The 72089-nt window shown below is 36.5% G+C and overlaps 1 protein-coding gene and 1 non-coding gene across 2 annotated transcripts; one reads left to right on the top strand and one right to left on the bottom strand.

Moving 5' to 3' along the window:
- Window positions 1–32321: 32321 nt before the first annotated feature.
- On the top strand, window positions 32322–61948 carry LOC125236442. Its single transcript, XM_048143250.1, has 3 exons — window positions 32322–32471; window positions 60545–60610; window positions 61262–61948. Exons 2-3 carry the CDS (start codon window positions 60553–60555, stop codon window positions 61417–61419), a joined length of 216 nt encoding a protein of 71 aa, XP_047999207.1. The 5' UTR covers window positions 32322–32471; window positions 60545–60552; the 3' UTR covers window positions 61420–61948.
- A 6897-nt stretch (window positions 61949–68845) lies between these two features.
- Trnam-cau lies at window positions 68846–68918 on the bottom strand. Its single transcript has one exon. It is a non-coding gene; the product is annotated as a tRNA-Met (tRNA).
- Between the last annotated feature and the right edge of the window lie 3171 nt (window positions 68919–72089).

Here is a 72089-nt window from a genome sequence, read left to right as displayed (position 1 = left end):
TAGATATTTTACAAATTTTTAACCTAAGGTCAGAAGTCTCTTCAGCTTCATTTCCTTAAATAAGAATATCAATAGGACCAAACGTGACTACACAACCGCGATTCCGAGCCCGGCAGGCGTTACCAACACGCGTTCCAGAACGAAACATTGCGTTCGAAAATTGGAAAATTATATCCCACATAAATTCGCGCGGGAACAAGATGGGGTTATCGAGAACATTCGACGGGTGATCGCGCCATTCGAAACAAAAGACGGTAGTTTGAGCTGGATTATCGAGGTGTTTTGCTTGTTGGGGGCGATTTGAAAGGGTAATTTGGATATTTGGAAGAAATACGGTCAAGGTGGTTTTTGCTGTACCTACTGCGTTAGAATTTCCGCCACTGAGTAGAATATTTAGTTTGTCGACACATTTTTCCTAAAGAGGTCGTTATCCCCGTGTTAAACTACCTGATGTTAGTTCATCCACTAAAAAGCTCACTCTCAGAGTAGACGATAAAGGAATTGATATGATGATGATGATGACATATTTAAATGAGGCTTCGTTAAGCTATCGAGATAGAATAGACAAAACAAAACAATTAAACGGATAGTATTGATAATAAATTTACTTATTTTGAAAATTAAGAGAGAATAGAAAGAGAAAACTTAGTAAGGTAATAAACACAAATTATTATAAACAAAATTAAAATCAATCAGACATTTAAAAACAAATTCAAAAGAGATGTCCGCTAGTTTTCAAATCATGCAGACAAATACTTACAATGATTGATTGTAAGATTATTCAGAACACCGAAGCAAATGTTCTCCCAAATATAACGAATTCCGAACATATCAAAAATAAACACAAATCCCGTCCCCAGGTAAACGTACATATCTCAGAATGCACGAAATTGAGCAGTAAACGAGAAATAATAAATTCCTGTGGGCCGCGGATTCAATATAAATAGTGGCGTGCCCTCGCATCAAAAATCCCTCTCTACTACATTTGTCTGTATTATGGAGGATGGGTTAATACAATAGGTAACCTTAATCTACTTAAATCATGACCAGAAATAAGTATATGACTATTGTCAAGAGGGCGCTGTGATTCTGATGTATGCGGTGACAGTTCAGTGTAGTATGAAGAAAATAGTTCTTCTCAAATTCTGCCACATGGCGCGTTGTCATATATTTCTGATCATTAATAAAAAACTAAAACTGGAATTCTCGAAGAAAACTGAATTGATTTAAATATAAATCACATGTGCCTATAAAAAAAGAAAATCGCGTACTTAAATGTTTTTTTTTTACTAAACTGTCTGAGTGCCTGAGTCAAGCAAAGATGTAATAGGTTCAGCGAAAGGTAACATGGTCAAGTTTGACTAATAAATTGGACCCCATGAAACTAAATTGAAACAGACTAATTTTAATTTTGCTGATCTACTGCATTCATTGACATTCCTTCCATTTAAAATTAATAAACCCATTACCGTGAGTCAACAATTCAACAATATGGTTAGTTTCTTTATCGTTTGATTTTCTTTAAAAGTTGAGAAAGACTTGGCTCTTCTTGCTCGGTTTTGCTATTGTATAACGTCATCCACAATTTAAAAGAAGCAAATCAATGTCACGTATGATACACGCTCTCAGCGGCTCCGTCATATTGCCCAGAATATATCATATCGTGCGTGCCATATATTACTCTTAGAACAAATCTTTGCACTACGGCTGGTGGAATAACTATTTCGTAACTACATATTTTGAGATTTGACGAATGCCTTTCGGACTCGGTAACGCATCTACTCGTTTTAGTTCGGGTACTTTTATTTTAGAAATTTAGGTGGATTTTTCTAAGTAATTCATATTTTCTTACGTATATATCATTGCTCAGACAGAATACATCATATATCGTGCGTGCCATATATTAGTCTTAGAACAAATCTTTGCACTACGGTTGCTGGAATAACTATTTCAAGATTTGACGAATGCCTTTCGGACTAAGTTACGCACCTACTCATTTTAGTTTGGGTACTTTGATTTTAGAAGAATAGATAGATGGATTTTCTGAGTAATTCATATTGCTCGGAATATAATTATCATATCGTGCGTGCCATATATTATTCTCTAAAACAAATATGTGTAATGCTGGTATGTGAAATAACTATTTTAAGATTTGACGAATGCCTTTCGGATTAAGTAACATACCTTCTCATTTTAGTTTAGATGGTTTGATTTAGGGTGGATTGCGTTAAGATATATTTACGATTACGTTATTAAATAACGGTTATTGATTTAGTTATCATTAAATATTTCACAAAAGTTATGTCATACCTTGTTCACTATTCGTTTATCACTTATCAGGCACGTAGGCTATTTTCAAACCACAAGTTGCATGTCAAGTGTTAAGAAACAATTATAATAGATTTTATTGCCTTAATACAAAGTTATTTGAAGTTTTGTTGTAGTCTTGATTTCAAGATTTCATTCATTAGAACACTATCAAACTGTTTTGAAGTAAGTATATTTTGTAATTATCAAAGTTACGTTAACGTCTAAAAGTTAGCTAAGGAAAGTACCTTTGTGCGTAGAAACAGAGTTATAAAACAATAAACTCCCGGTTCATATATCTGTGTAACTTTTGTAAGATCCACAGACTCCCAAATTGATTCAATCACAACATTTTATCCTCCTTTTCCAATAAGAAATTCCTCAAACATCCAAAAGGACATCAATCCCCAAACAAATCAAGTATCGCAATTGAATTCCACTCAAGGGCATGTGTGAGGGAAACCAACCAATTTGAATATCGTGGAACCGCTTCAGGTTACTGATACTGGTGGAAAACGAAAGAGCTTATGTAAATCGTAAAATGTGTCACATATACTCCGACGACCGGTCTGGCTCAGTCGGTAGTGACCCTGCCTGCTAAGCCGCGGTCCAGGATTCGAATCCCGGTAAGGGCATTTATTTGTGTGATGAGCACAGATATTTGTTCCCGAGTCATGGATGTTTTGTATAGTATGTATTTATCTATTTAAGTATGTATATCGTCGCTTAGCATCCATAGTACAAGCTTTGCTTAGTTTGGGGCTAAGTTGGTCTGTGTAAGGTGTCCCCAATATTTATTTATTTATTTATTTTTATTTATTTATACTTAAAAAGCAAAACCCGTATAAATCTTTGATTTTATTCCTTCTACCTACTTTCGCTGTAGTTTTAAGTCGTCGTCATAACTTGCGATCCCAGGTGCCGTAGCCGAATGGTATTTCTGCGACGAGAAACGAAAACGAAACGCCGCGAATGGTAGTCTGGCTCTGTCGTGCCAATATGCACGAGCGGTAGAGATTGATATCTACGAGCATTTCGTTTCGTGAGCATTTATGCCATTCGGCTACGTACCCAGGATCTCTTATTTGAGATCCCAGGATATTTTCAAATATATTTAAAGTTTTTTTTATTAAAATTCTGATGTATATTGCATTTTCTCGAGATTCTCCGAACACTGGATGTCCAAAAAGCAGCAGTGTTTCTGGCAGCCATGGAGTGTCAGGTTAAATTCAAAGTAGTAGCTATAAGTACTTATATTGGAGCATACCAAGAGATGGCTGGTGGTTAAAGAATTTAATATTGAAGTAGAAGTAGAATAGAAGTAGAATATCTGATCAAGTAGGGTACCTACCTATAATAGAAGAAGTTTAGATCGAATAAGTATTCAGATTTTGTGTGTTTTAGCAGACTAGATTGAAATCAACGAAAACTTTTCCTGATCTAAAATGTATCCATGGGAACTTAATATTGGAATCCTTCAAAATCACCTCAAGGAGCATATGCAAAACATTCGTCTTTCTTCCTACAAGACGCCGGTGGCGCTTCCACAAATTGAGACTGAATGCCACAAATTATATTTGATTTTATTTCACAATTTCTTTTCGATACATTCGGTGTTTAAAAGGCTTTAAGTTGGTGAAAACTGAGTACGGATTGGATTCTGCTACGTTGAGATAGGGTGTGATTTGGTTTAAGGGAAGAGTTTCTTTGGTGTTTTTCTTGATATGGAAACATACGTGGCACAAATGTGTAGTCATACTTTCCAAAAATCTTCTTTATGCACTACGTAAAGCAAGCGTGTAGCTATTATTATGGGTTTTGTTTTTATAAAACATAAACTCAAGGATTTGCCTTGATCACGGCGATAGCAGATTTGACCGCAAAACCAAGATGGCAATCGCTTGCACTGCTTGTAGAAAAAAAAACGCAATCGTCATTATCCATACTATACACTATATTATAATATTATAAATGGGAAAGTGTTTGTGTCTGTTTATTTGTCCGTCCTTCACGGCAAAACGGAGCGACGAATTGTCGTGATGTTTTAAGTGGAAATAGTTGAAGAGATGGAGAGTGACATAGGCTACTTTTTGTTTCTTTCTAACGCGAGCGAAGTCACGGGCAAAATAATCGCTGGTTACAAATAAAATCGTTTCACTGTTTTCACCTGTACCTAAGGTTATCATAATCATCCCCCCTTGATCCCTCTCTCGTTGATCCTCTGTGTTCTTTTTTTACACTTCAATTAGTACCTGTAGGTACCTAGTTACCGCCTTCATCTTTCCACAGTAACACTACATACGTATCATCACCTATTTCTGACACAATTTCTTTTTTTTTCATCTGCAAGTAATCGTACCAGGCACCATAATCAAGGTTACGATCTTCCAAGACGGCACTGACCACTGACCCTTTAGCACAACTTGCCTTGTCGTTCGCGAGTCCATACATCAAACGCGACTTCAAGTATGGACTCGCGCGCGACAAGGCAAGTTGTGCTAAAGGGGCTGGTGTAACCTCAACCGACTCCGTACTGGCCATGGTCAGTCTGCTTACTACAAATACCGGACCGGTGTGGATGGATCCCAACTACGTAAAGCATGCAAGATGGAGTTGCAACAATTGTGGCAAGACTGTACAAACAATCCAGCACATAATAGAGGATTGCCCTGTGACGCGCTATGCCAATGGACCTCCAGAAGACCTGATCACCGTTAGCGACGAGGCCAATAGGCTGATTGGACTTAATTTTAACCTATGAATGTTTTTGTTCTTTGCCATACGACTAAATAAATTCGACCCTTGTAAGTAAATGCGATTTATCACATGACGTTCTCTCGTATGTTCTGCCGTCAGCCTAATGTTCGATTGTTGATGTACGTATATCAAACGTGATCTTTTTGTGTCGTTGCTTGTAATGGGAAATGTGTTTAGGCGTAGTGTGGGGAAGGGGCTTAAGGCTGGCTGTACACTTTCCACTAGTTTCCAACTTGCGATCAATACAATACATATTATAGGTTAGTTGGTACTTGGTAGTTTTCTCTTAATTGTTATTAACATTCTGTCGACCTAATCACTTTGAAAGTATAAAATAAATAAATAAATATTGGGGGACACCTTCCACAGTTCAACCCAGTCCCAAACTGAACAAAGCTTGTACTATGGGTGCTAGGTGACAATATACATATTTATCTATGTATGAAGTGCAGAAGTAAAAATTCCATGATTTTAATAAACATTCCTGGGTGTTGTTTTAGTCATTTAACAAATTGGTCAGCCAATCATCTAAAAAAGTGTGAATTGTTTTGGTGACACACCAACTACACATTAATAGGTAGGTACCTAATTTGTTTGTTGAATAAATGTAATGAGTATAAATGTATAAAAAATAACTGTAAAGATTCCTACCAATAAGGTACGTAATAAGTAGTCACGCAGTAAGAATTAAAATAACCAAAATTATCCTGAGCGGTTTTGCTCACTTCAACAGGAACTGTCAAACTTTTTGAAATTTGGTAACAGCGTTTGACATAGGTTAAACATTCAGGCAGCAACGTCGAATGAGACATTTTTTGTGGCAGACAGTCAAATTCGTTAGTTATCGATAAGATTATCGCACGTGTGTAAACACCCTAACCCTTGGAAGGAGTTCGAAGGGGTCTCAACGACGTGCGTTATTGATGTCTCTTTTTTGGCGACAGATAAACATGTCTGATCTGGTAATGTCCTGATTTAACTTAATGTTTGCGTATGCTAATGCTGCTTGGGGTAACGTTTGGTATTGGTGAAGGGATAAGTGTGGTTAGAATTTCGAGTAGCATTGCCACTCTGTCAAAAAAAGAAGAAAAATTGTTTAGAAAAGAAGCAAGTGAATAGTCACTATCATGCAAATAGTTGCAAGATATGAACAAATGATATAAAACTGAAACAATTTGACTGGCGGGTCACAATAAGTAACAATTTTAGTTTTATTTTGTTTGCTAGATATTTTAATCAGGTTGGCAGCTTCTCACATAGAAGGAAGTAGAAGAGTGCAATTGTGAATTTAGGAGAAATATAAATTAGTTTGATTTTAGTTAGTGAGTTTGTTATACATCGGCTAACATTCCTTTTCTATTCTAGAAGATACCCAGAAGAAGTAATAAAATAAAATCATGAAACACACTTGTTTTACTTTGTTTTGCCAAACCATAAATAGAGCTGGGTATGTATCTTAGATGACATTAATTATTGTATACCATTAGGATACAAGTGTATTTCGCACTCCAAAGTCCAATGCTCCTTACCTCCATTCATCTTTTTACAACCCAATCAGCAATGGCTAGATCTACTCTCGCTTTACGAGTCTTCGACAGTTGCACCGTCTTACTGCCGAGTTCACTTAGTGATTTTACGACTATCAGTCTTGGTTTATAGATTTTATATGAGCGTATGATGGAGGATTCGCGACATAAGGTGGGAAATTTTAGTTGTTTAAGATGGAAAAAACAAATAGGTACTTTAATATGTATAAATATAATGCGTTGCACCGAGAACCTACCGATAATGCCTGGAAGAGCTAGAAGGTAGTATTGAAAACGCAGCATCACTTCGTTGAAAAGTAAGACCTCTGGAACATCTGCTGAAAATTCTGATAATTAAATATAACATGTAGATCAAAGTAAACTAAAGTAAGTAAACTATGGACTTTTGTTCGAAGTAAATGATTTTTGATTTGATTTTAATTGGATCTGGGGTGAATTAGTCTGCGGCGTGCCGAGTGATTAGTGGGCCGAGACAACCTCGGATTGGTAGCTTCATGAGCCAAATTGGAGATCCAGCAGACTTTGTCGGCAATAGAGGAATAATTATGACTCCTTTTTGAAAGACTGTCCAGTTTCCCATATTTCGCTCATATTTTGTCATCATTCGTACTTAAATCCGTCACGCCGCACATACATTTCCAATGACACCCATAAACGTGCAATAAGACAATCGTAGGTAGTGCACTGGTACATTAAGCCGAGGTGTCGACAGTAAAGGCGGCGGTGTAAAAATCAGGGGACCGAATGGCTGGTATAAACATTTCATTACTTACTTGTGCTGGGAATTCAGAGGTTACTATTTCCACTGGGTATATTAAGAAATGCTGTAAAACTTGGCACGTGTTATGATGTTATGTTTATATATTAGATCGTTAGAAATCATTCAATTAAAAGTACTGTCTCTGGAACTGATTGCACACTTAGAAATATCCAGAGATCAGCTTACACTTGGTCCTACTAGAAATTCACTTTTTTCTGTGCTCACATAATAAGGTTACTGTGAGCCTCACAGTAACCTTATTATTGATCGATTTGTCATTACAACCCTTACTTAAATTTTAAGATAAATCGCGAAGCGACTTTTGGCTAACGCATCAGTATTGCAATACAGCGCGGAAATGCCGCTAGCATCCTGAGGCAGAAACCTTGCTTGAACCTATTTTAATTTAAGCTAATTTATTAATTAAGTCTTAGGTTTAATATGCACATTTTCTCTTCTAAATAACTGGGTTGTTTCATCTGATAGCATAACTGAATGAAATTATCAATATCACCTATTTTGAGCGTTCATTCCATGGGATTATTCGTATATACCTACAGGTATTTCTTGAAAATTACTATTAGCTAACACTTTTATTTAATTGTGCCCTTTGAACTTATCCTGTCGTGGAAAAAACTCTCAACAATATTTTGTAAAAGGTGTGTTAATTCAAAATAGAATTCATATTCCATTACTACATGGAATATCATTCATGTTAACCTGCTCAAAGTTTGTAATGGTCCATTTTCCCATACGTTAGGTGTTTCTGGTGTATATAGGACGGGCCACAATACGCTTACAGCAGTAGAGTAAGATATTCGACGACCGGTCTGGCGTAGTCGGTCCCACCTGCTTAGCCGACGGTCCGCGTTCGATCCCGTAAGGGCATATATTTGTGTGATGAACACAGATATTTGTTCCTGAACCATGGATGTTTTCTTTGTTATGTAAAGATATAAATATGTACTTATCTATATAAGTATATATTTATATCGTCGCGTAGCACTCATAGTAAAAGCCTTGCTTAGTTTTTGACACTTACGTATAGGTTAGATCTGTGTAAGGTGTCCCTCAATAAAATAAAAAGGTAATTTATTCGTGATCGTATACTAGCGTAGTGTATATTTTCGTTGTCTTTGGGTGATTCTCAGTGAATTGGGCGTATTCTGACGATAGTGATTTCGACGATTTCACAAACTCGTTGCAATTTTTTTTACTAAGAGCTAATTGGAACTCCATTTAAAATACTCGATTGTAACGTGAAGGTACAGTGAGCTGGAAAAGTGCATGGCGAATTTATCAACGAATTCATTCACAATTTCTCCTGTGCATCACTGTACTTCCCCAAGTATTGAAATCAGTGAAAGGTTCTTTCCCAACGTCCTATGTTAATTTTATCGTTGATAAATCAATCGCGATTAAAGTTTAGTCGTAACCGGTGAGTAACTTATATGACTCAATAGATATTTGGTGATTCGTTTGGTTTAAACCGGTTTTTATTAGGGATGTACCGACTATTGATTTGGCCGACTAGGCCGACTACCGACTAGTCGGCGCTTGGGTGGCCGATTAGTCGGCCGACTAGTCGGCTAGTCGGCCAAAAAATAATTTTCGACTAAATTCACATTTTGAATGTCATTTTTGGTCCTTCGAACGCGCTTTTCATGATTTTTTACAAGTTCAAAGGTTCATGACAATATTTATATACATTTTCCATTTTTGACAACCGGCTTGGCTTAGTGGGTAGTGATCCTGCCTATGAAGTTGATAATCCTAGGTAGGATATTTATTTCTGTGATAAATACAGATATTTGTTATTTTGACAAAAAACAGGAATTACGAATAGTTACATTAATACAACCATAATTTTCAGATGGTAATTTAATTTTGTACTGTTTTTCTATCACTAATGAAGTGCCGACTAATCGGCCCTTTTTGCCGACTAGTCGCCGACTAATCGCCGACTACAAATGTGGCCGGATAGTCGGCTTTCCCGACTAGTCGGCGACTAGTCGGTACATCCCTAGTTTTTATCTATTGGTACATTTTTTTTTATATATCCGTTAAATTTAATACGTCGTTAATAGGCTTTTTAACCCCCGACGCGAAAACGACGGGGTGTTATAAGTTTGACGTGTCTGTCTGTCTGTCTGTCTGTCTGTTTGTCTGTCTGTGTGTGTGTCTGTCTGTGGCATCGTAGCTCCCGAACGGATGAACCGATTTCGATTTAGTTTTTTTTTTATTTGAAAGCTATGTTAGTCGGGTGTGTTCTTAGCCATGTTTCGTGAACATCGGTCCACTAGGTCGCGGTCGGGGGTTTTTCAAAATTTTAATTATTACTAACAGAAGCGAAACACGTGTTCAGTATTGTATTTTTGGTGAAGGTTTATTCAGTTATGTTGCATGTATAGGTACCTATTAAACATAAATAATGTATAACAAGTCAGCACTGATTGACTAGCACGTTATTTATTCGCGGATTAGCAAACTACTTAATTTTCATTAATTTAGTGTGCTTGCACTCTTGTGTTGTAAATGTACATAAAACCTGACCAGAACTGTATGACTAATTGTCAAGAGGGCACTTTTATTCTGATGTATGCGGTGACAGATCAGTATAGTATGAAGAAAAATTGTTAAAATCTTTATTTACATGAACATATTTACATAATTATATAAGAAACTAAGACTAAACTTAAAAGCTAGCTAATGTCTAAAATAGGCCCTTGAGGCATTGTACCAAGGATACTGGCGACATTTCCTCGCTGTATCGCAATGCTGATACGTTGTGCGAGGAAGTCGCCAGTTCTTCGGTCACCAGCTACCTCAACCAGTCTGTGAACAACTTGTTCGCGCTGGGACCCCACGGACCTTGAGTTTCTACGCCTACGAGTTTTGAAGAAAAATAGTTGTAACGAAATTCCGTGATATGGCACGTAGTCATAATAATATATATTTCTGGCCAGGCTTCACAACTTTAGCATTATGTTTTCACGTTTATAAATCTCCTTAAGATTTCTTAAGAAGTAAAAATTCCGCTATATAGCGCGTAGTCATTTTAAGAAGTAACGCTTTGCGTAGCACTGGAATATCTTACGCTACTGTTCTATATTGTACTACGTGTAGTACAATAGCGCAAGTTGTACTATTGAAAGTTCGGACGTAGGCGCCTCAGGTCCTTTATGCAGCGCGCTTTGTGCACCGTCTGTTGGCGATCTAGCAGATCTACTAGTTCATAAGGACTGCTCTTAAGCACTGGTCCCACGAGAAGCGAGGAAGCGATGAACTATCTTTGATAGAAACGAACAAAAGATATTGTCCCGGATCTGTAAGTTCACATTTTTGACACATTTGTTTTGAAGTATGTTGCGATGTGGCTAAGACGTATCGTTTGCCAAATCTAACGATTAATTTCGAATTGGTTGAATCGATTAGGCCCTATGTACAAGGAGTCGCTTAAACAAATATACGATTTCTATCAACTTACTGAAATGTCATTTGAATCGAAATGACAGACTGCCACAGCACTAGTTAAAAAATAAAAATTAATGGTAAATGACATGATAAGTAAATCCTGCGTGATAAATTAATATCGTAAAATACTCACTAACGAAGATCTGCAAAAAATGTAATATTATGTGTTAGATTATGTTTAAAGTAAGCGAAGTCTTGATTTTTTTAAATATTATTACAGGATTTTATTTAAAATGTCATTATGTTGCGCGAGTTTACGTTTTGTGGACGCTGTCATGTGTCAAAAAGAGGTTCTTACAGCTCTGGGACAATAGTAGCTCCCGTTTAAATAAAAGAGACGCGATGAACGAGTGATAGTTCGTCACCGAGCGATGAACTATTAGTCGCTCGCTATCTCTTTTATTTACTAGAGATGCGCAAAACGCTTCACTGAGATGAAAACATTAAAAATAAAAAAATAAAATAAAAATGTTTTATTCTGTATCAACAAATGTTTTACAAAGTATCTGCGCTGGTGCCTCTTTTTAAGTGAGGAAACACTTGTGCTAAGAGAGCACCGCTCTTCCACGGTATACACTGTTTATCTTATAAGATCTTATAAGATAAGAAAACATTGATTCATATCTTTCGCTCGCGGTGATATATATCACTCATTTCGCTCATTCTGCTCATTTCGCTCATTGAATCTGTCAGACTATTTGTAGCAAGATGGCGAATCGTGAGATACGATACCGCCATATTGCCAAACCCAATCCTTCTGAATCGCTCCGAAGCTGTCATTTGAACGAGTTCAGTCAAAGGATATAGTTCTTTTAAATCACTCACTCGCGAACGACACATCTCTATTATTTACGCGGAAGCGACTATCATCTGTTTGTTTCTATAGCCCATCGCTTACTCGCTTCGCTTTTAATGGGACCAGTGCCAAAGGCGCTACAAACCTCTCCCCTTTTGATCATCATCATACATACGTTTGAGTCAATGCTTTACCCGTATCGATCTTACAGGATTGACAACTATAGCCTAAGGCAAAATAGTTAAGATAATATATCATCATCCTCCTTGCGTTATCCCGGCATTTGCCACGGCTCATGGGAGCCTGGGGTCCGCTTTGACAACTAATCCCAAGATTTAGCGTAGGCACTAGTTTTACAAAAGCGACTGCCATCTGACCTTTCAACCCGAAGGTAACTTATTGGAATTAGTCCGGTTTCCTCACGATGTTTTCCTTCAACGAAAAGCGACTGGCAAATATCAAATGACATTTCGCACATAAGTTCCGAAAAACACATTGGTGCGAGCCGGGGTTCGAACCCGCGACCTCCGGATAATAATATAACAGATATAATACATAATAGTTTCATTCTTATCCTCTCTTTCTTAAAAAAACGCCTTCCAAATAAGCCTCAGTCCACACAACCAATAACACTTTTATTTCACTTTGTCAAACTCTCATAAAACAATAGTCTCACAATTTGTGAGCAATATGTGCACCTTGCGGCGTAGGGTGACGTTATTAGCTCCATAAAAACATCCCTACTTATGCGGGGATTGACCATACTTTACGGCCAGAAAATAGGGACAGTAAAATCTTTACGTCCCTCACTCGGTTTGATAACTTTTGGTAAATGAATGGGAAAAATATTATGAATAAATGAATAATTGAATAGGGGATTGTTTTCGCTGCGTGATTTGTGACGCTTTTTTTTCAGGAAAAACAGACGTCTTGGAGATTAATTTGTCAATATGCAAAGTGTGTTGGGGATTGACTTAGGATTTTGTCCAAATGCTACAATGAGGTAAACCTCATGACTTCATTTATGACACTAACAGCGGTCGACTTGACATCTTTGTCAATAATTTACAAAGTGTTCTAAGACTAGATGCGTTGTGAATATCTGTTTGTCAGGGTCATAAGGGTGCCTTTCCATTATGTTTTGTGGAACAATGAACATGATTGGTGAATATCAAACACATCCACGTAACGCATCTCTGATGGAAAGACAGGGTGTACATAATTTTGAAGTCCGATATAGGTATCCGATCCAAATGGTATTTAAATCTAAACAAGAGTTAAAAATGGACCGTTACAAAAAAAACATCCCTTACAGTATGAAGTAAAGGAACAAATTATCAGCTACCGGACAAGATCGCAAAACAGTTACTTGCAGTGATGAATAACTTTCCTGACGGTCGGACTGGTGAAGGTAATATATGGGTCTCAGTGACAGGGTCACACCGAAAAGTTTAACATGCCACTAGTGTCCAAACTTGATAGTTCCATACAAATCCAGCAAAAACCCACCAAATGGGAATTACGAGCGTATTCTTCTCACGACGCATCGGCCGACCCGTCGGCGGACCAGTCCGCACGTGGAGCATCACTCACTTTTATACTTGCGTATTTACCTAGACAGAATTTGGCATAGGAACTTATAGAAGTGTCATTTTAGACCGATCAGTGGCCTGTTTTACCACTGTGTCAATAATAGGCTACCTACTTGACTCATATCGAATTTGGCATAATAAATTATTGTCTTCTGGAGTAATTGACATAAAAAACCATATAGATTTTGGGTATTAAAAGTGTATGATGACTATGTATTTTTGATTAAAAATGTGTGTATTTTTTTATTTATTTTGGCCACCGAAAACGTTGTCAGCGATGTAGTGACGTCATCGAATTTGAACCTTACTGCATGTTTTAACTACGCCTGTGGCTACAACACTAAACCAATAAACCAAGGCACATTTATTTTCCCATTTGAGGGTATTTTTTGTTCGCTGCTAGTAAGCAACTTTTTTAGATAATCAGTTTCAAAGAGTTTGCAACCATTTGCAACTTCGGTTTAATTAATATTTTGAGAACCAATGACGAAACATCGTTGCCGTCCCTACGGCACAGGTCGCCTGGTGTTAGTGGAAGGAGAAACCTAAATCGTAAAACTGGATTTGCAAGTTGTTTACAGGTGTTCAGCTGTAGGTACCTGCTGTGAACCGCTACGCATGTACAAACAGTATCGCTCTCTCAAGGTGTGCAATAAAGAGTATTGTATTGTATTGTATTGAATGTCAAAACAATCACTGAGATATTGAGCTTTATGCCTTGAAACTTAAAAAGCCAGAAAATGTTATTTTCGAATACAATGACGATGCACAGATAATCTATAGATTAACATGACTGTGTAAACTTTAAAAATATTTTTTTGCTCTTTTTAGGTCATAATAAAATATGTTCATATTTTATTTTGGTTAATTGGACGGTACTTAATCATATAAGACAGACTTTAAAAAAGGGCCAAGTAGCCCATTGTCGCCTAAATACTTCGCCGTTCATTGGCAATATTGACGCCAAGCAATAAATGCTATTGTGTATCAACCCCGAAATGAGGCACAGAATTTTTGGTATCAGGTGTCAATTTCAGTCAAGCTGAAAATTTCGTCAATCATATCATCGCAAACTTCAAATTCGACTCAACTCTTTACATTTCATGTCTCTCACATCTATTTAATTGGCAGACATATGCTCTCATTCCATTCATTCACTTATTTACTCAGTCATAGTGACAGAACAGAATGCCCAGAATGGTTTTGAATGGTGGATTGGTTGGTTGGAATGTGTGTGTTTTATTTAGATCGAGTGCAAAATGAGTTTATGTTTGTTTTTTCAATCATTTGAGCGAATAAATATATACATAAATATTATAGGACTTCTTACACAGATTGAATGAGTCCCACGGTAAGCTCAAGAAGGCTTGTGTTGTGGGTACTCAGACAACGATATACATAATATACAAATACTTATATACATCGAAAACATCCATGACTCGGGAACAAATATCTGTGCTCATCACACAAACAAATGCCCTTACCGGGATTCGAACCCGGGACCGCGGCTTAGCAGGCAGGGTCACTATGCGCTAGGCCAGACCGGTCGTCAAAGCAATGAAAAATATATTATCTTACCTACCATTTTTTTTGCAGCCATATCTATTGGTTCTTAACCCGCAACACTCCATGTCACGTCTCTCGCATTCGGCAGCCGCAGATATATGCTTTATTGCGGATCGTGCGGATTTTTACGAGGCCGCCCGCAATATGCCCGCAAGTGTAAAGTATAAAACGTATACGAGTCACTTAGGGCTCGGGTTCGGTAAGTGAGGATTTACCTTATCCGTCAACTTGGTTGTCTCTGGGGGCATAGTTTTGACAATCGAAAACGGGTGCATTCAGTATGAGCGTTTTGACAGTATCCTATCCGAATATTGGATGACGGCTCAGCCACGACATGGGTCTAAGCGCGACAGCGGTGAGCGGCGGCCATACATTATGTATGGCGGCCGCTCACCGCTGTCGCATTTAGACCAATGTCGTGGCTGGGCCGTTAGGGCTCGGGTTCGGTCTTGTGGGAATTACCTTATTCTGTCAACTTGGTTGTCTCTGGGGGCATAGTTTTGACAATCGAAAACGGGTGCATTCAGTATGAGCGTTTTGACAGTACCTATATCGGATGTAGGAAGAATGTCAAAGGCAAATGTCAAAGATGACGCTATAATATAAGACTACATCTGATATCGGATTAGTTAAATGTGAATTAGTTTTAATCAGACTTCTCTTGTCAGTCCTGCGGTAGACTATGTCGGTCTCGCATCGGTCTAATAAGTCATCAGAAAAGGTGCTCCTCAAATATTACACCATAAATCGTCTGCAATTTAAAAAAATGTTGATGAATGTGAAAACGCACTAAGCCCTTTCGAACTGCGTTCAATCCGAATCCGATCCAAATCCGATCCGAATCATCCGTAATACATGACTGCCGATGTTATACATCCGTGACACATTTCCTCAAATTGCGTTTCAATCGCGTTTAAATTGGTCCGTTATCTAATTGGAATTCCATTTTTTCTCAATCATTTGAAGTGTTAATCGCTAAAACGAAATCAACTCCCCCTGGTCACTTTTTTTCCGGAAGTATGTAAATTCACCCCATGATTGGGGCAAATTGTTTTACAGGAAGTTGGTGTCGAAGTTTTTTGAGTGTGAAATTGGGGGTGAAAGTGAGCAGTAAGATGTAAAGAGGGGGATTGATCGGTTTTGATCGTGATGAGAATGACAAGCGTTTTGTGAAGTCTTTATTTGAAGCAAGTTTTTCAGTTCAATGGTTCAACACCTTGAATTTTAAAATTGGAGACAAATGAGTTGTCGATTGTAGACGTTTGAAGTCTTACATTTATATTTATATGGTAAATAATGTTCATAGAAGATTTCAAAACAGATAGACAATATCCATGAACTTTAGCTTCAACAAACGCTGATAACAAAAATTATGTTTTTTTTTATCCGAACATACCTACGCTATGGAACCAGCACTGTAAAATCCACAGATTGAAACACCATTATGTTTGAAGAGTAGGAGGCTTACAGACTGACTGATTTTAAGTAGGTACTTTTATATACAAAACTAGCTTTTGCCCGATTTAGCATTTTGGATATATAATGAAACGTCTTTAATTTGTTTGTATGAGAGATCATATCAATTTAATTATGCGACCGAGTATGTTAAAGGGGTATAATAAACAGCCTCTTTTTGTTCAAAATAATAATCAACGTTTTTACTTCAAGAAAGGTAACTAACTTCCAAGGAACAAATTACGTTTACTCAAATGTCATATGACCTGAAGTGACTACTAATATGACGAAATAACTAACTTCCAAAGAACAAATTATCTTTACTCAAATGTCATATGACCTGAAGTGACTAATATGATAAAATAATTATAAACATATATTTGTTTTACAGTTTGGGCAATTCGCCGTTTAAGCAATCCTGATTTGTTTTTGGAATAAATTTAAATATGTAATTCAATTGGCAAATATGGGACATAATAAAACTGCATTGGTTATAAAGCAATGACACCAATATATTTACTTGTTGGAAACACATCAAATACTCGACAAGGGAGTAAAATCATAAACAGGGTTACTATTAAGTTTCGTATAATGAAATAGTAAAATATATCTACTAATTTTTAATTACAATTTCATTAGTCAACTTTATCAATTTATTCAGGTAGTTTTCATTAATTAATTTCATAGTTAAATTCAGGCAATTATTATGAAATAATCAGACATAAACAGTGTTGTTGTCGAGTTATTACGAAACACTAAAACATATTAACTTTTTAAATACATTTTTATTAATCCATTTCATAAATTAATTCAGACAATTTTCATTGAATAATTCCATAAACTAATTCAGATAATTTTCATTGAATAATTTCATAAATTAATTCAGGTATTTATATTTATTAAATAATCAGATTGTCACTGATACACATACAAGGGAGGACGAAATCAACATCCGAACTCAAAACACCTTACGCTGCAGTGCTGCGCTCCACAAGGTCTTGGTTTCCAAGCTTCTTAGTAGACACACAAAACTACGGATCTATAAGACCGTGATCCGCCCCATTTTAATGTATGGGTGTGAGGCTTGGACACTAACACTCAAGGAGGAAAACAGCCTCCTAGTAACAGAACGTAAGGTGTTCAGGAAGATTCTGGGACCCGTGAAAAGAGACGATGGCAGTTGGAGAATCCGAAAAAATGCCGAAATTGAACAGCTTATAGCCGAACCAAATATAATAGGTGAGACCAAGGCACATCGTCTCCGCTGGCTTGGCCATCTTATAAGGATGGGTGAGGATCGGGCAGTCAAGAGAGCCTATCTGGGTTGTCCAACTGGACGCCGTCCCGCTGGCCATCCTAAATATCGTTGGGCAGATAGAGTGGAAGCAGATCTCCGTGAACTCGGCGTTAACGAGGGCTGGCGAGAGGTCGCTCTGGACCGCGTAAAGTGGCGTGCTCTTGTGTTGGAGGCCAAGACTCACTTTGGGTCGTCGCGCCAACAAAGTAAGTAAGTAAGTAAATAATCAGATTAAGGTACTTAAAATAATTTCATAAATTAATTCAGGCAATTATTATTATTAAATAATCAGATTAAGGTACTTATCTCTGTTCGTGGCGCTGGTAGAACTAAAAGTGACTGCTCGCCGACGAGCAGTCCCTTTTATAACCAGTCCAGGTAAACTTGCCAACCGACCCGGTTTCTTTGTCTACCGACATTATTGCCATAAATTTAAATGTTTGGGAGAAACGTACCTTAAAATGTTACAATTATTAAATATTATAATGGCAAATCCAACACGGCCATACTGACAAGTACTTCGATCTCGAAGTACAAAAGTATTTACATAGTTACATATCTTAATCTAACTCTTATAGTAAGTAGCCACAAGCCTTGACATGTAAGCCCCATCACCTGCTGCCCGTGAAGCCAGGCAAACATCAGACTTGTGACCGACCAGCATTTTTTTTGTAGCTGTGGGCGCTGGCATGAAAGCTCCGTCACCTGTTGCGACATGACGTCGAGCAATCATCAGACACACAACCGACCAACAGTATTTTTGTAGCTGTGGGCCCTGGCATGAAAGCTCCGTCACCTGTTGCGACATGACGTCGAGCAATCATCAGACACACAACCGACCAACAGTATTTTTGTAGCTGTGGGCCCTGGCATGAAAGCTCCGTCACCTGTTGCGACATGACGTCGAGCAATCATCAGACACACAACCGACCAACAGTATTTTTGTAGCTGCGGGCCCTGGCATGAAAGCTCCGTCACCTGTTGCGACATGACGTCGAGCAATCATCAGACACACAACCGACCAACAGTATTTTTGTAGCTATGTGCCCTGGCATGAAAGCTCCGTCACCTGCTGCACCATGACGTCAAGCAATCATCAGACACATAACCGACCAGCAGTATATATACAATTGACAACATTTCATATTTTTAAGTATTACTTTTTATTGTTTGGTTTGAAAGAACTCAATACTAAAAGATACACGTATTTTTTTTATTTTTCCAAAAACTGCTATTTTAATGAGAAAATCCCTTATTACTACTTCGAGCAGAAAGAGCGTAAGAAGACAGCTTTATGATGTCACATGAGTTGTTTCATACACCTAAGAAAACGACAAAATTATTTCCAAAAAAAAAGTTTTAACAGTCAGCTTAAACAGTCCGATATGTTTGACTGTCAAGTGTGACTGTCAAACTCAAGTGACTTCCCAACTGGAAGATTTTTTGTAATAGTGACAGCTTTAATCAGCTATTGACGTCACTTCCCCATAACTATTTTTTAAGATTTTTTATACTAAAAATACGGAGAAAAAAAATATTATATTAATATATCTCGAAATGGTTTCCGATTTAGGGACACTGAAAATTTTGAAACGTTGTCAATTATACATAGTATATAATATATATTACACATTTTATTACATACGTATCCATATCCGTATACATATCCAACACGGCTAATCCGGACTTAAAGCAATCGGCAAAAAAAAGCTACCTTTTTTCAGTTATTTATTGTAATCTTAAATTGATGTAATAGTATAGCAAGTTTTTTTTTTGCGGAATGCTTTAAGATAATCAGCACATATGGCCATTTACCATTTTGTATACCATTTTACATTTTCTTTATTCTTGTACTGTAAAAAGATACAGTATCCTAGGACTTCAATTATTCGAGCTATATATTTATATTTACTTCTGATTACTTAACGATCAGTCAACAAGTGTGAATATTATTATATCTTCCAAACAGCTCGGCCAGTCTGACCTAACGACATAATATTTAATGAAGGGCATGTCATGTAAGGTGCAAATGACGTACAAACTGAAAACCCATCTTCCTTTATTCGTAGCTTATTACATGACAAATATCGCATTATCAGCAACGGTTTTAAGTAAATAGTATACCTAATATATTTATTAAGCATTACAGTATCACATTAACTATGTACCTAATGAGCTATCTTGAGAAGTAAAGCATAAACCTGACGAATCATCAGGAAAAGAAGCATATAGAATCGCCCACTTATTTATACAGTTATATTTTGAAAATTGTCCCTTTCCCAAAGAATCTTATTTGAACCTATTCACACTATTTTCCGTACTCTATTCAGCATGGAAGATGAATAAGTACCTACCTAGTGACCCTTTTTTTGCAGTATCTTGTTCTGTGAGATTTTTATTATTGTTCGGCATTTGTGTTTTTATTATTGTTCATAATTTAATTTATTAATCTTATTTTTTTTTGCTCCCCTTTTTTAGGGTTCCGTAGCCAAAATGGCAAAAACGGAACCCTTATAGTTTCGTCATGTCCGTCTGTCCGTCTGTCCGTCTGTCCGTCTGTCCGTCTGTCACAGCCGATTTACTCGGAAACTATAAGTACTACAGTGATGAAATTTGATGGGAATATGTGTTGTATGAACCGCTACAAAATTATGACACTAAATAGTAAAAAAAAGAATTGGGGGTGGGGCCCCCATACATGTAACTGAGGGATGAAAATTTTTTTTTTCGATGTACATACCCGTGTGGGGTATCAATGGAAAGGTCTTTTAAAATGATATAAAGTTTTCTAAAAAACATTTTTCTTAAAGTGAACGGTTTTTGAGATATCAGCTCTCAAAGTCGTAAAAAGTATGTCCCCCCCCCTCTATTTTTATAACTACGGGGTATAAAATTCTAAAAAAAATAGAGGTGATGCATGCTAATTAACTCTTTCAACGATTTTTGGTTTGATCAAAGTATCTCTTATAGTTTTTGAGATAGGTTGATTTAACTGTAATTTTGGTTTGCTGCTACGGAACCCTTTGTGCGCGAGCCCGACTCGCACTTGGCCGGTTTTTTTACTAATGACTTTCTTGTTGGGAGACCAAATTAATTTTATTACTTATACGAACCCGCTGAGAACATATTGTAGCAAACGTATAATGTGATATTTATTATGAAAACACAGTGGTTTTTTTTTGTTAAATTTGACAGTCGCTAGGATATCAGGAAAGACCCGGCAAATCACTTATTAAATTCGAAAAATGATTTCTCTTTTTTTTTTTCATCGTTTTCATACATTATAAATTTGTCAATCATGTGAGAGACCCGTAGAAACAGTGAAGTCAGTCTCAAGTAAATGACGTCACATGTAACAAAAAAGAATTACAAAGGCAGCCTTTATTACTACGCTTACTGAGCCACTAAATTCATTCCCTGAATAACTCGATAACAGTAAGAGAAAAGACAATAATTTCTTACAGACATTAATTGTAATTTACCTAAAGAACCGTCCCCTAATATTAACGGAAATCAATAAAAATACGTTGTAGATATGAACCTACCCAAACTCGAAAACCAGGCAAGCACAGAGTAAACTTTCTTTTTAAAGCAAGTTGCGTAAGCCTTTATTTGCAAACATTCCAGATTAAATGTCTACGTGTCTCGCACTAGGTCCATTTATTTATCTACGTATATGTTAATATGTATGTAAGTTCTTTTATTGTATCTATTTATGTTTATTTTATAATAGAATCGACTTGTATTTAATCATTAAAATCTCATACTGGCTTTATAATGGCGTCCACCAAACTATCTCTGTTTTGCCCAATAGTTGAACTGGCTTTATAATGGCGTCCACCAAACTATCTCTGTTTTGCCCAATGGTTGACTGATAGAAAATGGCAAGTTTAAATAAATAAATAAAACTTTATTCGTTTTTGAGCCTAAGATATGCGATAACAGACACACAAACGTGGAAGTAGAATTAAAATTTCAGACACGTCCTTAATCGTTACTTCTCAACGAAAAGAGAAAACAAAATTGTAAACATACTCGCAATGATGATAAACATACTCGAAATAGATCAGATCAGTAATTTGTCCGAGGTAACAGCAACTTGGAAAAAGTTTCAATGTTAATTGAGTTCAAACTAATAGGGATGTGTGTGTAACAATACTGTTGGGTACTAACAGTAAATTTTATTGCTCCGCAATTTGTGAAATAATTTTGAAATACGTTAGTGCGGGATACAAACGTTTAAGCGTTTCTTAGAATAAGCACAGCATTTATAGTAGCAAGTTTTGAATCTATTTTTTTTTATTAACTAGATAGGTAAAGAAAGTCTACCATATTTATTAAATAATTTGGTTTAAATTTCAATGCCTCAAACTGTACCTACATGGTGGGCAGGAACAGGTTAAAATAAGCACAGCATTTTTAGCAGTAAGTTTTGAGTCTATTTTTTTTTATGACGTAGGTAAGTATGTAACTAAACTATTGTATTTAAATAACCCAACAACTTTCACTTTGAAGCCATGCCACTTATTTGAAGAAAGCACTAATATACTACCTTTAAATTTGACATTTTTGCAGGTAGGCAGGGTAAATTACTAATTTGTTTGTTTCTGGTATAGTATAGTTAAATAAACAACAAAAACCGCCTTCTAAAGTAAATCACATATCGATTGCCAATTTTTTTTGTATCGCATTATAATGGCAATCTACTTAACGTTTAACGCAAAGTAATTTATAACATAATGAGTCAGAGTCAAATCCTTGAACTGATCGTTACAGTCTTAAACCTCCTTTTATATTTTGTAGGAAGAAGTATTTCTAGAGGGCCATAAAGAAAAACAAAGGTCTCATTCTGGTCAATGTGGAGAAAAATCTTTATAAAATGTAAGCGAAAACAAATATTGGACAATTGAAAAGCGAGTATTAAAAAAAATGAAAGCGATTTTTGAAATGTACATATTTGCTTGAAAACATCGATCTTGAGTCATCAAATTTTTACTTATTAAGTGAAAACTGCCACTTTGCTAAATACATAAACAAAAAAAAAATATTAGTGTTTCTCAAGAGAAATAGCTAATATTGTTTCGCAGTTATAGGATCACTCCGGATCAGTCGTGTCCTAATACAATCTTTACAACAAGAACTTATTTACCGAATTATGTCATTAACAAAATATAATTTATTCCCAAAGGAAGAAACTAAACCAGTATTATTGTTCTAAACCTGTATTGTTCAGTTCTGACTTTTATACCCTTTCTTCAGGATTTAACTGTTTTTCTTTTAAACAACATGATCTAAGATGAGGTAATTTATTTATTCAAGATGTCATAACACTAGCTCTTTCAATAACTAGCTCGATTAACTGCAGTTCCGTAATAAGTAAACAAAATCAGTTTAAAACACAGTGGGTACAAAAATATTTCTTCAAAGCAAGAATTTTTACATGATAATGCAGAGCCCTCAGGGCCTTACCGACTTTAATGATCATAACAACGCCGGTCCATTCAGGTTTTCAGAAGATCCCGAAATCGGTGCACCATGCGTCGGCCGTGCAGCCCCATCATCGCTGTCAGTAGGACCAAATGTAGGAAGCACAATGTTGTGGTATCGGCAGCCCGAAGAAACTGCACTTCGAATGGTGGTATGAAAGTTGATCAGCAGATTTCAATCCGTTATCTCTGAAATAATTCACAGTGTTAAGAGATGGCTAGGTAAAACGTATCTCCACTTCTGAATTTAGCATTTTGGATATATAATGAAACGTCTTTAATTTGTTTGTATGAGAGATCATATCAATTTAATTATGCGACCGAGTATGTTAAAGGGGTATAATAAACAGCCTCTTTTTGTTCAAAATAATAATCAACGTTTTTACTTCAAGAAAGGTAACTAACTTCCAAGGAACAAATTACGTTTACTCAAATGTCATATGACCTGAAGTGACTACTAATATGACGAAATAACTAACTTCCAAAGAACAAATTATCTTTACTCAAATGTCATATGACCTGAAGTGACTAATATGATAAAATAATTATAAACATATATTTGTTTTACAGTTTGGGCAATTCGCCGTTTAAGCAATCCTGATTTGTTTTTGGAATAAATTTAAATATGTAATTCAATTGGCAAATATGGGACATAATAAAACTGCATTGGTTATAAAGCAATGACACCAATATATTTACTTGTTGGAAACACATCAAATACTCGACAAGGGAGTAAAATCATAAACAGGGTTACTATTAAGTTTCGTATAATGAAATAGTAAAATATATCTACTAATTTTTAATTACAATTTCATTAGTCAACTTTATCAATTTATTCAGGTAGTTTTCATTAATTAATTTCATAGTTAAATTCAGGCAATTATTATGAAATAATCAGACATAAACAGTGTTGTTGTCGAGTTATTACGAAACACTAAAACATATTAACTTTTTAAATACATTTTTATTAATCCATTTCATAAATTAATTCAGACAATTTTCATTGAATAATTCCATAAACTAATTCAGATAATTTTCATTGAATAATTTCATAAATTAATTCAGGTATTTATATTTATTAAATAATCAGATTAAGGTACATAAAATAATTTCATAAATTAATTCAGGCAATTATTATTATTAAATAATCAGATTAAGGTACTTATCTCTGTTCGTGGCGCTGGTAGAACTAAAAGTGACTGCTCGCCGACGAGCAGTCCCTTTTATAACCAGTCCAGGTAAACTTGCCAACCGACCCGGTTTCTTTGTCTACCGACATTATTGCCATAAATTTAAATGTTTGGGAGAAACGTACCTTAAAATGTTACAATTATTAAATATTATAATGGCAAATCCAACACCCGCGGCTTCACTTGCGATAAATTCGAAAATTACGGAATGCCCCATACAAACTTCCACCCCCCCATGTTTAGGGAAGTGAGGGGGTTAGAAAGATACAAAAAGTAGCATAATATGTCACTCTCCATCCCTTCAACTATCTCCACTTCAAAAATCACCTCGATTCGTCGCTCCGTTTTTCCGTGAAAGACGAACAAACAAACAGACACTCACACTTGTGATGTGTATTGAGTTTCGTAAATTTTTCAATGGTCACACACACTTTCTCTAGAAAACAAGTGTCTTAACTCTTACTGTTACTAACTTTTACACTTAATCGGCACAATTTTTATAGATTATCTTATGTGCACTCTTTTTTTCGTTGCGTGAATACTGGCAACATAAAATCCTTAAACAAAAAGTGCCACTTTGCTTCCTCGTATCCTAAACGCCTGCACATAATGATGACGCAATGATGCCGATACAACATTATACTGATTATACATAAGAATATGCAGACAAAAGGAGAGGCGCCAGTGAGTCTAGTCTAGCAGAAGGAGACAAAGTGTATGTCAAGAATATGGACAAAGGCAATAAGCTGTGCCCAAACTACAACCCAACACCTCACACAGTACAGAGTGCTAATAGAGGAGATGTATCAGTAAAGAATGATCTAACGGGTCAAGTTCTGAGAAGAAATGTGGTTCACCTGAAAAGGGTAGAAGGAAAATGGGAAGCTGTACAGCAGAAGGATCAGGAAGAAAGTCCTGATGAGGCAAACAGTGATAATGAGCAAATGTAGCTGTGTTGTATTTCTTAAATGTTGTTGATTAATACTTGAACTATTTCAAACTTGATTTAACTATTTCAATATATAAAAAGCACTGATTGAGCTAATGTGGAAGACATCTTTTAAATACTTGTTGTTATTTATCTAATTTAACTTCAAGGGAGGGATGTAGTGTATGCTAAGCTTAAATAGCATACTTGTCACTGTCTCGTGTGCTTTTGTATTTGGCGGCAAAGCCGTGGAAAGTATCTGTTCACGGTCTGTCACTATCTATGGTATCATGGCCGCGGGCTGGACTATGGAGATAAGTGAAGTGAAGGATACATGTGGAATGCGAGGGCATTGCCGAGCCAGTGTAGTTCTTAGGGTGTTAATTAATTATCCTTCACTTCACTTATCTCCATAGTCCAGCCCGCGGCCATGATACCATAGATAGTGACAGACCGTGAACAGATACTTTCCACGGCTTTGCCGCCAAATACAAAAGCACACGAGACAGTCTGTTGTAGTGTCACACTGCTGGGCAAAAGCCTCCCCTCGCTTCTTCCACTCAACCCTGTCATGTGCGTAATTCTGCCAGGTTGGATAGAATGCGTTCAAGTCATCCCGCCATCTATTCTTTTTTTTAAAGAGTAATCAAATATTCGTTTACGGTATAAGAGGCACAGAACTAAACGATTCACCTGTTAGTAAGCAATTACTGTCCCCATGGACACCTGGAACATCAGAGGGTTTATAGTATGTTGCCGGCTTTTTAATGGAAGTAGAACGATCGCGATTTCTTCTGCAGGTTTAGTTTTACATAAAAACAACTTGTAACAATTATAAAAAAGTTTACTTAGTTTATTGTTTATTACACAATGAGAGCTTTATACTGACGTGGGTACACGTCATAAAAATGAGTTTAAAAACGAAACCTTCATTTATTATAGCTTAAACAAACCATACCTACCTATAGTTAAATACATATATACATACTATTAAGAAACAACTACGAACAATACATCTAATCTTATAATTAACTTAAAATTAAATCATAAAACCCTAAAGACTAAAAGTAACATAAGCAGGTTATAATTAAATATAAAAACCTCCCTCAATTTTTTTTAATACTACGTCGGTGGCAAACAAGTATACGGTCCGCCTGATGTAAAGCGGTCACCGTAACCTATGGACGCCTGCAACTCAAACAGTATCACATGCGCGTTGTCACCCCATTAGAAACGTGTACACTCCCTTTTGCTGTGTTAAGTACACAGCAAAAAGGAGTGTACAAGTTCCAAGGAGGGTTCGGGTTGCCGATCCCCTGCCTCCGGCATAGACCCAAGAATGCTTGCGGCGTTTCCCCTTTGCACCGCCAGACTCAACCTCTGAGCAAAGAAGGAACCGGCTCTTTGGTCCCCCGAGACCTATAAGGCGTTCCGACACCTTTTTAATAAAATTTTTGGTGTCAGACTCCTCCGGAGTCGGAAGGAAGATCATTTTTGGGTCACTTAGCTAAGCAAGTAAGATTCTAGCAATATCTCGTTTCACAGTCTTCTATCAACTTCTTTTTATCCTTCTTCTCTTCTTCTAGATTTAGGGCTAGGTATTTAGGAGGTTCCACTTCCAAGTCCAATACTTCTGTGGACGGATCCGGGTTCGGTAGAGGAGGTAGTAGGTTCGTTGGCTCTTGGTAGACCCGTGCTTGGGTTTTCTCCGCTGAAACAAATAAAAATATAACATTTTTTTATTTTTATTTACATGAACATATTTACATAATTATAAAAGAAACTAAGAGTACACTGAGAGAAAATACAACCAGTTTTCATGTTCGTTCAACAAGTTTTTTGGTTAAAATAGCGCCTACGTGCTCTTTGGTTCAAAAAACAAGCTACTTGTCATTTGAATCGGCAATATATTTGAATCAACAAGTCGATTTTATAAAAACAACCTGACACATATTGTTTTAAATATACGTTTGGCTGATTCAAACGGATAAACCGCAACAAGTCGAACTTGTTAAATTCACAATGCAAATTTCTCTCAGTGTAAACTTAAAAGCTAGCTAATGTCTAAAATAGGCCCTTGCGGCATTGTGCCAAAGATACTGGCGACATTTCCTCGCTGTATCGCAATGCTGATACGTTGTGCGAGGAAGTCGCCAGCTCTTCGGTCACCAGTTACCTCAACCAGGCGCTTCGCGATTTCTGTGAACAACTTGTTCGCGCTGGGACCCCATGGACCTAGAGTTTCTACGCCAAACATTACTTATATTTAAGTAATAGAAACATGTGCTCGTAGTTTTCCTATCAAGCTAATATTAGCTTTTGGTTACCCTTTAAAAATGCTTTATTTTCGTTTACAGTCTAATCATGGCTTTTGCTTCCGATTAAAAAAAACACGATCTTGTGTTGTGTATCCATGTTTAACCTTGAATATTAAGTACCAGAATCAGAATTTGAAGTAAATTCTGTTCCTCTTTGTTTCCTTTCTTTTAGTAAATATTTTAATTATATGATTTTGACTCTTGGAGACCCTATACATCTCTAAGGAGAATTAGATTAAGTATACATTTTATCTTTAGTTGTGACATTTAGAGTCATTAGCACCTCTAAAGTAATTTTAGCCTTTTTGTGTTTTTAGGTTTTTATACTTAGTACCTAGTTCTTAGTTGTAATTCGACATTTAGAGACTTTATACATCTCCAATTAATTGTAATAGAGATATACTTTAGTTAGAACATTTCGATTTTTGATGTTCAGTGTTTTAATCCAGGATTTCCTCTCAGTTTAACTACTGCAAAAAGACTAACTCACGTTCAGTCTTTGTCGCCTTCCTTTCAATAAGTCCAGATTCTCTGTCCATGATTTGTTCTTCTTTAGTACAAGCACACCAAAATGTCTTTGTTATTTTCACTCCTTCACGTAGGTACTATTTTCTTTTTCCTTCTGTTCATAAGCTGATGTCACTACTGTTATCTTTGTCACCTAAGGCACTGGTCTCACCGAGAGCTAGTAAGCTATGAGCTATCGGCTATAAAAACGAACTAAAGATAAGCACTCCCGCGTAAATAAAAGAGACACGGCGATGTTTATAGTTCCTCGCCCAGCGGTGAGCTATCAATATCGCCGTGTCTCTTTTATTTTCACGGGAGTGCTTATCTTTTGTTCGTTTTTATAGCCGATAGCTCATAGCTTACTAGCTCGCGATGGGACCAGTGCCTAAAGTAAGTCCACAAAATCACTAATTAATAATTTCAGTCTAATTAACACGCTTTTTTTCTTTAAAATTCACTGAGAAGTCACCAATTAGCGAGACACAGACTCGAATGCATCACTCTTTATTTTGAAGTTTATTTTGAGTGTGGTAGCACGTCACAATAACCTTGGAGAAAGAAACATGATGCATGCGAAATATGTCGACTAGCGAATTTGAATTAAGAATATCACCGTTATTTTGTTTGAACTATTCAAAGCGAAAATGTAAATTTACCAAAATTTATTTTTAATTCAAAATGTTCGATTTGCAACACAATGTAGTTACAACTGAGTCATTTTGCACAAATTTCTTTATATAGTGAAATCTTAAGGAAAAATGTTTACATTGTAATTTAAGCCTTAAAAAAGTCTCGTTTATAGTTCGTTTTAGATTTGATGACTGGCTTTGATTAGTGATATCGTTTGTGTGATAATATCGGTTGCTATCTTGAATTGGGTGATTTCCCTTATAAGTTGAATGGAATATAAACATTTCGTTGTGTCCATAGACAGTTCATGGTAGGGGGTTTCCAAGATAGGTACTTGGCCAGGCCCCGTAGCCGAAAGGAATTTCTGCGACGCGAAACGAAACCGAAACGCCGCGAAAGGTAGTCTGGCTCTGTCACGCCAATACGCAAGAGTTATAGAGATAGATATCTACGAGCGTTTCGTTTCGTGAGCGTTTCGTGAGCGTTTGTGCCATTCAACTACGTAGCCTGGGGGGTTACCATGACGTACTAAAGACGTTCAGTTTAGGTTGAGAGAAAGGGACACAGCTATAGCAGTTACATAGCTCCGTCCCTCTCTCTCAACCTAAACTGAACGGCTTTAGCACGTCATGGTAACCCCCCTGGTGTTCTAACTGCAAGGAATGGCCCTAAAAGGTACGTATTTTGTTTAAATAAATAAATAAATATTGGGGGACACCTTACACAGATCAACCTAGCTCCAAACTAAGCAAAGCTTGTACTATGAGTACTAGGCGACGATTTACATACTTATATAGATAAATACATACTTATATACATAGAAAACATCCATGACTCAGGAACAAATATCTGTGCTCATCACACAAAACATGCCCTGACCGGGATTCGAACCCGGGACCGCGGCTTAGCAGGCAGGATCACCACTAACTACGCCAGACCGGTCGTCAAAGGTCGTATTTGTTGCTCCACGTCCGGTCTGGCCTAGCGGGTAGTAACCCTGCCTGCTAAGCCGCGGTCCTGGGTTCGAATCCTAGTAAGGGCATAGATTTGTGACATGAGCACAGATATTTGTTCCTGAGTCATGGATGTTTTCTATGTACATATGTATTTGTTTATTAAATATATCTTTGTCTGAGTACCCACAATATAAGCCTTTTTGAGCTTACCTTGGGACTCAGTGAATCTGTGTAGGAATGTCCTATAATATTTATTTATTCGCTCGCGTTAGAAAGAGACAAAGAGTAGCCTATGTCACTCTCCATCCCTTCAACTATTTCCACTTAAAAAATCACGTCAATTCACGTTACGTTAAAGACGGAGAAACAAACAGACACACGAACTTTCCCACTTATAATATTAGTATGGATTTATACATGTTTAGTCATAATAAAAATATTGTTTGAATCAATTTGGTAAGACTGGGTAAGACAAAATACAAAAAGAAAAAGAATAAATAAATGAAGAAATAGACGTCAAAATATTGTGAGATTTGAAGAGGAAAACATTGATTCCCAGTCACGTAATCAACTATTAAGACGCATTCTCTAATACGTAAGAACTAACTGCCAACTAAGAGCCAAGTTAAGGGTAAGTTGCACAATGGACAAAGGCGCGTCCGAGCGAGCCGTTCAGACTTCGCCTTAAGTTTACAACTTAAGTTTGTATGTGATTGAATGTATGGTCAAACTTGGGTATATAAACGAGTTTGTAGGTCTGTGTATGTATATATAAGTCTTCTCTGTTCGTGCCAACACAGGTAAGTAGGTACAGTCGACTACAAAGAGATATATCCATTTTTTCACCTTATTACAATGCAATAAGGTGAAAAAGTGGACACATTCTTTGTAGTCGACTGTACCTAACTATACTTCTTATTTCGACCACCCGAGCTTAACTCAGCGGCAAAGATTAATAAGTTACTAACAATAACTTAATTGTTTAACTATAACAATTAACATAATAGTTAACGCGTATAATTTTATACGTAAACTCAATGTATCAATGTATGTCTCGGTGAGAACTGCTGTGGAGGTAAATGCATGTTTACCATATACTTAAGTTAGTTTTTATACAAAATTATGTACATTTAACTCTGTTTGTTCTCCTAATAAATAAATAAATAACGTAACAGATCCTTCACTTACCTACGCCCTACGCATTATTTAACTAATACCAAAAACTCTATCGGCTCAGCCACGACATTGGTCTAAGCGCGGCAGCGGTGAGCGGCGGCCATACATTGGAGCGAGACACAGCGATGGGACTTTTCATTCGCACGTATGGCTGCCGCTCACCGCTGTCGCGCTTAGACCAATGTCGTGGCTGGGCCGTATAAGTTACTACGTAAAACACAGAAGAATAGTATAGGTACGTGCCACGCGACTACACAGGCGGGCGCGTGGCGCCCCTCGGGCACTTGTTCATTCGAATGAACGACTAGAGGTGCTTCACGCATGTAGCTGACTTCCACGATACAGGCATAGCCTAGGATGCCCATGAAACTGTAATGCATGATCTCAATTAGACCTAACTCAATTAGAATCTAATAATAATAGATTAAGAGTTTTGTTTGTAAAATTCTGTAAAAAATGACTGAAATAAACAGTCAAATTTTTTTTTTTTTTAGTGTGGCGGGTCGTCGATTAATTGCATACTGTATTTTAAACAAATTCTCTTGGTTAATAAACTTTCCTTCCACGAACGCTCCGGCTGTGGAATGAGCTCCCGATGAACTACAGTAGGTATGGGGTTCTTCAAAAAAGGAGTGTACAAGTTTCTAATGGGTCGGCAACGCGCATGTGACACACCTTGAGTTGCAGGCGTCCATAGGTTACGGTGACCGCTTTCCGTCAGGCGGGCCGTATACCTGTTTGCCACCGACGTGGTATAAAAAAAAATTTCAGGACTTTAACAAGATTCCTTTTATTAAATAGGTATATACTATTGATATTAAACGTCACTGAAAAAGTCTCCCCTCAGCAGTCAAGTTACCTACCAGGTATCTTAACGCTGGTCTTCCGTGATGACCAGCGTCCAAGCGATCGCGTCAGTAGGTACATATCACAAATAAATGCCCTAACCGGGATTCGAACCCTTGTTGGATCAGAATAAAAATCTGAGATATAAATATTTGTGTTTAGTTCTACAGTCTATGTAATTGGCGTAATGAATTCCTGGCTCTTCCAGGATGCGGAAAATTATAATCTAAAATTTTATTAAACCACCAGAAATAACCATCGTTCCTCAAAAATGAAGTTAGATCAGAATTTGGGAATCGGAAGACGCCAACTGACCATCAGCTCGACGGACGGCAATGGACCTTTCTATTCTATAATAGGTATGTACGCTTTAACGATATCTTGACGTAATATGTGATTGATAAACGCAACTCGCAAAAGCAATTAACTGCAATTAGTGACAAACGCTGACCACAGACAACGTACGTTGTAGTACAACGCTGTGACGTTTCCAAAAACCGCTATCTCCCTCCCACCAACCTAGATTCCGAATCTCCCATCTCACGGCAATCCGTTCAGAAATTATCAGAAAAAAGACGTCAGTGACCTCAATCTACATTACTACGATAAAGTTCCATTCAAAAATATTAAACATCATTATCAACCTTATGTGAGAGGAGTGAAGTATAAATTAGAATGGTAATTTATTGTTATTATTTTCTCTAAGTGAATAAACCGTCAATGCTTGCCAAATGGTCAGTTTAGTTGCGAACCGATCGCAGAACGCACTGGCCGAATTCTAAATTTGAAAATTTGAATTTTATCTGTGTGAACGGTGCTGTGTTCGATTTTTAAAATTTATACCTGGATTTGGATTGTTCCTGTGTAACTTTTTAAGAAGGTTGGTTTATTTTTAATTTATTTTATTTTTGTGCTCGGTGGGAGTCTAACACGTGGAGTTTGTTTTCACAAATTTTATTTGGATTATCTTTCAGTGCCATTGTTTTGAGATAAGATTTAATTGTAAATTGATTATAAGATAGATTGTTCTTACTTATTAGTAATTAAGATAAGTAAAATTTATTTACAATACACTCCTTCGAAAGACTCGTCATGCTTATCAACTTATTAGTGGCATAATAGTACATTTTCTGACATAAGTAGTTGTTGTATGAAACATGGTATGTATATTGCTGACATAATTAGTTACTATATAAAACTTCTAAGAGTAAATGAAAAACGTTATTTCGAATGACACTTTCACTTCTCAAAAAATTTTTTAAACGAGACTTAATATAAATGTATAATACAGTTTCATGTATATTTCAGATCAGAAACTATCGTTTACATTTTTATATAAGTCAGTTAAGTCGGTTCACTTTTATTTGAATAGGTTTTTTTTTGCAGTTTTTGCGCTATTGAGTAGGTATTGATATACAATCAGAATTCCAACGTTGCAAACTTTCTTAGTTGATTGTATACAATTTAATTGCTATTATATTACGTGGAGCTAATACTTCCTTTTCCTCAAGGAAGATGACACCACAAAGGAATCAATATTACATATTCAATAAAATCAAACACATTAAAATTACGACACCCTTTTTGAGATCAACTCATTCACTGAAAAAAACCACTACACTATGAGGTGAAGTGGTATTATTTGGCTGAGGTTTTCCAAGACGTGGAAGTACCTACTTACTTACTTTCCTAATCTGCACTCTGATTTAGATCTGGATCTTGTACCATTACACATATCGAGGGTTTACTGGTGAAACCCGATAAGTTGAGCAAACTGGTTTTTGAAATTCGAACTATGTGCAATTTCCACAATTTTGATATTTCGAGGACGAGAAAATTATCTCGATTTATCGGATTTCACCAGTAGGTAATATTCTGTGTCTGGGGGCCGATTTTTGAGTCTCACTTCGTTCGAATTCAGAAAATTGTCACTGAAAATAATTGGCAATTCACCGTTTTCAACCGGTATTTTAGTGACAGTGAGACTCAAAAATCGGCCCCCTGGACTGACATCCGCTGTGACATCCAACTCATGATCAAAGAATGTCGCCAATACCAAGGCCAAGGACAATCGCCCAAGAGTTGAAAAGTATCCGAAAGGGCTCCCTCAGATACAAGATAAGACGTTTTTGCAAATAAGACTATAGCAACGAATATAGACCTGCCTGCGTATTATGCTTCCAGTTTTATCACTTATCAACGTGGATAAGACATGTCACTCTCACACTGACATACTTGCCACAACGAGACAGAGATGCTTTATCCACGTTGATAAGTGATAATAGTTATTTGTTATACAAGGGGGCAAAGTTGTATTTTAACGCCGAGTGTGGAATTGAAAAACGAGCAAGTGAAAGGATTCTATAGTTGAACCACGAGCGAAGCGAGTGGTTCGAGAATAGAATCCTGAACTTGCGAGTTTTTTAACACACGAGAAGTAAAATACATTTGCACCCGAGTGTAACACAAAACTTTTCCCCTCACTGTAGTGAGGAAAGTACAACGCAAAAAATGCGTTTATCACTGCTTCCAGTAGTTCCACAGGTGGTAAATCATCTTTATTACTAGATTCACCCACTTTTATCAATTTTAAAGCAGTTAATTTGACTTTATTCAAGGTCAAATTACTCTACCCACTAGTGGATAAAATGCGTTTTTACCCGCTGGTATTAAAGGACAAAACACGTGTTTCCGAGCTAGTGAGGGGAAAAATTGTAAACATGATAGGCGCAGCAGTTGAATTGTGGATCAAACATGTAGGTTTAACAAAATTTTAACATGAGAGTGTAATTTCGATTGCATCGGAAGCTATTTTCGTGTGAACCCTGATACCATTTTTTTTTTAATTTTACCTGTCACTAAAAAGTTACTACTATTTTTGATGATGAGACTAATGAGTCTAGAATGATTGCTTGAGTAGCCAAGTGTAACTAAGTAACAACACTGGTACTCTCCTGTATGTTGCTAGGTACCTCAACTTCTTTCTAAATGAATTGGATAACAAAATTATAGTTGTATTTCCGAATATACTATCAAATCTGATTTTTAATGTATTTATTTACATGAACATATTTACATAATTATATAAGAAACTAAGACTAAACTTAAAAGCTAGCTAATGTCTTAAATAGGCCCTTGAGGCATTGTACCAAGGATACTGGCGACATTTCCTCGCTGCATCGCAATGCTGATACGTTGTGCGAGGAAGTCGCCAGCTCTTCGGTCACCAGTTACCTCAACCAGACGCTTCGCGATTTCTGTGAACAACAAATCTGATTGAGTAATAAAATGGTAGTTGGAAAATATATGATCGAACTATCATCAATTCATCAGTGAAGATTGATTTAAATTTATAACACCATACATAAAAAAAGGACGAATGGAGGATTCTAAGCGTATAAGTGAATACTTTTTCAACATACATACAACATACATACAATCACGCCTGTATCCCATAAAGGGGTAGGCAGAACACATGAAACTACTGAAGCTTCAGTGCCACTCTTGGCAAATAAGGGGTTGAAAGAAAACGAAACTGTGACATTGCAGTGACAGGTTGCCAGCTTCTCGCCTACGCCACAATTTAACCCATATCCCATAGTCGCCTTCTACGACACCCACGGGAAGAAAGGGGGTGGTGAAATTCTTTACCCGTCACCACACAGGCTCCTTTTTCTAATAATTTGACAAAATTACCAGACGTTGCGTAAGTTCCCAAGCCTGTCTCACACGAGTTGAATGACCCACGATTTTGACAAGACCTTGACTCCACGAGGAAAAAACTATACTTACCTACATCCATATACGTACACATAGCGACTATACACATAACAGGGTCGTTGACATAGTTCAGAAACTTGTTAGGACTGCCTGCGCTATTTCCGGACCGATACGACCTTCAAATATTTAAGACAAGAGCCTATCTTGATGCTAATAACGTAATCAACTCTCTTCTTAAAAGTGTCACTATCAGGCGACAATTCGTCACTACTTTTAAAAAATCTCGTATCTCACGCTGTTCCTCAAAGTTAAAACGCAGTAAGTCTATATGCATTCCATACATACTTACTACAATTTTCTTTTCATTGACAGACGAAGATACAAGTTTTTGGTAGTGACGAATTGTCACTGTTGCGAAATAGGCCAACGGTGCAGGCGGCGTAGACAAGATGCCAAACAGCGAAGGATAAAAATAAGACCATGATAATACCCATCATTGATTGTGAATTGGTGATCTTTGTATGTCAAGTGATAAACCTGTGGAATACATGGCGTTGACAAGAGATAAGTGTCTCAAGTAGCCATATCACATGATGTTTACATGTATGGTATACTAGCTTTTTCCCGCGGCTTCGCTCGAGTTAGAAAGAGACAAAAAGCAGCCTATGTCACTCTCCATCCCTTCAACTATCTCCACTTAAAAAATCACATCAATTCGTCGCTCTGTTTTGCCGTGAAAGACGGACAAACAAACAGACACACACTTTCCCATTTATAATATTAAGTATGGATGTATCAGTAATTCAATTACTAATGTAACTACAGCTCTGTATCTGCTTTCTCCCGTGAGTTTCGTAGAAGTTGACTGCGGGTCATGGATTCTATTGTGGATTTTTGGTGTAGGTAGACGAAAAGGCTGGTAACCTGTCGTTGTTGTACAGCCAGCAGCAGAAGTTCCGTAACGGGCAAGGTGTTCACAATGATCCTAACACGCTCTTATTGTCTTAAAAATAAGGTCGTGTCAAGTTCATTTTGAATACCTTGCCCGCTACGGAACTTCTGCAGCTGACTGTATCAGACAGGATATTACGATAATTATGGTTTACCTCATATATTGAAAAGGATATGTTTATAAATATAAAATACAAACTTCATATTTTACATTTTTCACAAAAAAAACAATTTTAATTAAATTATTCGTCACACCTATTTATCTAGCAGTTACTAAAATGATTACACTAATATGTCATTTTATTAGTCACCTAATAGTAATCTTAATCTAATCACTAATCAAATTTAACATCGTTTTGCTACTTGGCAAATATTGTTTTGCTGAGTTAAGCAGGTATTCTATTTAAAAATAGACTGTGTGCTATCAAAGACATATATAACTCCGTATAGACAGATAAAGTCTAAGAAAAAACGTACCTCAGTACCATACAGAAAAAAGTACGGTGGCCTAGATGGCATTACACCTTTGGGGTACGCTCAGCTAGATGGCGCTAATATTACTATTTGACATTTTAACACATATAGCTAAGAATATGGGCCAAATTTTCAAAACTGAGGTTCAAAAGTTTTAAGCCTGTCTCAAGAGATGGCAGTCTATGAACTGTGATTACACATTTTACTTCGACAGTAACTTTCTACAATACTCGATCCTCTTTGATGCTATGTAAGTCTAGTTGTGTTTGAATTGGCAATGGCAATCAATAATTATTTTTCCCCTCACTAGCTCGGAAACACGTGTTTTGTCCTTTAATACCAGCGGGTAAAAACGCATTTTATCCACTAGTGGGTAAAGTAATTTGATTTGAATAAAGTCAAATTAACTGCTTTAAAATTGATAAAAGTAGGTTAATCTAGTAATAAAGATGATTTACCACCTGTGGAACTACTGGAAGCAGTGATAAACGCATTTTTTGCGTTGTACTTTCCTCGCTATAGTGAGGGGAAAAGTTTTGTGTTACACACGGGTGCAAATGTATTTTACTTCTCGTGTGTTTAAATACAACTTTGCGCCCTTGTATAACAAATAACTATTGCGAAACAAGTTGTAGGCAAGATGGAGGTTTTAGTGTCAAACTAAAATATTGTGTATGGGTCAGTAACAGTCAGAAATATTCCCAACTAGCTTTTGCCCGCGGCTTCGCTTTAGCTTTAGGTTACTTCCCTACTTATATATGCCCACAGAAATTGTGAAAGCTATAATGACGCATTGGACATCACAACGTGATATCTTTAGGAAACATGCTGATCCGTGCGAATTCTCGCATTCTGATGTAAGATAATAAATAATGCAACGCGGTTAACACGTCTTCGGACACTATGGGAGGCGTGTTTTACATTCATTGATGTTTCGGACGTGTTGTTATGCCTATTGTTTTACACACGTTTGTCGTTTGCCGAAAAATTTGTTAAGTTACATTTATAATCACGTCTATGTTGTATTAAAAAGATAATATCTGGGCGACCGAGCTTCGCTCGGATCTATTTTAATATATCACGTCTTTAGATAAAAAAAACTCTTATAAATACAAAAACAAAAAAAAAGACAAAAAACAAAAACTTAATTTCTGACCGGGATTCGAAACCCTGACACCTACGATCTATCTGCGTACATTAGACCGACCTCGTACGACTGAGCTAAGCGGAATCGATGCGCGCGCGGCGAAATTAACGACCATATTTTACGTTTACTAACGCGAAAGAAAAACTCATGAAAACTCGAAAATTCGCGTTTTCCGGGATCTAAGGCTACGCTAGATCGATTTTTCACCCCCGAAAACCCCCACATTACAAATTTCAGCGAAATCGTTAGAGCGGTTTCCGAGATCGTCGGTATATATAAATAAATAAATAAATAAATAAATATACAAGAATTGCTCGTTTAAAAGTATAAGATTAGAAGATAACGACTGATAAAAAACAGCGACTGACAATTGAACCCAAGTCGACTTAGGTACATTTACGACACGGGAAGAAAGAGGTTTAGATGCAAAGCCCCATAAGTACATTACGATACAAGTGCGGAAAACAGGAAATTCTAAACGAGTGACGATAAATTAAAACACACTTTGTACGTGTATCGTAAGAAGCTGTTGAAGTTTTGACCTGACAATAAAATGTATTAGGTACAAAAATACGAATCCGGTTTTTCCTTCGCCAGGTAGAAATCCAAGAATTTTTGTATCTACGTATACCTACATATTATCCCATATAAAAAGGGAAATCCCAGAAACAGAAATCCCAAAAACACACAATTTTATCAGTTTATCTTCGAAACATAATAAAATTTTGGTAACGAACCTCGTTCCACAAGAACGTAAAAACCTTACGCCAGTAGCCGAACTCGTTCCGCCACTTTCACTCCGGTATTCCCGTACTGCGTCTTCTAACTGTGATTCATAGTCGAAATATGCGTCTTTGCCCCAAAATTCATACATACAATCACGCCTGTATCCCATGAAGGGGTAGGCAGAGCATGAAACTAATCAAGTTTCAGTGCCACTCTTAGCAAATAAGGGGTTGACAGAAAACGAAACTGTGACAATGCAGTGACAAGTTGCCAGCCTCTCGCCTACGCCACAATTTAACCATCCCACAGTCGCCTTCTACGACACCCACGAGAAGGAAGGGGGTGGTGAAATTCTTAACCCGTCATTCACATACTTATATGTACAAACTCCGCTAAAACGACTAGGTAAATAGTCGTGAGCACAACTTGCTGCTTTTTAACCGACTTCAAAAAAAGGAGGAGGTTCTCAATTCGACTGTATGTTTTTTTTTTAACTAATGTCTTCTATCTAAATAAAAAAAACCGGCCAAGAGCGTGTCGGGCCACGCTCAGTGTAGGATTCCGTAGTTTCCTGTACTTTTTTCAAAAACTGTTCAAGCTATCAAGTTCAAAATAATTTTTCACTGTCACTGAGATTATCCGCGGACGGACGAACAGACAGACATAGTGAAACTATATGGGTTCCTAGTTGATTACGGAATCTTAAAAAGACTAAAGGCATTAAGTCCGCCAATTGTACTTTTTATGCGCAATAAAGTTAAAAATAAATAAATAAATACTGTTGTCCTTGCCAGTTCCTAAAACATTTTCGGATATCGAATAAGCCTAATGTGACGTTTTGAAGTAGGGTAAAACCACTTTGTCGCTTAAAATAACGAAAAAACCTGTATCTCGTGTCTCGTTCTTGTATCTCGAGACTGATTTTTGAATCTCGAATCTCGATGTTCGAAAGTCGTAGCATTGTCGTTTTCCACAGACTTTCGAACGGCGAATTCATGCGTTCCAGATTCAAAAATTGGTCCCCTCGTCTTGTTCGTATCTCGTCTGTCGTTTTCTTACCACTGGGCTACCAAAGTGTATTCTATGAATCACATTCAAAATATGCGTCCTTGTCAAACCCTTTACCGTACGGATGTTTGATAAACTATCAGTAATCTAAATGCGGTATGTGCATCAAAACAATGACAACACATATGTTATTGTATGTTTAGGATTAAAATCCTTCTTCTTTGTGTGAATATTTTCTTAAATTAACATGAACATCTCCCAAATATATATCTTACAATAAAAATTAAAATTTGGAAAAAGACAGACAGACACACACACGCACAGACACGTCAAAACTTATAACACACCATCGTTTTTGCGTCAGGGGTTAAAAAAATAGGCTAGACTGAAATATCTGTACGAAAATCTGAATATTTCAAGGACAGGTTTACATAATACACGTGCTAAATTCGCTCATGATAAATTCTACCCCCCATTTTAGGAAAATGGGGTTTAGAAAGACACAAAAACCGGCCAAGAGCGTGTCGGGCCACGCTCAGTGTAGGGTTCCGTAGTTTTCCGTATTTTTCTCAAAAACTTCTGAACCTATCAAGTTTAAAATAATTTTCCTAGAAAGTATTTATAAAGTTCTACTTTTGTGATTTTTTTCATATTGTTTAAACATATGGTTCAAAATTTAGAGGGGGGGGGCGCACTTTTTTTTCCTTTAGGAGCAATTATTTCCGAAAATATTAATATTATCAAAAAACGATCTTAGTAAACCCTTATTCATTTTTAAATACCTATCCAACAATATATCACACGTTGGGGTTGGAATGAAAAAAAATATCAGCCCCCACTTTACATGTAGGGGGGGTACCCTAATAAAACATTTTTTTCCATTTTTTATTTTTGCACTTTGTTGGCGTGATTGATGTACATATTGGTACCAAATTTCAGCTTTGTAGTGCTTACAGTTACTGAGATTATCCGCGGACGGACGGACGGACGGACGGACGGACGGACGGACGGACGGACGGACGGACGGACGGACGGACGGACGGACGGACGGACGGACGGACGGACGGACGGACAGACAGACATGGTGAAACTATAAGGGTTCCTAGTTGACTACGGAACCCTAAAAAGTAGCAATAATGTCACTCTCCATCTCTTTAACTATCTCCACTTTAAAAATGACGTCAATTTGTCACTCCGTCCTGCCGTGAAAGACGGAAAAACAAACATGCACACACCTTCCCAGTTATAATATTAAAGTATGGAATGTATGGTTACTAACATAATTAATAATTGATATAGAGTACCTTCACTTTCACGCTGTTAATGTTGTATCCATATCCTATCCATTATCAAAATGTAATTAAGACACTGTCACTTTCTAACAAACATTAGACATTGCAAAACAGTTGGTAAACAAGACGTCTATAATTGACAAGAATGGATCGATTACCATCTGAAAGTAGACTTTGATAGTTAAAAAAACCGGCCAAGAGCGTGTCGGGCGACGCTAAGTATAGGGTTCCGTTGATTCCTGTCCGTGACAATAAGCGTCCCAAAAATGGGCTATTCCCGATTCATGCAGCGCGAAGTATCCCAAAGTACAGCTACAGCGCCATCTCTCGGGAAATAGGGTTACTAATTTATATAAATTAAACGGGTTTTATACTTATTAAATCTATTGGTGAGTGTGAGCTTGTCGATTGCTATAAATACGCTTTGTCAGTATATTCATATAAAGATTTTTTTTTTAATAAAAAAAGACAATGTACACAAGCATATCATTAAAGTTTCGCCAAACTGTAAAACAGTTTGTTGGCGATGCGCTCCATCTTATCTAAAAATAACAATCTACCTACAAGATACAAGTGAATCTCACCTTAATGGTAACCGATAAAGTGGGACGTTTTACTGAACACACTCACATTTTAACGTGATAAAAATGTAAATACCTGTATAAGGTTTATTTTAAAATACCAATACATTTGCTCAATGATCGTGAGTACGTGCTCAAAACGCAGGATATCCTACTTATCATTTTATCGATGACTGATCAAATTCGGAAGCATAACAAAAGACAGTCGCACGCGCAGTTGCACAAAAACAAACCAATACGACCTCTGATCGAGCGATAATGAACTTTAAATTAAGCGTAGTAAGGTTATGACGTGTGCATTTAGTTGTGGTGTGATATGCTATCTACCACGGACCTAGTTTTGTTGATAAGGTGATAAGTAACTACGCAAAACTAGACCGCATGCCGGGGGCAATTTAGTCAGTCATAGCTAAGAGTGCCTTTACACTGAAGCTGGGAATAATACATAAGTATTCATTATTCAACTTTTTTTTATTATAAATGGGCCACAGACTAGCCAAAGACGTGGCCAACGATGGAGTGAGCTCGCCCAGAAGATGCCTGTTCACCCTTGATTTGAAGGATTACTGCATATTAAATTTATTCTCATTTTCATCACACTCGCACACTAAATGTGCTATTGCACGTAGGCGGAGCGTGAGTTATAGAAAAATCGTTTTCCCTAATAGGGAGTTAAGAAATTTCTAGTTCTGTATTGAACTCTTTTTTACCTTTTTGGGTATTTTTTATAATGCAAGTGTGATGAAAAACATTGTGTGTAACTCGAGAAGTGTGAATATTACAAACTCGAGTCTCCGAGGGAGAATTTTTAAATCTTATGGAGTCTCCGATGGCCGCTGAGCTAATAATGTAATTTTTATTATTATCAATGGGCTTACTCTTGGCCACAGACTAGCCAAAGGCAAATACGTGGCCTACGATGGAGTGAGCTCGCCCAGAAGATGCCTGTTCACTGTTCACCCTAGATTTGAAGGTTGCCGGATTATATGAGATAAGATTACGTGTATTCGTGACAACCAGCGCCACTCCTTACACGTTGCCCATGGCAAGAAATCGACCGGAATTGACCAAAATCTTACCTTTTGTCAAACAATGGTCGTTAGATGAGTCAGTCGGCACCGGCAGGTAGAAAGTCGGTGATTCAGTGGCCATGGCTCCATTGATTCTTAAGGGATTGGTGCTTTGTTTGTGTGTTTGTTGTGTGCTGTATGTTTAGTCATCTAAATAACATTTAATGCTTTTACATGCCACATTAACAAAAGTGTGTTACTTACCTATATCTATAGTTTGAGAGCGGTCAGAAAAATGGAACGTCTAATTTTGGTGTTTTTTCTTTCGAATCCAAATTACTTTTTAAAAAGGAACTTACGTTTCCGCATTTCTTAAAAAAAAAATTAAATTGATTGAGATTATTTCGTCACTACTTTGAAAAAATCTCGTATCTGCTCGTTGACTAACTACGCTGCTCCTCAAAGTTAAAACGCAGTAAGTTTATATGCATTCCATACATACTTACTACAATTTTCTTTTCATTGACAGACGAAGATACAAGTTTTTAGGGTTCCGTAGTCAACTAGGAACCCTTATAGTTTCGCCATGTCTGTCTGTCCGTCTGTCCGTCTGTCCGTCCGTCCGTCCGTCCGTCCGTCCGTCCGTCCGTCCGCGGATAATCTCAGTAACCGTAAGCACTAGAAAGCTGAAATTTGGTACCAATATGTATATCAATCACGCCAACAAAGTGCAAAAATAAAAAATAGAAAAAAATGTTTTATTAGGGTACCCCCCTACATTTTTTTTTTTTTAATTACAGAAAACACATAACACAAATTTAAATTTAAATCTTCGCCAAACTGCACAGCAGTTTGTTGGCGAAAAGAGACACTCTTTTTACATATTTTAAGTAACTTAGGTATAGCTATTGTTAGTAACATTTAGGTTTTAATTATGCTATGTTAGTGTGTGACCTTAATGACTAAATTATTTTAAAGATAGTACACAAACTCCTACATATACAGACGTCAGGCAAAAACTAAAGGAATAATAAATATTATTAAATGTAGGTAATTATGGCCGGTTTTCCTGTTAGCGACAACGGCGGCGATGAATAGCAACAGCTGTCCGATCCGATAAGCAAAGAATGCACGGCGTTGCAAGTCCGTTTAGTTTTTGCGTCGCATGTGTGCCACAAAAAAAACTGTTAACAATCAGCAGAAATAACTGGGTCAAGAGCATGGTTTACGAGGAAAATTCTTTTAAGAAGCTATTCATTAAACAGTCTTTAACTTTAGATTTAAACACATTTAAATTTTTGCACTCGTTTTCTGGTATTATATTATTATAGATTCTAGGTATAAGGTACTTTCTTGTCCTTTGTGTGTCACATGTAAAGTGGGGGCTGATATTTTTTTTCATTCCAACCGCAACATGTGATATATTGTTGGATAGGTATTTAAAAATCAATAAGGGTTTACTCAGATCGTTTTTTGATAATATTAATATTTTCGGAAATAATCGCTCCTAAAGGAAAAAAAGTGCGCCCCCCCCCCTCTAACTTTTGAACCATATGTTTAAAAAATATGAAAAAAATCACAAAATCACAATCAATTATAAAGATTTTTTAGGAAAATTGTTTTGAACTTGATAGGTTCAGTAGTTTTTGAGAAAAATACGGAAAACTACGGAACCCTACACTGAGCGTGGCCCGACACGCTCTTGGCCGGTTTTTTTAAAAGTAGTGACGATATATCTCATGAAATAAAACTATGGAAAACGGGTCACCCGTTGACCACGAATGCTGTAAAGTGTTCGAAACGTCGGGATGAATTGTAAATTCATTATACGCGATATAATCTGTTTCCATAGTTTTATTTCACGAATAACTATCGCGGTAACCGAATATAATATTATTTATCTCTTCAATTTTATTAATTGAACTTTTTGTAGATAATATACCTGTTAATATTATTTATAACAATATTATTGTTAATATTTTTCCTATGTCCTTGACGCATAATGATCACTAAAAGCAGACGAAATCCAGTACAGTTGCGAAGCGCCCACGCAAACTGATATTGAACTCGCTAGGGTTGTCACTCGTTATAATATTATATTAAACGTTTTATTTTAAATACGACACAGTAAACCTAATTGAACAGTAGGTATAGGAAATACTTACGTTGAGTCTCTCGTATCTCGTGGCTTTGTCTAGATTATATGTCGATAGTAGATGTAGATATTTTGTATGTAGGTATCATTGAGAACATTTATCCACTTTTATCTTTAAAATTGTACAAAATGATCAATAGATATTACCAAAGTTAATTTGAAGCATGTGGCAACCCTACAGCTAACGGTACGACAAGGACATGACGCATTGACACACAAAATAGCGGAATTATTTAACGGTTTTATAAAATGTGTTATGTTTGCGGTCAACGTGAAACGAAACGAAAATGATAATAGTGCGATCAGTGGGCTGTTTCACCATAGTGACATTTATTTATTTATTTATTTATTAGGAGAACAAACAGAGTTAAATGTACATAATTTTGTATAAAATTATTTACATATAAAATTATACGCGTTAACTATTATGTTATAGTTAAACAATTACGTTATTGTTTGGCAAGTAGCCGAATAGTAAAGTAAAAATTATGTGACCTACAGCATAATATAGGTATAAAATTGTACACATGAAGAAAATGACAAAGGGCTTAGAGAATAATATTAATGACTTAAGTAAAGGTTATTGGCGAATTATCTAACTATAGTTAGTTCAGGTAATTTTGTCATTAGCAAAAGAAGTAAATTAGAACAAACAAAAAACTAACCAAAACATACTAACATTGACACTTGACTGACAATTCTGTGCCTATTCCTGGGTTGATAAGTACTTTATTGTAGGAACAGGCAACCAACGGCGCAGTGTCACAGTCGGGCGACTATTGTCTTTATTGTGAAATAGGTCACAAATAGAATGGCTTCTTTTTGGGAAGTATTCGAAGTGGAACTATTTTATTTTTATGTAGGTAGGGTATAAAAAAAACTCACTGTCAATAACCTAACCACAAAATTAAAAATTTGAAAAAAAATCCCGACCGCGACATAGTTGACCGATTTTCATAAAACATGGCTAAGCACACTCCCGACTAACTCAGCTTTCAAACAAAAAAAAACGAAATCTAAAGCGGTTCATCCGTTCGGGAGCTACGATGCCTCAGACAGATAGACAGACAAACAGGCAGATACGTCAAACTTATAACACCCCGTCGTTTTTGCGTCGGGGGTTAAAAATAGTGTCTAGTTTAAAGCTTATTGACATATCGTCACTACTTTGAAAAAATCTTGTATCTCACGCTGTTCCTCAAAGTTAAAACGCAGTAAGTCTATATGCATTCCATACATACTTACTACAATTTTCTTTTCATTGACAGACGAAGATACAAGTTTTTTAAAAAGTAGTGACGATATTTCTACATAGTTTTCCCCTAAATTAGCCACCACACATTTCAAATGTTAACAAAGAATCCCATGGCCTTGTATTTCTCAGAAATTTGTCTGCTTGTATTATGACTCAGAATTAAGAATAAGAAAGGGCAATAACCTGTGGTAGGCTGCTTTTTATTTTTAGCGTTGTTACTATCGACTTGATTTATTTAGTTTCCTACTAGTCAAATCAGGCCCTTTTTAAGAACTGTCAAAACGATTTGCTAATATGGAATAACTATGAAATACCACATCTCGGACACTGGCCATCAAATATGTATATGAAAGAGGCGCGTTCCTAGCACACATTCTAAGCTCGTGTAGGTGAATGCGTACCATGCTTGTATGAGTGAGATATGACAGGTCGACTGTTCGCGTTTTTGACAGGCGGTAACTGTGAGGTAACCGAGAGGGGGTGGGCGGCACTTTTATCGGGGAGCGGAAGTGGCCATACTGTACGATAGTACTCTTTATTATACTGTGGAAATACAGAGGAGTGACGTCACGGTCAATTCATTTACTTTATATTTTTCTCTTTGACTTATTAAATAGAAATTACGTTTAAACATAACCACTGTCCATAATATTCTTCTAAAATAATTATGAGGTGGTTTTTTCGTGTACCTACTGTATGTATAAAATATTTTGTTCTCATGCAGTATAGGAAACTAGCCTATTGTTACTTTTTTGTATGCTTCCTTTTTATAGATATACGACAATACCTAGTTTCATTTCTTTTACGACCTTTAATACTTTATTATATCAAAAAGCATCTTAGTTTATTATTAACTTCCTTCAATCGGATCTCAAATGTTAGTTATAAAATTGCATGAACTTATTTTTTATTATGCAGAAACGTTTGCGCCTCCGTTGCTTAGTTGGTCAGAGCGGCTGGACCGGGTATCTAGTAGGTCGCAGGTTGTAGTCCTGCCGGAGGCGTGGATTTATCAATTTTTCTTTAATTTAAAAATATCTGGGCAACCGAGCTTCGCTCGGTTCTGTTTCGTATCCTTGACATGTGTCGCCATCTAGTTCAAAAATGAATAGTACCTACATCGAGCGAAAGAATTCTCAGCCTTAACAACACAACTACTCCACACGAGATGGCGCGCATTTCGCCACAAAAACTCAAATAGTGTATTTTTCTATTCGTTTTAGCCTTGACCTGTGTCGCCATCTAGTGTTTGCAATAAATAGTACTTACATCAACCGAAAGAATTCTGTCTTAACAGTACAACTACTGCACACGAGATGGCGCGCGAAGAAAAACGCATGAAAACTCGAAAATTCGCGTTTTCCGGGACCTAAGGATAAGTTAGACCGATTTTTCACCCCCAAAAACCCCCACATAACAAATTTCTGCGAAATCGTTAGAGCGGTTTCCGAGATCGTCAGTGTAAATAAATAAATATATAAATAAATAAATAAATAAATATACAAGAATTGCTCGTTTAAAAGTATAAGATATGTAAAATTGCATGGTCAAATGAGTGAATATTATAAGGGCATTTTCAGATTAATTTGGTTCCCCCAATTAGCAAACGTTGTTAACAAAAATTATCTCGCTGTAAGTTTTGTGACGACAATTAAACATAAAATCTGTCAAAAAATTTACTTTTTTCACATTCTAAATTAAAGCGCGCTTAAAGTTTATGTAATTAACACAAAAATAATATTTTTATTGAAATTTCATGCTTAATAAATTATTATCCCAGAAAACTGACAGTGAGTTAATTTTTGTTAACAACTTACGCTAATTGGGGGGTCCCAAATTCTGAAAATGCCCATAATAGAGATATACTTATATAGGCTGATGGTAGTGTGTACCCACAGAACTAAATCAAGATAGAAGGAAAATGCTCGGCGATTAACAGCGAAACCGAGCGTGTAACGTTTTGTGTCGAGCCTATGACGTCACGAGTGTACTTTAGTGATGGGAACATTGTCGCCGCGTAACCCATTCGATCGATTGTGGAGGTTGCTTGCGGGATGCCCGCCGAAGTTAAAAATATCGGATGTTCATCTTCGTTGTGAAATGAAGTAAGTATATACCTGTATTCGTGTGATGACAAACAATTCACTAGTAGGTATATAATTTGCCTAAGGCCAGGAACAAAGATTTTAGTAGGTAGGTATTAATACTAGTTAATATTTCGTAATATTTTTAAGAAAATCGACCATGTACTCACAGCATTATCCTCATGTTATTTGTTACAACTTTTAGTAATATATTATAAATATAATTAACCATTAACACATTTTTAGAGTTATTTTTATTCATAATAAATATAGAGCGTATTATGTTTGTAACTTTGTATTTGTTTTTCTGCCGACCACAAATTCAACGTTAATACCGTACCTAACTGTAACCTATTTTAAAGTTAAATTTACTTTTCACTCGTACTTTATATGTATAGTTTCATAACAATATAAAAACATAATTATAATTTCCACGGCTTCGCAAAATCGATTTAAATCGAATAAGGAAAACGCAGCATACATGACGATATAGTTCCGTGGTGCACCACTATTCTTAAGTTCGACGTGAGTTCGACGGACAAAATAACAAATCTTCCTTCACTTTGTCTCGACAGTTTGAATAGCCTATTTTTATATCGCTTGTTTTAAAGGCACGCCAAGTCGGACTCGTCAAATTAAAGCCGCAATGGAAAACTAGTTTGACGAATGGTTTGACGGCCGTACGTCAGCTAATGTTTTGATGATAAAAATAGGAAAATCGTGTTTTTTATTTAATAAAAAATATTTTAGGACAAATGGTACTTACCGATGATAGAAAACACTTTGTTTAACACTCTTGCTTTTATTGGTGGTGTTTGAACAGTTAATTATCGAATACCGACCCATTTTGTATTTTTCACTGTATGTCACTCGCGGGCAGCGGTCGGGAGCAGACTGACTTGCGCGGCGAACAATGTTGCTCGCTATTTAACTTTTCCGCACGCGAAGTAGATACACTTTTTCCTTCTATCTTGATTTAGTTCTGTGTGTGTACCTATAGTTTAAATTTCACACGTCCCAATGACTAGTTGAGATTAAACTTGTCACAAACTCCTTCACATTCAACAGTAACAATTACTAATCAGTTATTCGCCCCCAGGTGGATTTACCACCCCCCTCGCATTCGCTAAAAAGACAATTGGCCAAGAAAAACTGCCCCCAATGTCGCAAGCACGTTCCCTCGAATGATCCTAAATTAACAAAAAGGGGGGCTAATCGACCATTTTTTTCCGGCTGATTACCGGGAGCCTAATATTGGCCCACCACCCCCTCAAACAAATGTTAACCCTTTCTCCCCCTTCGGAAAAAAACCCATAAAATATATCTAATTAAAAAATATTCCCGGCTAAGACTGACGCCCGTAAAGAATGTCAATTAAGCTGGGACTTTTCTTTTGGTAATTTTTTTTAGGTAATATTTTGTGTCGTTCCGCGGCCGCTAACGGCCCGGCCACGACATTGGTCTAAGCGCGACAGCGGTGAGCGGCAGCCATACGAGCGAATGAAAAGTCCCATCGCTGTGTCTCGCTCCAATGTATGGCCGCCGCTCACCGCTGTCGCGCTTAGACCGATGTCGTGGCTGAGCCGTAAGGGTTAAGATAGCGAAATTAGTATCGGTATGAAATATTGAGTAATTTAATATTTGCCGCCGCCTTTCCTTTTGTTTCTTTCTTTTTTTTTAAAGTTGGGGTTCTTGGAAGGGTTGGATTAAACATTATCAGACATGGTTTGAGATATTGACATTATTTTATGAATAATAAAAGGTTGATGGCGTGGTTCAAGGGATGGGGAGATCAAGTTAGATTTAAAAAGCTTTGTATAAGTGAGGCAGAAACTTACTTCGTGTTTGAGACAAACGGTGGCACCGTCGTCAAAATAGCGTTAGAAAGACAGTACCTAACTGTTTTTTTTTTATACCACGTCGGTGGCAAACAGGTATACGGCCCGCCTGATGGAAAGCATTCACCGTAACCTATGAACGCCTGCAACTCAAGGGGTGTCGCATACGTGTTGCAATTAGAAACTTGTAGACACACACTACACTCTTTTTTTGAAGAACCCCATACTGTAGTTCATCGGAAATACCTTGGCAGGGAGCTCATTCCATAGCCGGAGCGTTCGTGGGAGGAAATTCCTCTGAAACCGCACGGTGCGCTACCATTTAGGTTGCAAGGTGTATGGATGAGCGCCCTGTCGATGGCGAGCGGTGCGATGATGAAAAGTGGCCGTTGGCATCATGTCAAACAGTTCTTCAGAACACAACCCATTGTACAGGCGATAGAACACACATTTTTTTTTAATACCTACGCGCATTTTACATTAATAATGAGCAAATTAATGAAATATCTTACGATCGGTGTGATGAATAAAAGGCTACTCATAGGAGATTTACTTAAATGTATGTCTTTTCAAAACAAAAAACATCTGATATCTAATATGTGATCAATATCATCGTATCGGCATTTATCGCCCTTTGTGGCTTATTTCACCACAGTGACATTGACACTTGACCTTGACATTTCTGTGCCTATTTCTGGGTTGATAAAGTGATAAACTAACATTATTACTCAGTGTTAATATTTCTTTATTGAACATGCTATGAACGACAGCAAAGTTGTGTTATGCCTAGCGCGTAGTGACCCTGCCTGCTAAGCCGCGGTCCTGGGCTCGAATCCCGGTGAGGGCATTTATTTGTGTGATGAGCACAGATATTTGTTCCTGAGTCATACATATTTCCTATATATATGTATAAGTATTTTTATATTATATATATCGTTGTCTGAGTACCCGCAACACAAGCCTTCTTGAGCTTACCGTGCCGTGGGACTCAGTCAATCTGTGTAAGAATGTCCTATAATATTTATATTTATATATTTTATTTATTTATTAATTCGTACATAATTGGTCTTATTTGATTGTCTTTCAATCTTGAGACATAACATATCTAAGACGAATAATCTCGAATCTTGACCTCTGCGTGATTTTGCCCACGCAAAAATGACTTTCTCCAAATTGGGCAAACCTTTGCAAAATGTGCCATTGCTTTCGCCAATTCTTCTTATTCTACAGGTTAGTCATACAAAGTTAACTTTCATATGACAAAATAGATGATGATGATGACAAATGATTTGTATGACTACCTACATCTATATTCTGTCAAACAAGTCTGTCAGTAAATAAGAACTAAGAAAACTATAGGTAACCTTTTCTCTAGCACCCTAAAGAAAAGGATGCATATAGTTTTCTTTGTTCTTATTTACTGACAGACTTGGTTGACAGAGTATAGTTAACTGGGGGCCGATTCGACTAATCAAAGTGAGAGTTGTGACGTGGCTTGGTTATGACTATGCTTTGATCATACCGTTAAATTCTCTTAATATTTTTCAACAATATTATGCATGTAATAATGGTAACAAGTTGAAGACACGCTACACAAAGTTATAATATGTGTTAAAATGAAAAAAAAATATTTAAATTAATAGTGGTTCTGCTAGCCTATTAAATTATCTTAAGATTTAACCGTGTATATCGAGGGTTTTACTGGTGAAACCCGATAAATCGAGATAATTTGTCCTAACAACATTGTGGAAATTACAATTAATTCGAATTTCAAAAACCATCTTTCTAATAATTAATTGAAATACGGTTGTACTCACGTTATTATATCGCTATTGCTACGACATTAGCAATAGCGATATAATAACGTGAGTACAACCGTATTTCAATTAATTATTTGAATATGTCTCACGGAAGTTTAACGTGTATAACCATCTTTCTGTTATCGATTTCCGCATATTCAAGATTATCTCAAAAGATTTAACAATTAGATTCCGAACTTGATAATGTTTGTTTATTTTATCAAAAAAAAATATTATTTTCCATCTACGCTCGTACTATTTTTTTTCTAAAAATCTTAGTGATGAATACGGCGTCATTTCCAAGTTAATTTGAGTGGCGAAAGTAGCTTTTTTTTCACTCCAGACCGTCTCAAGAAATCTCTTCTCATGCACCGTTTGAATTCTCGTTCTTAGGAATTAATATTAAACATCTAAAATAATTAAACTTAGTCACTGTAGAAAAGTAAAAATGGGAGATAATTATTGGTATCTTGACGATCGGTCTGACTGCTAATCCGCGGTCCTGAGTTCGAATCCCGGAATGGGCAATTATTTGTGTGATGAGTACAGATATTTGTTCCTGAGTCATGGATGTTATTTATGTAATATATTTATATTATTACATCTATCGCTGCCTGAGTACAGTCACCGGCATAAACATGTGATTAACGCATTAACGTTGTTTGAAATGTCATACAAAATTGTCAAACGATTAAAAGCGACAAGGACAGAAATCATCGCTTATTTATACAGGTGCCTGTACCCACAACACAAGCCTTCTTGAGCTTACCCTGACTACCGTGAGACTCAGTCAATCTGTGTAAAAATGTCCTATATAGTATTTATTTATTTATTTGTACTTACCCATTTAGACTAACCCCCTTATTCATAAACGTATTCTTAATTGAAGTTATCAAGCCGATAAAGTTCGTTTGTCCCTTTCCGACGTATTGGTGTGATAGAAAAGGACAAACGAACTTTATCGGCTTGATAACTTTAGAGTACGTTTATGAATAAGGGGGTAAGAATTTAATCAACCCTTTTCTTCTCTTGGGTGTAGTAAAAATCGACTCTGGGATTTAGGGACAATTCCTCTATTTGGTTGTGAGCGATGGCTAGGAACCTGTAACTGCAATGTAACAGTTGCTTCTCTGAAACGAATTTCATGTCCTTTGCCTACCCCTTTTGTTTCCAATTTTATAGTATTTAGTAACAGTAATATTATCTTTGGTTACCGCGATAGTTACTCATGAAATAAAACGCGTATAATGAATTTACAATGCATCCCCATATTCATTGTAAATTCATTATACGTGATTTAATCTGTTTCCATAGTTTTATTTTAACAGTAGGTACTTAAAGTAACACAGCCACATACACACTTCATAATTCATTAGAGAACAGTATTTACAGCATTCCATATGAAACGGTATCGTATGAAATATCAAGCAATACTGCACATATACAATAGCGCGCAGTGTGTGTAAATATTAGTGGGAATGTATGTAAAAGCTTAATATTCGAGCTTGGTATCGGAACGCGCTGCAAGTTGCAAGTTTGGACGATGAGGTTAGTGTGGATACGCCTTTTTTGTTTTCTACATACATACATACATACAATCACGCCTGTATCCCATGAAGGGGTAGGCAGAGCACATGAAACTACTCAAGTTTCAGTGCCACTCTTTGCAAATAAGGGGTTGAAAGAAAACGAAACTGTGACATTGCAGTGACAGGTTGCCAGCCTCTCGCCTACGCCACAATTTAACCCATATCCCACAGTCGCCTTCTACGACACCCACAGAAAACAGAAAATATATTGTTTTGAAATTACAGCAGGCAAGCATGGTCTCGTTCTTTTTATATTTATTATTTTTATAAATGGGCTTACTCTGATAAAAATACTCTGTATCGATGTTGGTTTTCTCAATAAATAAACATCAAAAAAAACATTTTATTAACAGAGATTGACTGAGCTCCACGGTAAGCACATGAAGGCTTGTGTGGGTACCCAGACAACGATAAATAGAATATACAAATACTTAAAACATCATTACATAATTATAAAACATCCATGACTCCGGAACAAAATAAAATAAATATTATATTCCAGAAATGTATGTCATATCCTCCTTAACCCAACGTTCTCCTGCATTGTGCTCACAAGCATATATTTATATATTTACTTTCCATCGACGACAGCCATTTTGCTTATCAAGCTCCACAAACACACACATACACACATACAGGGTGTTTAGAAACTGCGGTAACCAACAATTGTGACGGATACGCTACTGTTGATTTTGATAAAGTTTCGTGCTATTTGCTGTTGAAGTTGGCTGTACATTGGACTATGGAGTATATTTGGAGCTGTACATTGGATGGAATTGTAGATGAGAAGCTAGGAACATACTACGCGGACGCCCGTCGTAAATCGACCGCGGACGGGAATCTGGACAGTGAAATTACACATAACCGTGCAAACTATCGGTCGACGGACGTGGACGTGGCATTGAGCGCATGGACGTCCGATCGAAATCTGGCTCGCTGGATGTTTTGTTCCGTGCACACTGATCGGTCGCGGTCGCGGTCGATTTACGACGGACGTCCGCGTAGTATGTTCCTAGCTTTACTCATATCGTTGTTTCGTCATATCATCATCATCCTCCTTGCGTTATCCCGGCATTTTCCACGGCTCATGGGAGCCTGGGGTCTGCTTTGACAACTAATCCCAAGATTTGGCGAAGGCATAGTTTTTACGAAAGCGACTGCCATCTGACCTTCCCATCCGAAGGGTAACTAGGCCTTATTGGAATTAGTCCGGTTTCCTCACGATGTTTTCCTTCACCGAAAAGCGACTGGCAAATATCAAATGACACTTCGCACACAAGTTCAGAAAAACTCATTGGTACGAGCCGGGTTCGAACTCGCGACCTCCGGATCGAAAGTCGCACGCTCTTACCGCTAGGCCACCAGCGCTTCAGCACTTGTTTCGTCATATATATCAAAGACCTATATAACTTCGTATAGACCGATAAAGTCTAAGAAAAAAACGTACCCCAAATCCATACAGAAAAAGGTACGGTGAGCAATAGATGGCGATACACCTTTGGGGTACGCTCGGCTAGATGGCGCTAATATTAATATTTGACATTTTAAAACATATCAAGCTAAGAATATGGGGCAAATTGTCAAAACTGAGGTTCAAAAGTTTTAAGCCTGTGTCGAGCGATGGCAGTCTATGCACTGTGATTACACATTTACTTTGACAGTAACTCTCTTTAATACTCGATCCTCTTTGGTCATATGTTTACACTTTGACTCCTAAAGGAGTGCGCATTGAGGACTTATTCGGAAAGGTAGAAGTCCATTACTAGATACCTTCGTACTTTATTATTTACAAAAATAGAAATACCTCCCGACTTGAGCTGCATGTGTGAGAATCTTGAACGAATGCAAATCAAAGTGGCAAATCAAGAAATCAATCGCAAATTCTTAAGCCAAATATGCTGTAAGTACGCCTGCTTAGTACATGTATTATATTGTAACATGTACATACAACAAACACGATATATTATACCCTCCACTGTAAGCTTATGATTTTATAAATTTCATAAAATAAATATCCTATTTATACAAAAAGTTACTTTTTTATTTGTTGAATCAATACTCGTAATAATAAAAAATAAACTTTTTTACACAAGACCCATTGTTGGCAAAATTGTACAATTTTTGTTATATTTATTGTTGCATTTATTTTGGGTAGGTACCTAAACTTTACTAGTCTAACTCTAAACATTTTCCAAAATTTTATAACCAAAAAAAATACAAGAAAATTCTTAAAAACGAAGTGACAATGTCCTCATCCAAAATCAAATTAGTTTCCACTCCAAAGGTAACAAATTGTCCCAATTTATAATCCGACTTAAGAAAAATATATTCTTTACCGTCTTACGAGAAATAAACAGATTGATGTAGGCATTAAAAAAAGGGATTTCTAAAGCCATTCATTACGCCTAATTCTACCAATAGCGTTAATGCTGTGACGAGGTTATTGAAAAGGGCGTAAGTGTATTGGGATCGTACGGCGCTTATGACCTTTTGTAAGGTAGGGTGCAGTAGGAGACAAATAATTACCTCTAAGCTATACAAATTGGCAAGAATGTTTACTAATTTACGAAAAAAGTTGATGGCGGGAGCTAGTCGGAAAGGTGAATGGTTGCATTAGGTTTAGAAAAAATTAAATCATTGGAAAATTTTACTTTTTTTTATAGCACGTCGACGGCAAACAGGCATACGGTCCGCCTGATGGAAAGCGGTCATCGTAACCTATGGACACTGTGGACGCCTGCAGATCAAGGGGTATCACATGCGCGTTGCCGACACATTAGAAACTTGTACACTCCTTTTTTAAAGAACCCCATACTGTTTTAATTAGAATAGTTGTTCCATCCCTTCACTGAAAAACTCTTGAGATTTCTTGCTTTAATTTTGTCTATATTACTGACTATAAAACAAGAAAAATAATGAGGTACACAAGTAGATATTGCCCTAAAATACAAAAAAAAATCTATAAGAGGTATTTTTTCTACATCAAAATTAAAAGTCGTTACAATGCAATTCAGCGTCGAAATTCGATAACTATTTCTACACATGAAATTCATAACTTTTAATTGTATTTAGGTTTCTACATCTAGCCTGCTTATAATAGGTAGGTATTCATGTTAAAATAAACTTCACCTTGCAAAAACACTATGTTCTTGATGTATTCTTATTTTTTAAACATTTATAAACCTCGAGGTCTTTTATCTCTTAACTTGTTTGCTACCCATATATTTTGTGCTCTGAATAATAAAAAAAAAATTCTCATAGGTAGTACTTTACCCTAACTCTACCAGCCCTTACAAAAATACGGCAAATGAACCAGATTTAATAAAGATATTTCATGCTCCGATCCTTTTCCTGTTGGGACGATATATCGCAGATTCAATTAAACGACAAACGCACTCGTTTTGGATAAAATTGTTATAAAAATGGCGGCGTTTTGAGTATTAAAAAAACCGGCCAAGAGCATGTCGGGCCACGCTCAGTGTAGGGTTCCGTAGTTTTTCGTATTTTTCTCAAAAGCTACTGAACCTATCAAGTTCAAAACAATTTTCCTAGAAAGTCTTTATAAAGTTCTACTTTTGTGATTTTTTTCATATTTTTTAAACATATGGTTCAAAAGTTAGAGGGGGGGGGGACGCACTTTTTTTTCCTTTAGGCGTGATTATTTCCGAAAATATTAATATTATCAAAAAACAATTTTAGTAAACCCTTATTCATTTTTAAATACCTATCCAACAATATATCACACGTTGGGGTTGGAATGAAAAAAATATCAGCCCCCACTTTACATGTAGGGGGGTACCCTAATAAAACATTTTTTTCCACTTTTTATTTTTGCACTTTGTTGGCGTGATTGATATACATATTGGAACCAAATTTCAGCTTTCTAGTGCTTACGGCTACTGAGATTATCCGCGGACGGACGGACGGACGGACAGACGGACGGACGGACGGACGGACGGACGGACGGACGGACGGACGGACGGACGGACGGACGGACGGACGGACAGACAGACATGGCGAAACTATAAGGGTTCCTAGTTGACTACGGAACCCTAAAAAAAGGTTGGAAAAATACTCATTTTGGATTTGTAGTCAAAACAAATTTTAACTATCACAAACAAGGGTGAACAAGGCATCTTCTGGGCGAGCTCACTCCATCGTAGGCCACGTCTTTGCCTTTGGCTAGTCTGTGGTCAAGAGTAAGCCCATTCATAATAATAATAAAAAAAACACTTCTTAAACATAAGCTCACAAATCCATAATAATGAAGTAGGTAGTGAAATTGAATTTCAATTTTAGATTTAAGTATACAATTTTTATGGATTGTTTGTGGACTAATACAACCAAAAATTAAAAAGTCATACCTGCAATTCTAGGTATCCATATTTTATAGAAAAAGATGAAATTCACATAGAGCAATGAAACAAACAGAATTAACTAGAACCAGATTTTAATTCATAATAAGTAGATATCAGATTAATATATAAGTAGATATGCGAGTGAAAATATTGGGCTTTAAAAAAAATGAAATCTGCTTCTTAAATTTCGAATCAGATTTTCAGACATAAATATACCTATTTACAAAAACAATTTTGATGAAACTGTTCTGATGAAACAGAGAGTTGAAAACGAAGAGTTTGTAATCGTGCAAACAAAATACAACTAAAATATGTCAAATTTCTCGATATCCGAACCTAGGACCATCAACTTAGTACGCAAGTCTTAATCAATGACGGAGTCATCGACATAAAAAAAACCCTAACCCTTATTAGGATCAGATAATGGCAAAAAACTTCAAAGAAATGTCTGCTCCGATACAAACCTTTCAAAGCAATATACTTATAAATACAAATATAAAACATACCTTTTTGTCTACCGGGTTGAGACTAATCGTCAAAAAGGCTCAAAGCTTTTTAATATTGAATTAAAACCGATCGAGTTTTTCTCTCGACTCTTCAAAGAGACGTAATCAATTTCACAAATACCTTTCTGAAGAAATCTGTTCAGATTGAGCAAAATTTCCAAAAAATCATAATTTGGTTTTCAATGTAAAAACAACCTTAAAACTTGATGCTTAAGATAAAAATGATAAGTACGATATTGATGTAAGACAGGATTTCGCAAAATATGAGCACTGTGTGAAAATATCGAATGTAACTTTATTAGATAAAGACCCCATTCTAAATGCAGCTATACACGCTCGCCTAAAAGTTGATTTCACAAATGGCGGTTGTATACTTGGGACCTTTTGTGCATGCATCGTTGTCATCAATAGAGTATCGCTGTATATTATCGTTATAAGGAAGCATTAAGAGCGAATCGTTCATGGGAAAAATTGCTTAATAAATGTAGACGGCAGTGATGGGGACATGCGTGGTGCGATTTTCGTGCGACTGGAATGAATCGCAAAAGTTTCCTTGGCCTCTTATGAGCGTTATATTATAGCTCTCCTTTTTTGTCTTAGCATTTGAGAAGAGCTACAAAAAATCAAGATAGGTACTTTGCTTTAGTAACCTTCGTTTAGACTTATATTGACCGGGATATAGACCGTGATTACCTTTTTGATTTTTGTCGAGCTCCCGATATTTCGACGCAGTTGCATGCATCATGATCACGGAAAACTGACGAATTGAACAAACGTAGTGACACTGTGAGTGTAGTGTGTTTGGACAGACCATCGAGTGTGAATGCGACCAGTGGTAACGCTGAAAGTGAACGCAGCCGACGCGCGCGAAGGAGGGTAGATCGCGCGCTGTCTATGCAACTTTAACATCCACCCGCCTTCGTCAGTTTTCCGTGATCATGATGCATGCAACTGCGTCGAAATATCGGGAGCTCGACAAAAATCAAAAAGGTAATCACGGTCTATATCCCGGTCAATATAAGTCTAATGAAAATAACCGTGAATCATTCAAAACTCTTAACCTTCGTTTAGTTTAGAAACATTAATATTATGCTTGCCTGTGTCTTTTGAATCATTTCGTAGGTACTTAACTATTATATTCAATTTCTGTGTAGGTAATTGTACTATGTAAAAAAAATAGATTGATCATTTTCTACCTACTGAATACTATTACGCATTTTATAATCTAAACCGACCGACCGACGACCGGTCTGGCGCAGTCGGTAGTGACCCTGCCTGCTGCGCCGCGGTCCCGGGTTCGAATCCCGGTAAGGGCATTTATTTATGCGATGAGCACAGATATTTGTTCCTGAGTCATGGATGTTTTCTATGTATATAAGTATTTATATATTATATATATCGTTGTCTGAGTACCCACAACACAAGCCTTCTTGAGCTTACCGTGGGCCTCAGCCAATCTGTGTAAGAATGTCCTATAATATTTATTTTATTTATTTATTTATAAACATTATATAGCCCGGAAATACAAACAACTTTTGTATAGTAGACGAGACAAATTTCTTTTCTATCTCCATTTTCTAATGCGTACTTTGATGATAACCTATCACCGATGTATCGAGGCAGTCAGCCTGTCGATCACACGATAGTCAGAGTAAAATAATAGAGAGCAAAACAATAATATTATGATCAAGTCATGATTTGACACTTTTTACCTCAAAGGTAAAAAAAAATGTATTTGTGGTATAGGTATTTATTTACGCAGTAGGTACAAATTCTAAACTAAACATATTGTTAAGTACAATAATCATAACTAGAGACTGAATAATGCATTATCCGAATTTTCCTCATATTATTATTTAGGTACCTACCCATTAAATCATTCTTGTTGTATTTACAATGTTGACACGCATTTATAATGTTAATCAAACAATTACAATGAAAGAAAAAACGATCTTTTGAATATCAATCGTCCCATGAATAAAAATCTTGAAACCCGGGATACTGCAGATAGACATAATGCTGGCTATTAATGCATTATACGATTAAAAATAACATAATGATGTTCACACATTTGTAAAAAAAATCGTTCCATGAATAGCAAACTTTTCCTCCAAAATATATCGCCCGTCGAAACCCGGGTAGATACTGTAGATAGACATAATGTTGGCTATTCATTTATTATTAATGTATCTTTGGGATGACGCCAATCAATATGATGTACTGCTCGAGATAAAGATGAGGTGATGAAGTTGAACTGTTTTGTTTTGGTATTTTATGTTGCAGATATCATTAGCTTTTGGTGTTATTGATGATAATGTTGTTAGTATCAGTAATTTGATTTATGTTTTGTGAAAGAAGCAAATATGATGTTCTAATTAAAATGGCAGCAAAAATGGCTAAGTTAAGTTTGTTAAATTTCATTTATCTCTTATCTAAACATGTCTATTTTCTTCTTTCCAGATCTCACGATGCCTGCCTCGAAAGACTCCCACTCAAAATACTCCTCAAACCATTCATACTCCAATAGTAAGTTCTTTTATGTCGTAGAATTAAATACTGCTGAAATTAATACATACATTATTTATCTGTCTAAGGGCCAGTTGCATTAACCACATTTGATAGACACACCGTCGCGCGACCGTCGCCGTCGCGTCTCATACTTCCATATCGATAAGGTTTGATTTCGTATGCGTCGCATCGCCGTCGCGCTACCACCCACGCAAGCCACGGTGTAAGGAACTTCACATACGGTTTGATGCAACCGGCCCTAATCTAAGTAAAGCACCTAATGGAACAGTAGTCAGATATGGAAACAAAGATGTTGTAGATTTTGACTTGATAACAAAATCTACAATAAACGATGTTTTAGAAATCAAGTATTTTACAAAAGCGATCTATTAAACCTTATATAATACAGGTGGGGTGCATTGGGGTAATTTCGAAGCACAGAAATGCTCGGGTTTTTTCGAACGAGAAATCTTGATATGATGGAAATAATGGTGATTTTTATGTGACTTTCGAAATTAGACGACTTTTGAAATTACCCCAATGCAATATGTTTTACCTATAATATATAGGAACAGTTTTAGTAATTCTAGAAACGCTTCTGAAGAATCTGAAGACAATCAATGCATTATTTTATAAAAAAATACCTCAACTCTTCTTTCATCATTTCAGACGGCATGACCCTATCAGCAAAAGTCTACCACCCAGCGACCAACCTGATGCCTTTGACACCCCCCCACTCCCCAACGGGCGTCGCCCCCTCCTTCAACTCCAAGACCACCCACTCTTGGAGCCGACAGAACAGCTACAACAACGGCAAGCAGTCCTGATGAAGAGGATTCAGCAGCTGGAGAAGAAACACGATCGCCCACCAACTTGTCAAAGGGTGACAAAGACGGGGTCACCCAAGGAGCTGTTCTAGGTCCCTATATTTTTAAAATATGGGGGTCGACCAGGGTTCACATCTAGGACCATATTTATTTAAAAATCGTAGGATTATAGAGAATAATAACAGAATAATAGAGAACTTTAATGTATTTACAGAAGCGAATTGAGTGATCTCAACCATTTCAGCGAATTTTCATTTAATATTAAAATAATCATTTAAATTAATATACATTTTCATGGATATGAGTTTAATGCCCACCATAATGTATTTGAATTTCATTTTATTAACTTATTTTTTGTACCGAAATTGTGTCTTATTAATTGATAAGTTGGTTGGTGGGAATAAAAAAAAATGTCAGTTTTAATGACATTATGTTTTCTAAGTCAAACATGACACTAAATTATTTAAAGCAGTAAGCTTATGTTTACATTTAATTGTAAGTGAATAAAATAGTATTAAGTAAATAATAATAAATTGTTTCATTTTATCCATTTTTTTTGTAAAAAGTTTAGATTTAAGAAAAAAAAAACGCATGAAATAAAACTATGGAAACGGATTAAATCGCGTAGGTAGAATGAATTTAAAATCCGTTTACATAGTTTTATTTCATGAGTAACTATCGCGGTAACCGAAGACAATATTAAAAAAAAACTTTTTCGTTAAATTATTGTACCTAAAGCCCTTTAGAATCTAGTTAAAATAAAAGGAATTAAAACAAAAATCAATCTACATATTCCATCCACTAGCCAGGTACCTATTTAAAATGTCAGCGAATTTAATGTCGGTTTCAAATTCTTGGTAACCTTACCACGAATTTGACACTCCTACGATGTGTCCTCCTTATACGACGGTAAAATTATCTAGTACTTTCTAAGTCAAGGTCAAATATTTACACACTGTCATATATAGGTACTTACCTACTTACTTAGGATACCTACGTATAACTTCAGTTTATCTTAATAAAAATAAATTAATTGTAATTTTTGGAAATAGGTAGGGCCCCTTGAACCAACGAAAATGAAAGGTTAACCCTCCATTTTATATCGAATTTGACAGTTGACAGCCTACCTACATAGGTACTTTAAACAGTTTAAACTAGGGCCCCACAGATGTCATATAAACCATAGATCAAGCAAACGTATCTACTTAGCGTGTCAAATGAACTCAGTGAAATCCACTGAGTTGTCCGTCTTTAATCGCAGCTTGCAGCTTTCGGGCGTCAATTTTTGTAAGTTGAAGTCAACAAAAACATTAAAAATGCCTCGTTACATGATATTTAATTGCAACAACATAAAACTTATCAACACTCAAGGGCCTGAGACATATTTAAAATCACAGGCAAGTAACAACTTCAGTACAAAATCTGACACGCTCGGCCGCCATACAAATAAATGAACTCGTTTCTTCTAGTGTAGGGCCCACATAATTATGTATAGGTACGTTTTTGGAAAATAGACACCAAAAATACGAAATAGTAAAAATATATCAATAAAAACTAAACCATTATCATGATTTTGCTGGTTTCAATAGGTAGTGTGTTAAATATGTGCCTGCATAAAGGTACTGAGGTATTTTATTTTAAAGCACAGTGCCATCTATCGTCAATACACCACAACATTTAGTGCGATCGATACAAGGCAGGATAGGTACTACACAAAAGATGCATGCTAGTTTTACCGAACCACGATAGATGGCGCTTTTATAAATACATATTCTAGTTTCAAAAGTAGGAAAATTTATGCAAAATTAATGGAAAGTAAGTATTATCATTAAATATACTTTTTATATTGAAAACACAAAATTAAACTTTATTAAGTACCGTTCGAAAATGTTTTTTCAACAGAAGTTAATAATTATTATGACTTGGAGTACGCCATCTACCGACATCGTAGGGTATTATTTCGAAACCAATCGATGTTAGATGGAAACAGAAAGTTGTCAGCAAGTTGTTCCCATTAAATAAATGCAGATGGCGCTTTTACAAGAGTCCTATTAAACTAAATTCTAATAGTTATTTGTTATACAAGGTGGCAAAGTTGTATTTTAACGCCGAGTGTGGAATTGAATTTCAACACACGAGAAGTAAAATACATTTGCACCCGAGTGTAACACAAAACTTTTCCCCTCACTATAGCGAGGAAACTACAACGCAAAAAATGCGTTTATCACTGCTTCCAGTAAGTTCCACAGGTGGTAAATCATCTTTATTACTAGATTCACCTACTTTTATAAATTTTAAAGCAGTTAATTTGACTTTATTCATGGTCAAATTACTTTACCCACTAGTGGATAAAATGCGTTTTTACCCGCTGCTATTAAAGGACAAAACACGTATTTCCGAGCTAGTGAGGGGAAAAATATACTTTTTTTAATGACAGTGTATGTTGCTCCGAGTGGAATGATGAATACACAATTTAAATTTTTTACTTCGACACCAATAATTTCGTTATTCACACTTTGCAAGCCCCAAAAACCAAATACTTAGCCACCGACCCCAGCTTTTTTTTTAATTTCCTGGCCCCTAATTAAACGACGACGGAACCCCATCGGAGATAACGGCTCGAGGCTATAAATTAAAAAAAAAAGTTCCGGAAACTTGGAGTGATAGGAGAAGCGGTCAAGTGGGAAAAGTCTGCGACGATGGGATCAGTTACATGGTAGGTATTGAAAGATAAAAAACCGGCCAAGTGCGAGTCGGACTCGCGCACCGAGGGTTCCGTACAAACCTGCAAGGTTTACAAAGTTCGTTCATTATTAAAAAAAAATATATTATGTGATGTAACTAAAAATTTATGGTTTTCGTAATTTTTCCTTTATCTATGCTATAAGACGTTGCTTCGTACCAAATTTCAAGATTCTGAGTTCACGGGAAGCACCCTGTAGGTTTTGATTCCCTTGCAAGTGTCGAAAATTTGCGGCATAAACGGCTGTATCTTTTGATTGCGTTGGCTTAGAAGTTTGATTTTTTCACAGCTTCAAGGGACAGTATACCTGAGTAATTGATATAAATTTCAGCTTCATACCTCCACGCGTTCCTGAGAAAAAGGGTCTTGACAGACGGACGGACGGACGGACAGACGGACAACAAAGTGATCCTATAAGGGTTCCGTTTTTTCCTTTTGAGGTACGGAACCCTAAAAATGACATTACGCAAGGATATAATTAAATCTAAAATCGTATTGTATTTCAAAATTCCCTTACTATAGACTTTATCATTGTGATATACTTTTAAATTATTTAGGTTTTTAATAGAACTGCTTTTGCATGTTAGCTTTATATTGTATGCCTATCATAGGGTAGAACATAAGGACCTCCTTAAATGTAACACCACACTGGCTGTAACAAAACTATGTTCTTGCAATAAATATATTTCTATTTCTATTTCTATTTCTATAGGACTAGCTTTTTCCCGCGGCTTCGCTCGTGTTAGACAGAGACAGAAAGTAGCCTCTGTCACTCTCCATCCCTTCAACTATCTCCGCTTAAAAAATCACGTCAATTCTTCACTGCGTTTTGCCGTGAAAGACGGACAAACGCACCGAATACTTGCGACCGGTCTGGCGTAGTTGGTAGTGACCCTGCCTGCTAAGCCGCGGTCCCGGGTTCGAATCCCGGTAAGGGCATATATCTGTGTGATGAACACAGATATTTGTTCCTGAGTCATGGATGTTTTCTATGTATATAAGTATGTATATCGTCCGTCGCCTAGCACCCATAGTACAAGCTTTGCTTAGTTTGGGGCTAGGTTGATCTGTGTAAGGTGTCCCCCAATATTTATTTATTTATTTACTTTTCTAAAATGCCTCTTTTTACCGATGACTTCTAAACAGGACTTTATCTCACCCCTTCCCTTAACGACATGTTTTATAGCCCAAACATTCATCGGAGAAAAAGGATCCAATATTTACCGTGAAACTTCTCCAATCTCCAAACTTGGTAATTAAAAGTCGACCGAGGTCATAAATCTATAAGTTTTAAGGTGTTTTAAATTAAAATTTTCATATCTGAGGTTTTGGGACAAAGGTATTTGTTTGTTGTTTGATAAATATCTGTTATCTTTGATTTGTATGGATTGTTCGTGAGATAGGATTCAAATCCCGTGTTTTATTGAGTTTGGTTTACTTATCGTTTGTAAATTACGGCCTGTGAAACATAACCTTATGATTACGGGTTAAGAATTTCACCACCCCCTTTCCACCCGTTTTTCATATACCTACCTAGGTAGAAGGATGTGCGATCATGTATATTATACATACATGCATATTGCATTGCTTCAATCAATATTGAGGTTAAACCAATTCTGACCACACAGAAGTAGCGATAACTATGGTATCGAAGTGTTTTTGAAAATAAGGGCTTAGTGGTAATAGTGATGGTCACACGGCCACAGGAAAACCGTTCGTTGTATACCTACAGATAGACTTACAAAGCAGTAGGTCCCAAGCCTAAGTTAGAGCTAGCAATATGCTACAGATATTGTTTTAATCAGCACCCTAATCAGCACCCTAATCTGCATCTGCATAGGGCCTCCACAAGACCCTTCTGCGCCCTTTATCTAGTCACCATTTGGGTCTTAAGTATCATCTTAGATTAGATTAGATTTTTAAAATTAAATGGCCTCAGTCCCATTGGTGGGACTATTTTGCCAGTGTCAAGGTGATATAAGCTAATTGTTTTAAGATTTTGGTACGGTAAGTACGACAGTGTTCGGTAGTTGGCACTTGTAAATTGATAGCTAGATTTTACAAGGGCACGTGGACTATCGGCCGTTGACGACAAAAAAGGGGCAAAACGCGTTTCGAGATTAATTTTATTGTTCATCAGCTTCTCACTATAACATTAGTTTACTGCATAATAAGCTATCGATATTACACTTTAAACAACATTAATGAGCAAAAGAGGGAGAAATTATTCACGACACGATACCGCTAAGATGGCGCCCGTACCGGAAGTCCAAGTATCATCTTTCTTCATCATGTATAAATTTAATTTTTTTTAGACGTACTTTGACACTTAGAGACTATACTTCTCTAACATCATAGTAGCTTTGTACTTTGAATAATTTATTGAAATTAATTTCCATAGAATACCTAGGCTGTTAATCTTTTTTTTTGATGAACTCTTTTAAATGTTAAATTGTATCTTGTTTTTTAATGCATTTTAATTATAAGATGTAATGTATTGAAAAGAAGTGGCCCGCTAAGTTTCTTGCCGGTCCCATAGTGGATACCCCCCTCACAACTGAGGAAGCACTGAAATCTTCTCGAGGCTGAGGCGTAGGGTTAGAGCCGGCGTAGCTTTATTTGACATATTTCATTTCATTTCATATTATTTTCTCATAAATAAGATATCTAAATCCTGATCAGAAATATATGACTACTGTCAGGAGGGCGCTGTTATTTGATGTATGGGTTGACAGTTCAGTGTAGTATGAAAAAAATAGTTGTAATAAAATTCCGCAACATGGCGGGTGGTCACATATTTATGGCCAGGATTTAAAAACTACGCCCAATGGAACCTCCCGACTGGATTGCACGAGTAATGTGCGTGACATCAAGTGACATTATGCATTTTCTAACATTCGATGTCAATTGGCCGATCAATTGCTAAATTATACACTTGTATACGACACTTCGATCTAAATATAGCGATGACTGGTTATTGTTCTGGGAGTTAATGGATCGATTGGAGCGATCAATGATTTGATTGGGTGAAGTCATCGCTTGTGTGCTGAAAACTAGTCATCGGCCAACCAAACATATTTATGGAAGTAAGAACATTTTATAGGGTGCATTGGGGTAATTTCGAAGCACAGAAATGCTCGGGAAATTTCGAAAGGGGAATCTTGAAATAATGGTGATTTTTATGTGACTTTAATTGTACGACTTTCGAAATTACTCCAATGCACCCTATCCCTACCACCTACCTATAGAAAAGTTGCGTGAAAATAAACTAGAGCATGTCCTCGAATTAATTAAAAAGGACTAAAAATCCATGGCCTTTTCAGGACAATCGAAAACGAAATATTTTCTTATTTATAAAACATATACATAATAACATAAATATAAACAAATATATAATACTAGATACCAATTTATCATGTAAATATGGGCCTCCACCCTGCATCGCACCTGGTCCAAAATTACAGTAAAATTGATAGGAACATTAGGACGTATTTATTTTTACCTATATTGTTAAGTTGCTTATTTTTATTTATTTAACTACATTCAGTCAATCGCCATTCTCAATATTCATCATACGGCCTGGAAAAAATAGTAGAAAATAATAGTTTTGCATGTGGTCACTTTTGTAAAGGGTTCGAGGATATACATATATCAATGGAGATAATTATGTTATATTATATCAAGATATATATCAGTTATATATCGGATATATATCCAGCTGGGTTCGACGATACATAGCATTGGATATAAATATCAGATATGTGTCATTTTTTTATAAATATTGCAATAGAAAAATGGTTTAAGAAAATGTAACATTGTTAAAAATACTTATAGTTTTTCTTTGTGTTTGTTACTGTTTTTGCTCTAAATGTTATGTTTTTAGTAGATTTTTCCTTATCTAAACTAGTAAGGTGCATTAGGGTAATTCCGAATGACAGAAATCCTCGGTTAATTCCAAAAGGGGAATATTGATATGATGGAAATAATGGTGATTATTATGCCAATTTCGTAATTAGTCGACTTTTGGAATTACCCTAATGCACCTTATTCATAAATAATGCAGTAAAATCCCTGTTTTTGTATAAAACAGTAACTTGCTCTGTACAATAAAATTGGCCTATAAAATACTGTCAAAACAATAACCCACGAAAGCTGTCAGCGCCACCATTCTCACACCAATCAGCGACATCATTGTATTGTGAGTCATGCCAATTGATTTGGATTATAATTCGATTGCCCGCAATAGGACAGGCGACGCGACGCTGTTATAGTTATTTGATATTTATAAAGTATGATGATTACAAAAGTGATTATACTGAATAAAAAACGAATTATTGAGAGCCCCAAACGTAGGTATTTAAAAATAATTGCGTCATAATATTAGATAATTTCTTTACATACCGTGTAAAACAGACTAAAAATCAAAAAAACAATAATTATGCAGATTGCAGACTATGCAGTAAAGAAATTAAAAAAATTACGTAATGTATGGAACAAATTAAATGGTATCATATCATAAAAGATAAACAAAAGGATAAATCTTATTTCATAAAAAAATTAACAACCTTAGTTCCTTAAAAGTTAATTAAAAAAAGGGTAAAATATAATAAATAAAACCAATTACAAAACATAATGTCAATAAAAAAACTAAAAAAAAAACAAAAATAAAAAATGCAAAAACTATGCCCCGGGTGAGGATCGAACTCACGACCTTAAGATTATGAGACTTACGCGCTGCCTACTGCGCCACCGAGGCGGTGATGAAACGGGCGAAAATAGCGACCACGTTCTATCGACGAATATCAAGTGAACTTATCGCCGATAAAATGTTGGTTCGTCAGTTCGTTTTTATCAATGGGGGATGTCTGAAAATTTTAAAATCGCCTGATATTTTTTCTGGTGATAGGAATAAGCATTTCTATTTACAGAAAAAAGTTACAGATTTTTTGGTAGCACCATACATTTTATAAAAATAAAAACGTGTTGCTCGACTGCGCGTACGACCCACTTCGGCAGTTATGAGATTTGTCTTAGTCTTTAAAAAAATTCCATTTTGAATCTGTGCTGGCCACAGACACTGACAGTTGATTGTCAGCTTGACATTTTTCTCGGAGAATTCATAAGTTTCATAACCACATCTGGTGAACTATTTATTACTGTTTTCGACTCATTTTCTCTCCCTGGCCTCTGATTTTGCCTCCTTCTACGACTACCTTCGCTCTCGAACCCCGGACCGTGATTTTACTGGCTTAAAACGACGACCTTTAATTTTAAACCCTGGACCTGATTCTACTTGCATTAACGAAGACGTGTGCTTGCCCTGCTTGCTGCCGACGGCCTTTGCGTTGAACCCCGGACCTGATTACAATTTTTAAGCCCATTGAGTTGGGAAAACGTGGATAGGTACTAGCGATTTTGTAAGAGCTAGTTCATCTAATTTGCCAAAATGTGGAACAGCGACAAACACAATGCCTGTGAAGAAGAAATTGATGAAAGATGCAGAGATATTTTGGACAGAGAATGTGTATCCCATTAATTTTGAAAAGTGCAACTACATGTTATTAGAGTGTAATAAACATAAATTTGTCTTGATCTATATTAACATTATTACTCATTTTAGCACCCATAAGTACGTTTTCACATTATTCGATCCAATACCGGATGTTGGACCGATATCCCATACATTACAGGCGTCGTCTTGGATTTTTTCCATTGAAATCCTTCCGACATCCGATATTGGATCAGGTAATGTGAAAACAGGCTAACTCCTAGTAGTGATTCATAAGCGCACCTGCCTACAGATGAGAACTAGAGAAGGACCTGTGCCCTAAACAAATAACTTTAGATTGTTGGTTTATTGTCTGCTTTAAGTAGTTAGTGCTCAAAAAGGAAATGAGTTTGCGATGTGACGCCTACTGCTTTTCACATCACCCATTCAGAAAGGGTACTTTTCGGCCCTGTTAGGAGGGAATTAAGTGACACTTTTCTGTTCAATAACTTTGTCTGGCCTGTATAAAATATTAACGCCACGGAAAGTGTTTGCACATAAGTAATAATCAGTAATCAGTAATTCTTTATTGCTATCATAGGTACATAAGTTGTTACATTTCAGTAGGTATAGCACAGCTATGAACCCTGTAAGGGCACTGCAAATATAGTTCTTAATAACTAAAAATCTTAATACTTATAATCTTATAAATCTTAATACCTATATTGCTATGAGAACATTTTTATGTTGCAACATATTTTAATATTATGTATAAAAAAATTGTGTCAATTAAGTGCATAATATTTTTACAACAGACCTGATTCATATTTTAGTATTTTGCTTATATGATATGAAAAAAAAAGTGTCAAATGGTAGCAATAGTAGATTGTGCAACAAGGGAGAAAAATGAGATATATATCTTGAGTGTAGCAAGGTATTCTTAAATTTAATCCTGAGCGTAGTGAGGGATTCAAGTGTTAAGACACAAGGTGGAATTAAATTTGCTACACATATTAACATCAACTTTTAGGAAATTTATATATAATGATATGTTATATGAACTTTTAGGAAATTTATATATAACTAGCTTTTACCCGCGGCTTCGCCCGCGTAATAAAAGTATTCTTATTCAAACGTTTACAAAAAATAAGATTTTCATTTGGATCCGTAGGTTTCTATGTAGGTACATTTGTCCGCAATTATTTCGATTAAGGTGCAGCGGGGCATTATACTTCTACATGTATCCACTGAACACGCTTACCATATATATTCCCCGTCCCCGTCCCTCCCCTATCCCTATTTCTATCCCTATCCCTATCCCTATCCCTATCCCTATCCCTATCCCTATCCCTACCCTATCCCTATCCCTATCCCTATCCCTATCCCTATCCCTATCCCTATCCCTATCCCTATCCCTATCCCATTTTTTTATATTTAAACCCCATTGCACCACAACAGGGGAGAAGGTACTTCACTTCCGCCTCGTTAGATTTAAAAAACGTTGTATTTATCGTGATCAGCGACCCGATAAACCATAAAAACGATACCCATATTAGTTTTTTGACTTTATTAACCCCTTTTGACCCTTTAAGGGGTAAAATTTTCAAAAAATCTGAAACACGTATTAAGTCATATGTCTCAAGGAATCTTCCTGTGAAGTTTCGAATAAAATAGTCAAACTAATCTTGTTTCCCCATACAAACTTTGAACCCCCATGTGACCCCCTTAGGAGGTGAATTTTGGAAAATCCTTTCTTAGCGCTCCTCTACACTACATAAGGAACCTACGTGCCAAATTTAAAATCTCTAGGACCAGTGGTTTCGGCTGTGCTTTGATATGTCCGTCAGTCAATATATTTTTTTGATATTTAAACCCTTTTGCACCACAACAGAGGAGATGATATTTCACTTCCGCCTCATTAGATTTTTAAAACGTTGTATTTATCGTGATCAGCGACCCGATAAACCATAAAAACGATACCCATATTGATTTTTTTACTTTATCACCCCCTTTTCACCCTTTTAGAGGTTAAATTTTCAAAAAACCTGAAACACGTATTCAATCATATGTCTTAAGGAATCTTCCTGTGAAGTTTCGAATAAAATAGTCAAACTAATCTTGTTTCCCCATACAAACTTTGAACCCCCATTCGACCCCCTTAGGAGGTGAATTTTGGAAAATCCTTTCTTAGTGCTCCTCTACACTATATAAGGAACCTACGTGCCAAATTTGAAATCTCTAGGACCAGCGGTTTCGGCTGTGCGTTGATATGTCAGTCAGTCAGTCAGTCAGTCAGTCAGTCAGTCAGTCAGTCAGTCAGCTTCTTCTTTTATATATTTAGATGATATGTTATATGAACATAAAAAATGGTATGTTATGTAACCATGTAAAAAAAATGTGTCCTTGAAGGGAAAAGTATCACTTTGGTCCCTAATAGCA

Source organism: Leguminivora glycinivorella, chromosome 19 (genome assembly GCF_023078275.1).
Source record: "Leguminivora glycinivorella isolate SPB_JAAS2020 chromosome 19, LegGlyc_1.1, whole genome shotgun sequence".
In the NCBI taxonomy this organism is placed as follows: domain Eukaryota; kingdom Metazoa; phylum Arthropoda; class Insecta; order Lepidoptera; family Tortricidae; genus Leguminivora; species Leguminivora glycinivorella.
The sequence above is the reverse complement of the archived record's forward strand: the minus strand, read 5'-3'. Positions and strand labels throughout refer to the sequence as shown.

Excerpts from the sequence above, each read along its gene's own strand:
- LOC125236442 (XM_048143250.1), top strand. The coding sequence starts at position 60,553 with ATGCCTGCCTCGAAAGACTCCCACTCAAAATACTCCTCAAACCATTCA. Across the intron at positions 60,611-61,261 it reads AAACCATTCATACTCCAATA|ACGGCATGACCCTATCAGCA; the intron begins GTAAGTTCTTTT and ends TCATCATTTCAG.